The sequence below is a fragment of the Anguilla anguilla genome, chromosome 5 (genome assembly GCF_013347855.1).
Source record: "Anguilla anguilla isolate fAngAng1 chromosome 5, fAngAng1.pri, whole genome shotgun sequence".
Lineage (NCBI taxonomy): Eukaryota > Metazoa > Chordata > Actinopteri > Anguilliformes > Anguillidae > Anguilla > Anguilla anguilla.
This window is the reverse complement of record NC_049205.1, coordinates 65,444,885-65,505,832: the sequence shown is the minus strand read 5'-3', so window position 1 is coordinate 65,505,832 and position 60,948 is coordinate 65,444,885. Positions and strand designations below refer to the sequence as shown.

The window sequence follows — 60,948 nt, the reverse complement described above, 5'->3', positions numbered from 1 at the left end:
TCAATTAAATCACCATTAAGTCTCCTTTTACTAAACTTGAAGAGATTAAGCTTTTTAAGTATTTCTCCATATGTTTTATCTTTCACACCAGGAATCTATTTGGTTGCCCTTCTTTGAACCTTTTCCAGAGCCTCTATATCTTTCTTGTAGTCCAGTCCCCAGTATTTTTCCAAACACTGACAAACTCCTTCCACTCTCTCTCTCCCTCTCTCTACCACAAACAGGAAGTGCATGTCAGTCACAAGCAATCAAGTAAGAGGGCTTTGTACACATTACATGGCACAGCTGAAGTGATAGTGTATCTAAGTGTAACAGTGTTAGAGACAGGGCTGTAGTGATGGTGTATCTGAGTGTAACAGTGTTAGAGACAGGACTGTAGTGATGGTGTATCTGAGTGTAGCAGTGTTAGAGACAGGACTGTAGTGATGGTGTATCTGAGTGTAACAGTGTTAGAGACAGGGCTGTAGTGATGGTGTATCTGAGTGTAGCAGTGTTAGAGACAGGGCTGTAGTGATGGTGTATCAGAGTGTAACAGTGTTAGAGACAGGGCTGTAGTGATGGTGTATCTGAGTGTAGCAGTGTTAGAGACAGGGCTGTATTAGAGACAGGGCTGTAGTGATGGTGTATCTGAGTGTAACAGTGTTAGAGATAGGGCTGTGTTAGAGACAGGGCTGTAGTGATGGTGTATCTGAGTGTAGCAGTGTTAGAGACAGGGCTGTAGTGATGGTGTATCTGAGTGTAGCAGTGTTAGAGACAGGGCTGTAGTGATGGTGTATCTGAGTGTAGCAGTGTTAGAGACAGGGCTGTGTTAGAGACAGGGCTGTAGTGATGGTGTATCTGAGTGTAGCAGTGTTAGAGACAGGGCTGTGTTAGAGACAGGACTGTAGTGATGGTGTATCTGAGTGTAGCAGTGTTAGAGACAGGGCTGTAGTGATGGTGTATCTGAGTGTAGCAGTGTTAGAGACAGGGCTGTAGTGATGGTGTATCTGAGTGCAGCAGTGTTAGAGACAGGACTGTAGTGATGGTGTATCTGAGTGTAGCAGTGTTAGAGACAGGGCTGTAGTGATGGTGTATCTGAGTGTAACAGTGTTAGAGACAGGGCTGTAGTGATGGTGTATCTGAGTGCAGCAGTGTTAGAGACAGGACTGTAGTGATGGTGTATCTGAGTGCAGCAGTGTTAGAGACAGGGCTGATGCTGTAGAGTGAAGAGGCTTTGTGCTAAAGCAGCTTTCATATGAACATTTTTATCCAAGTGGAGCCGCAAAGGCCTGACCATAAAAAACACAAACAGTTTTCAGTGGGTTAGGAGGCTGGATTAAAGCCCTGCTTTCTGCAGCACAAGGGAACAACAGACAGGAACATGAAAGAGTGAGGGGATTGAGGACAGACTGAGGAGAGAGAGGGAGAAAGAGGGGATTAACAGAGGAAAATGTCCACACTGGGTGAGGATGGAGGGGAGAAGAAGGGAGGAGAGGAAGAGAGGAGTATACGGATGAGCAGACAGTCACAGCAGTGTTTAAAAACGATGAAACACACTGAATGAACCTGCAGTAAGTCCATGGAGTGGTGATTTATATCCACCGCAAACAAACAACCAATCACTTTTCTCTCTCCAACAGGACTCCACAGAGAGGGAGGGAGGGAAGGTGGGAGAGAGACAGAGAGGGCGAGAGAGGGAAGACCAGTCCAGAGTGTGTTTGTCGTCATTGGAGAGGGATTCTCCAGTGAGAACAGGATGGAAGGGCCACAGGAGAAGACAGGAAAAAGGGTAAGGACTCACTGTGTGTGTGTGTGTGTGTGTGTGTGTGTGTGTGTGTGTGTGTGTGTCTGTGTGTGTGTGTGTGTGTGTGTGTGTGTATGTGTGTGTGTGTGTTTGAACATGTCCTTTCTGGTGAGTTGCAGTGACCACCCGTCTCATGCTGTAGCTTGGAGCAATGCCTGCACTGACCTATAGGAGGCAGTGCAGTAGCTCTGTCTCAGTCAGAATTCAGACAAACTTCAGCTCGTCAGTCACTGATCTTATGTGTGCCAGTCAGTCAGTGTCAGTGCGTGGTCTGTCAGTAATTTCTGGTGGGCAGTTTTTGGTCAGTGAATTAGAAAATGAGTGGATTGGTGTGTATGTAGACTTGTGAGGGAGTCAATACTGTTGTGTTGGCGCTTATATGTATGGTAATATGTATGCATCAGTGAGCCACCTCATTGTTGGAATTATTTTTAAAGACAACTTGGCTGCCTCTTGAAATGTCAGTAAATATTACACATTTTAAACACTCTTGCAGATACCCAAGAACTAGCCAATGGCATTTGGAAGAAGAAATTTGTTATGAATTCTAATCAGGGTTAAATCTACTCTGCTAGATTATATTTTGTGTTTTTTGGAATTATACACACTCTGTTAGAATGGCCTTAAGGTTAAGCGTTAAAGACTGTATGCTAAGTGCTGAATTGGGGTGTCACTGTGGTTTTAGGGGTCTGTCTCACTAACACAGGGGTGTGGGTCTGCAGTCATAGATTCTGTAGAACATTTAAACATGTTTTGTGTTTTAGCACAAACCACACCACCCCCTACCTTTGTGTGTAGATTTAAGGAACTCAAGATTTTTTGTATTTTAGTCTTATGTCAAAGGTTATTTGTTATGACAGAGCTGGTCATTGACTTGTGTGTGTTATTACAGACCAGGTCTGTAACTTGTGTGTGTTATAACAGAGCTGGTCAGTGACTTGTGTGTGTTATTACAGACCTGGTCTGTAACTTGTGTGTGTTATAACAGAGCTGGTCAGTGACTCGTGTGTGTTATTACAGACCTGGTCTGTAACTTGTGTGTGTTATAACAGAGCTGGTCAGTGACTCGTGTGTGTTATTACAGAGCTGGTCTGTGACGTTGTGTTATAACAGAGCTGGTCTGTATCTTGTGTGTGTTATTACGGACCTGGTCTGTAGCTTGTGTGTGTTATTACAGAGTTGGTCAGTGACTTGTGTGTGTTATAACAGAGCTGGTCAGTGACTCGTGTGTTATTACAAACCTGGTCTGTAGCTTGTGTGTGTTATTACAGAGCTGGTCAGTGACTTGTGTGTGTTATTACAGACCTGGTCTGTAACTTGTGTGTGTTATAACAGAGCTGGTCAGTGACTCGTGTGTGTAATTACAGAGCTGGTCAGTGATGTTGTGTTATAACAGAGCTGGTCAGTGACTCGTGTGTGTTATTACAGACCTGGTCTGTAACTTGTGTATGTTATAACAGAACTGGTTTGTAATTCATGTGTGTTATAACAGAGCTGGTCAGTGACTCGGGTGTGTTATTACAGAGCTGGTCTGTAAGTCGTGTGTGTAATTACAGAGCTGGTCTGTAACTCGTGTGTGTTATTACAGAGCTGGTCTGTAACTTGTGTGTGTTATTACAGAGCTGGTCAATGATTTGTTCATCTGAATATTTAGGTGATTCATTAAAATATTTATTCATGCGTTGAATAATAACACATTATTACTATGAAAGAACCCAACTTTACGCGTCACCTCTCTGTAAAATGAATAGTACATTACAGGTATTTAGCAGACGCTCTAATCCAGAGCGACTTACACTTTTTACATTTATCCATTCATATGGCAGGATATATACTGAAGCAATGCAGGTTAAGTACCTTGCTCAAAGGTACAACAGCAGTGTCTCACCCAGGTATCGAACCTGCGACCTTTAGGCTACAAGACCGGCTCCTTACCCATTATACTACAGTGCCGCTCGAACAGTAACTATAGCGGGGGTACCTGTAGAAAGTGACGTGGTGCATTTCCTCATCCTCAGGCTTCCATAAAGAAAAAGATGGAGAAGCTGAGGCGGTGGAGCACTTCCTCCAGCTCAGCCAGTGTGGAGGGGGTGGGGGGCCGTGCCAGACCCCCCCGAAACAAGGCCCTGAGCCTGCCTGCGCCCCTCGGGGGCGACCCGGACGGGGAGGGGGGCCTTCTGCACGAGATGGAGAGGAGGAAGCTAAGGCCCATTGTGGACTCTGTCTTTGGTCAGGTAAGAACCCAACCCCACTCCTGTGCTGTACTGCGCTATGTGAACATGTAAGAACCCACACAGGTAACCCAACCCCACTCCTGTGCTGTACTGTACTACCTGAACAGGTAAGAACCCACACAGGTAACCCAACCCCACTCCTGTGCTGTACTGTACTACCTGAACAGGTAAGAACCCACACAGGTAACACACACCCACTACAGTTTGTAGCTGATGTGTACTTCTGCTATGCAATCACAGTGAGTCTGAGAGAGCGACCCCTGGTGGAATGATGAGTTTTTGCTGTAATTTCTTTGTGTAAGCCTCAGAATGGTGAGCTACAGCACTGGCTGTATCTCAGTAGCAGGCTGGTGATGGACAGCCAGGCAGGACTCTGTTAAACCACCGCTCCCTGCGTGCGCTGCCCCTCAGCCGAACGTCCTGCTCACAGAGGGGCCGGCAGCTGGTGACGTGAGCTTCCCCAGCGAGCGTGACATCAGCGCAGTGGCGCTAAACCCTGAACACGCCAGCGCGATCTCTGCCAGGTCACGCTAGGCCCAGGCCATGCAAACCTCACACGCAGGAGGCATCGGGTCACGCTAGGCCCAGGCCATGCAAACCTCACACGCAGGACGCATCGGATCACGCTAGGCCCAGGCCATGCAAACCTCACACGCAGGACGCATCGGGTCACGCTAGGCCCAGGCCATGCAAACCTCACATGCAGGACGCATCGGGTCACGCTAGGCCCAGGCCATGCAAACCTCACACGCAGGACGCATCGGGTCACGCTAGGCCCAGGCCATGCAAACCTCACACGCAGGACGCATCGGGTCACGCTAGGCCCAGGCCATGCAAACCTCACACGCAGGACACATCGGATCACGCTAGGCCCGGGCCATGCAAACCTCACACCCAGGACGCATCGGGTCACGCTAGGCCCAGGCCATGCAAACCTCACACGCAGGACACATCGGATCACGCTAGGCCCAGGCCATGCAAACCTCACACGCAGGACACATCGGATCACGCTAGGCCCAGGCCATGCAAACCTCACACGCAGGACGCATCGGGTCACGCTAGGCCCAGGCCATGCAAACCTCACACGCAGGACGCATCGGGTCACGCTAGGCCCAGGCCATGCAAACCTCACACGCAGGACACAATGTCACGGTCAGAAAGAGCCGTGGGCGGGATCAGCACTCAGAGCAGCTGTGTGACTGTGGGCCACCTGTAGCCTGCATCTCTTCATGGTAAATTGTAAATGGTAAATGGACTGCATTTATATAGCGCTTTTATCCAAAGCGCTTTACAATTGATGCCTCTCATTCACCAGAGCAGTTAGGGGTTAGGTGTCTTGCTCAAGGACACTTCGACACACGCCCAGGATGGGGTTTGAACTGGCAACCCTCCGACTGCCAGGCAATCGGTCTTACCTCCTGAGCTATGTCGCCTTCATTGCCGTGTTGAGTCACTGTGTTAATGCCCCACTGGCTGCTCTACCTGTAGTCTGTAGCTCTTCAGTGCAGGAATGTTCAGTGCCATGTTGAGGTACTGTGTTAATGCCACACTGGCTGCTCTTACTGGAGTTTGATGTGTTCAGTGGTGGCTCATGAATTAAATGCCAGGATCTTACCCCTAAACCCATCCTGACCCCCCGACCAGATTTCATTTACTTTTCCTTGATTAACAAGTGCATCAGTTATCTGAATAATCGGCTGCCCAGTAATCCCTGCACTGGCTTAACTGCCTCGTTCTGCTCCTTCTCGTTACAGCAGAAAATGCCGAAGACTTGACAGTAAAATTCATTAAATCTATTTAATGTCAAAGAATACACATCACTTAAAGAAGTTAGCATTTAGAGAAGCAGCAGTGAGTGCAGCGCACAATCAATGCTAGCAAACAAATCCAAGAAAATCAGTCCTTTTTCAAGAGCATCTTTCATTCGCAAGATCAGCACAGATCAGGTTCACGGATATTTCAGATATTGAATCAGGAGTAGGTCGCATTTATCCACAAGCTGAAATCTATGGATATAAAAATGCTGCACAGTTGTTGAGTTTGTAAAGAGAAATAATGAGAACAGAAAATGAAATAAGTAGCTGCACTCATAGTTAGTGATAATTCAGCTAAAGAGCTGCTTGGTTGTTAATGAAGGAACAGAAGCAGAGATGGGCTGTGGGTAAGACATGGCTTAAGGGCCAGATGTCCCCATTTTCTGTTTGAAGCTCCCTAGCTGCACTGACTGTACCTCCCCATGCTGCTTATTGCCCAAATAACCTCTCGTACCAATCACAGCCGGTTTGGGCCTGGGTACGAATCCGGTTCTGAAACATCGCACGCCATTTTGAATCGGGGGAGTGATTTCTGTAAAGGAATCTGAGTTGGCCACTGCCAGCTACGCAATCAGACCTTATCAGCCAATCAGGACAAAATCCACCCGCAGATTGAACAGCCTCATGTCCAGACCTAATCAAACGCTCCCACATCCAAATGCATGATTGCAGCTCAAACGTTACTGTGGGTTGCTGAACAAAGTGAAGAGTTGAGGATTTAATGTGATAATTATTCCCACTTCCAGGGATGAACTCGTACTTGCACTGTAAACATACACACCACTGAACATCAAGCCTGTGCTATAAACATACACACCACTAAAAACCAAGCCTGTGCTATAAACATACACACCACTGAACACCAACCCTGTGCTATAAACATACACACCACTGAACGCCAACCCTGTGCTATAAACATACACACCACTGAACACCAAGCCTGTGCTATAGACATTCACACCACTGAACACCAAGCCTGTGCTATAGACATACACACCACTGAACGCCAAGCCTGTGCTATTTTTCCTCACCATGAGTCAAACAAACACTTCCTCTCTTAAAAGAAACCGTCCAGACCCACAGTGCACCTGTACAAAGTGTCATGAGTAAAACTTGACTAACTATATAGCTAGCTAGCTAGCTAGCTATGGCATGTCCTCACCTCTGTAACGTTACTTGTTGTCCTCCGTGTGTCCATACATCTGTATCGGTGGTACGCACTAACTAGGTTAACTAAAGTAGGCGAAACGCTAACATGTTAGGGTTAGCTAAAGTAAGGTTAAGGGATAAAGCTGTGCTTAAAAATCTCATGCCATTTGAAGTGATGATTTTTGGAGATGCACCTGCACATGCGTCCTACTAAACGAAGCACCACCTGCGCATGCGTCCTACCAAACTTCCCTCTCAGGTCGTCCATGAGTGAGTGAGCGAGTGAGTGAGTGACCATAATTTGCCACACATAGCCCACGGCAGCAGGCAGTCCTGCGTGCCGTGGGAAAAACTCATGATTTGGAGTAATATACTAAATGCACGGTAATTAGCATTTACAGTTTAAGTACTAGTTAAGCACAGTTAAACACAGCTTGACAGCTGAAATATAACATCAGCCATGTTACAACATCACTGCAGATACAACATAGAGTCTATATTACACTTACCATGTACAGTTACAGTGTGTATTAAGCACTGAGTGTATATTATATTTACAGGATTTTACACAATATGTATTAAACTTTGAGAGTATATTACACTTGTAGTATATTACACTTGCAGTGTATATTGAACTGTAGCCTGTAGTGTATATCACACGTACAGTGTTTAATATACTCTGAGTGTATATTAAACTATGAGCTTATATTAATCTTAGAATGTTGAGTAAACATATACTGTATGTGAAACTTATATATATTAAACTTTTAAACTTTAAGCATAAATTAAATTGATATAATAGCCTGTATATCAAAGTTATAGTGTACATTACATTTATAATTTAAACGGAGCATATATTAAACCCTCTCTCTCACCCCCCCCCCCCCCCCCCCCCCCCCCCCCCCCCAGGAAGGGATGGCGTTGAGGGATGAGATGGGGGTATTCATCGGGAGGAGATTATCCTGTGAGATTATCCACTTTAAGGATGCAATGATCCATTTAGATATATATTCCCTTACAGAGAACATGGACTGAGAGTTACATATACACACGCACACACGCACACACACGCTTACATGCGCACACGCACACACATACATGGACACACGCACACAGACACACACGTATACTTAAAAGCACACACACGCACTCACATGCTCACAAACACACACACACACACACACACACACACATACACACACACTCACTCACTCACACACACACCCACCCACACACTCACACACACACACACACACACTCACACACACACACACACACACACACACACTCACACACACACAAACACACTCACACACAAACACACTCACAGAGACACCCACACACTCACACACACACACACACACTCACACACACACTCACACACAAACACACTCACAGACACACACTCACACACACTCACAGACACACACTCACACACACTCACAGACACACACTCTTTCTCACACTCTCACACACACACACACACACACACACGCACACACACTCTTCTCATTTCTAATTGGACATTCTGTAATAAAGACGGCCTGTATCTGTGGCAGCTGCAAGTGGGAAATGGAAGATTTTCGATGTAAAAATAGAAAACATCTAAATAAATAAAAAACGGCGATATTGACATACAAAGCACAAGCATCCAGTGAAGCCGAACGTAATAGGTCTTGCTGAAAAGCTGTTGGCCAAGTGGGGTACAGAATGTAGATGTGGAATATTAAGAAATAATAGGGAGAACACTAAACTCGCTTTTTCAGTGAACTTCCATGCCCTCCAGTGAGCTATAGCTTTGTCTTGTACCCCCTCTTTGAGTGAATCTCCACTTTATAAATATGAAAGTAAACGCCTCTAATTGAGATACTGTTTTTCAAACTCTTCAATTATTTCTGTCACAGCTTAAATTTTTTTTCTCCGATCCGCCATATTTATGTTTTAAGTTGTTTTGAGACAACTGGCTTGCTTCCGTTAGTGCGCAGTCTCTGCTTGTCAGCACACAGCCCCCCACCCCCCCCCTCCTCCCCCCCAGCAGATACACAGTTAGAACATTCGTGAATGGCTGGACCCATTGACACCAATGAGGGCTCATTTGAAAGTTTACATTCTTGTTTAATGTAGCTACTTGAATGACTTAAAAGTAAACCTATGGCTGTTCAGATAACCAAGTGCCTGCTGAACAAAATACTACTGCAGTAAAGAAAGCATTGGGTGATCAGATAGGCCAGCCATGGATGCCTGTTGGATTACAGAAACATTTACATTGACCAAAGAGCCATAAAGACACAACTTCTAGATATACTCATAAAACTTTCTGAATAATTTTTGAATAAACATAGCGGGGTGGGGTGGGGTGGGATGGGGCGAACTGGGGCAGGCTGGGGGGTAACAGGTGCTGCTGATGTACGGTGTAAAGGCTGCATTTTGCTGTTAGAAGGCTGCAGAGAGAAGCTTAAACACACATTAGGCACTCAGCTTGACCTGACCCGTGCAGACCTGACCCGTGCAGAGAACACTGATCAAGGAGACAGATTACTGAGGAAAAGAGTGGTATGAGCTGATGTCAACATGGGAGGGAGAGAGAGAGAGAGAGAGAAAGCTTTGTGGGGTGGAGAGAGAAGAGCTCGCTCTCTACTCTCTCTCTCTGTCACTGCTGCTCTAGCTTTAATATCATTGTTATTCTCTCAAGCTGACACAGTAAACCACAAATGCCCTGGAATACTGCTGTACAGACTGTTCTCTTCAAATACATGCATGAGAGTGTGTGTGTGTGTGTGTGTGTGTGTGTGTGTGTGCATGCGTGAATGTGTGTGTGTGTTTGTGTGTGTGTACATGTGCGTGGGTGTGTGTATGTATGTGCATGTGTGTGTGTGTGTGTGTGTGTGTGAGTGTGTGTATGTATGTGCGTGTGTGTGTGTGTGTGTGTGTGCATGTAGCACTTCAACATTATGCAGTTATCATAGCGTCTGGAAAAGAACAGCTTGGAAAGATCTTATCATACAGGCCTTCTGTAATCCTCAGCCTCATTAGAGATGTGTTTAAGATTATACTGTAGTTTACAAATGCTTTTCAACAGGATGTTTTTCCACATTGTAAAGCAAGGGGATCGACTTATCTTTTTGTCACTGCTGAGCCCATCGGTGAAAATGATTGTATTAGCCTGCCATCTGCTGGCCATTAATTGGCACTGCAACAAATGTCATTAAATCACCTTCACTGCTTCGAGTATCTCGTGCTCACCTTCTAAAACCCCAAAAACTCTCAGTGCAGCCTGATCTGTTCTGCGCAGCCTGATCTGTTCAGTGCAGCCTGATCTGTTCTGCGCAGCCTGATCTGTTCTGAGCAGCCTGATCTGTTCAGTGCAGCCTGATCTGTTCTGCGCAGCCTGATCTGTTCTGCGCAGCCTGATCTGTTCAGTGCAGCCTGATCGGTTCTGCGCAGCCTGATCTGTTCTGCGCAGCCTGATCTGTTCAGTGCAGCCTGATCTGTTCTGCGCAGCCTGATCTGTTCTGCGCAGCCTGATCTGTTCTGTGCAGCCTGATCTGTTCTGCGCAGCCTGATCTGTTCTGCGCAGCCTGATCTGTTCAGTGCAGCCTGATCGGTTCTGCGCAGCCTGATCTGTTCTGCGCAGCCTGATCTGTTCAGTGCAGCCTGATCTGTTCTGTTGTCTCAGTCTTTAACACACTTCCTGTCTCTCCCTTTCCCTCTGTTTTGCACCGCAGGACAGAAACTTGCGGCCAGAGGAGATTGAAGGTAGCAAAATGTGAACCCTGTGATATCTCACAACCCAGCCCCCAAATTCCCTCCTCAAACTTTGCTACCCCCTTTGACAGTTCCCTTTCCTTTGACCAGTCATTCTTATTCCTGTCTCTCTCAGTCTTGCTAGACCATAGTAATTTTAACCATGTTATTTTCAGCTTTCCTCCCTGTTCAGTCTGGAATGTGCTCTATTGTGTTTCTATGAGCTGTATTCACAGGTGTTGTAAAAAGCTGCCTCTGTGTGTGCAGAGCTGAATGAGGCCTTCAGAGAGTTTGATAAGGATAAGGACGGCTTCATCAGCTGTAAGGACCTGGGGGAGTGCATGAGGACCATGGGCTACATGCCCACAGAGATGGAGCTGATCGAGCTGAGCCAGAAGATCTGTGAGTGCAGAGTATACTACAAACACAGCATATACCACTGCATACCACTGCACAAACACAGCATATATCACTGCATACCACTGCACAAACACAGCATATACCACTACATACCACTGCACAAACACATCATATACCACTACATACCACTGCACAAACACAGAATATATCACTGCATACCACTGCACAAACACAGCATATACCACTACATACCACTGCACAAACACATCATATACCACTACATACCACTGCACAAACACAGAATATATCACTGCACAAACACAGCATATACCACTACATACCACTACTCAAACACAGTATATACCATTACATACCACTGCACAAACACAGTATATACCACTACATACCACAACACAAAAACAGCATATACCACTGCACAAACACAGTATATACCACTACATACCACTGCACAAACACAGCATATACCACTACATACCACTGCACAAACACAGTATATACCACTACATACCACTGCACAAACACAGTATATACCACTACATACCACTGCACAAACACAGTATATACCACTACATACCACTGCACAAACACAGTATATACCACTACATACCACTGCACAAACAGTAGGCTATATACCACTACATACCACTGCACAAACACAGCATATACCACTACATACCACTACACAAACACAGTATATACCACTACATACCACTGCACAAACACAGTATACACCACTACATACCACTGCACAAACACAGCATATACCACTGCATACCACCGCACAAACACAGCATATACCACTGCACAAACACAGAATATACCACAGCATATACCACTGCACAAACAGAGCACATATCACTGCATAACACTACACAAACACATCATATACCACTGCAACACGCTGCACAAACACAGAATATACCACTGCACAAACACAGCATATATCAGTGCACCACTGCACAAACACAACACATACCATTGCAACACACTCCACAAACACAGAATAAACCACAGCACAAACACAGAATATAACACTGCATCACTGCACAAATATTAACCCAAGGAGGTTTTGGAGGGGTCCTGCTGTCTGTAAATGGCAGAGTATAATAGCACGTCTGCTCCTGCAGGTGGCGGCAGAGTGGACTTTGAGGACTTTGTGGAGCTGATGGGTCCTAAAATGCTGGCAGAGACAGCAGACATGATCGGAGTTAAGGAGCTGAGAGACGCCTTCAGGGAGGTCAGTTAACCTTCTGTATGAAACTACCCTCCTGCCTCACACTGCCAGGGCTGTATGAAACTACCCTCCTGCCCCACACTGCCAGGGCTGTATGAAACTACCCTCCTGCCCCACACTGCCAGGGCTGTATGAAACTACCCTCCTGCCCCACACTGCCAGGGCTGTATGAAACTACCCTCCTGCCCCACACTGCCAGAGCTGTATGAAACTACCCTCCTGCCCCACACTGCCAGGGCTGTATGAAACTACCCTCCTGCCCCACACTGCCAGAGCTGTATGAAACTACCCTCCTGCCCCACACTGCCAGGGCTGTATGAAACTACCCTCCTGCCCCACACTGCCAGAGCTGTATGAAACTACCCTCCTGCCCCACACTGCCAGGGCTGTATGAAACTACCCTCCTGCCCCACACTGCCAGGGCTGTATGAAACTACCCTCCTGCCCCACACTGCCAGGGCTGTATGAAACTACCCTCCTGCCCCACACTGCCAGAGCTGTATGAAACTACCCTCCTGCCCCACACTGCCAGGGCTGTATGAAACTACCCTCCTGCCCCACACTGCCAGGGCTGTATGAAACTACCCTCCTGCCCCACACTGCCAGGGCTGTATGAAACTACCCTCCTGCCCCACACTGCCAGGGCTGTATGAAACTACCCTCCTGCCCCACACTGCCAGAGCTGTATGAAACTACCCTCCTGCCCCACACTGCCAGGGCTGTATGAAACTACCCTCCTGCCCCACACTGCCAGGGCTGTATGAAACTACCCTCCTGCCCCACACTGCCAGGGCTGTATGAAACTACCCTCCTGCCCCACACTGCCAGGGCTGTATGAAACTACCCTCCTGCCCCACACTGCCAGAGCTGTATGAAACTACCCTCCTGCCCCACACTGCCAGAGCTGTATGAAACTACCCTCCTGCCCCACACTGCCAGAGCTGTATGAAACTACCCTCCTGCCCCACACTGCCAGAGCTGTATGAAACTACCCTCCTGCCCCACACTGCCAGAGCTGTATGAAACTACCCTCCTGCCCCACACTGCCAGAGCTGTATGAAACTACCCTCCTGCCCCACACTGCCAGAGCTGTATGAAACTACCCTCCTGCCCCACACTGCCAGAGCTGTATGAAACTACCCTCCTGCCCCACACTGCCAGAGCTGTATGAAACTACCCTCCTGCCCCACACTGCCAGGGCTGTATGAAACTACCCTCCTGCCCCACACTGCCAGAGCTGTATGAAACTGTTTATTTAATGTTAAATGACTTTACTGTGCTCGTTAAGCGCCCCCCTCTCTCTCTCTCCCCCCTCAGTTTGACTCCAACGGCGACGGAAAGATCAGCTTCCCGGAGCTGAGGGAGGCCATGAGGAAGCTGATGGGGGAGCAGCTGAACCCCCGAGAGATCGATGAGATCCTCAGAGACGTGGACCTGAACGGAGACGGACTGGTGGACTTTGAGGGTGAGAGAGGGGGAGGGAGGGAGAGAGAGGGAGAGAGACAGAAAGAGGGTGAGAGAGAGAGAGACAGAGAGAGGGGGGGAGAGACAGAGAGACAGAAAAAAGAGAAGGAAAAAATTAAAGTAAAGGCGGGAGATGAGAGAGAAGGAGAAGGATTGAGAAAGAGCAAGAGGGGGAAGATCGGCAGCAAGGGGGAAAAAAGAGATAGAGAGAAAGACACAAGGAGCAAGAGAGAGACACAGGGATGAGTGAGAGAGGGGTGAGTGAGAGGGAGAGGGTGCGTGAGAGATTTTAACTCAAGACAGTATTATGTCATCCCCACCTGTACTCAGGACACTGTGATGTCATCCACACCTGTACTCTGGAAATTGTGATGTCATCCATGCTTGTACTCGAGAAACTGTGATGTCATCCACACCTGTACTCAGGAAATTGTGATGTCATCCACACCTGTACTTGAGATACTATGAAGCTGTTTCTCACCTGCTGGGTCTAAATCAGAAAAGCTTCCCTGTCTGTTTCCATTAAAGCACACTCATTCATTCATTTATCTACATCCCTCATTCACTGGGCTCTCTCTCCCCCTCTCTCTCTCTCTCCCCTTTTTCCCTCTCTCACCCTCTCTCCCTTTCTACAGAGTTTGTCCGAATGATGTCCCGCTGACACAGTGTGCAGCGTCTGAGGGGCCAATGGAAGAAAGGGGAATGGAAGATGCCCTCGTTTGTGAAAAAATGCATTTTCTGTACATGGACAACATTTTTGTGTATAAATGTTATGAATGTTTTATGTTTTGTTTTTGAGAACTTCCTGGAGTATATACATACCATGACCTTGTTCATTTGGACAGTTGTGTAAATATATGTGCTGTGTTTAATACTGCATTGTAATATGCAAGAGAATGTATTTTTAATTCTACAAGGTAAAAGCATTCTAGACCAGACATGATATAAGGTCTTAATGTCCATATTCCATGATAGGGAAGTGGACTTTGTACCAAACTAGTTTGGACTTTCGGACTCTGTACTAAAATAGTTTCCCTTTTTGGAGCCACAGTGGCCCTAGAGAATAATAAATACACTTAAATCTGAGCCATAAATAACATAAACATGTATCCAGACCTGAACATACACAGTACATATTAGTCTGTGAAATTCTGTGGTTTCAAATGTTAGCATGACCATGTCACCTGTAAAAGTTCTCATTTGAGCTCTTTAGCGTTTCTCTGTCAGCTTATTGGTTACTGTGCAAGGCGTGGCAGTTACATTCAAATGAGCTTCAGAACTGTAAAAGATTATTGCAGAGTTTGAGTGTTACTACTTTGAGGAAATTTAATTTTAATAGGGGAGCTGGAAATCATGACACTCAGAAATCGAAGATTAATCTTCACATTTTTTGGACATTACTTCAGCTGATGCAACAGCTACAGTTTGTAATTTGTGCAGAAACATTGTCCTGGACACAGTAATGACTTCTGAGGAATGGATTTCTGCAGATGCAGGGTTATCTCACAGATTTTTCACTAAGAGGTGCATTTTAAGGAAGGATGTACAGCCTATTTTAATTTCATTCATTTTCTTGATGAGAATTTAGTGTCATTTATACCACTGTTCACTTATGCAAAAATACAATTACATTTTTAAAAATGTATGTCATCAGTAAATATTGTACAATTAATTTGTATAAAGTGCTCATTTACTGTGTCATTACAAAGATGTTGAACATGTGATGCTTCTTTCGTGACAGAAAAGCAAAATGCTTCCCCAGTGAGGAGCAAATAGAATAATATTCATAAAGCATTCTCTGTCACATGGGTCTTGACATTTCCCCGTTGTTGTGTAAATCCATCGGGGAGTTATGGTTTTAAAACAAAAACATTATCTTCCAGAGGAAACAGAAGGTCAGTGTGGTTCCACATACAACAGTCTCTGTCATAGAATTATCACTTCACTGATATGTGTCTGATGTGGTGAGTGACCCTTCATGGTAAAATTAAAACCCTATAAAGTGACCGACATATCAATATGGCAGAAACAGAACAGTATTCCCTTTCCTACTGTACTTCCAACTGGACTGGCTTTGTAAACCTCAAATAACCCAAAAGACACGATGTGCTGTAGAAGTCAAACCAGCTTCTGAGATCAGCCATATGCACTAGATAGTTATTTATTTATTTAGAAGATAAAATACTGATGTACGCTTCGTATTTGTGAGGTAGCAAGCCACTTCCTGTCACCACCTCACGTCTGACCTCAGCTCTGGATTTCTGATCTCAATGACTGTAAAATAATCGATAAAATAATGTTAACGTTACTAGTTGGCTAGCTGGGATCAAATAAAGTGTCTAACTTGTTAACTAACGTTAGCTCGCTAGCTAGCGGTGTTAGCCAGCTATCGAGTGCAAGTAGATCAGCCACAGAGCATGGAAAACTAGCATGCAAATGATCTATGCTCTGCAGCTTGCAGCGCGCGTACATAACAGGAGAAATTCGGGGCTAAACAGTTGTCCAAATCATCTAAAAATTATTATTTCTTCAAACCTAGTTGCGAGCTAACGTACTCTAATAATCTCAGAGCACGGTCACACATACAGCAGCGTGCCAGGTGAGAGGTACCAGTATAGTTTGGTCATTTGAAACGGAACGGTGTACACCCTTCATATTTACTACCCGGACTCCGTCCCCCCGCCCCCATTCCCAGCCCTGGATCTAATCGATGATTAAGCAGTTGAGAATATGAGATGTTTCGTTTTAGCATTTAATAGGGTGTTTCATTGAGCACCTCTCATTTTACAGCCAACAGAAACTCATGGAACACCCTGAATGCCTCAGTCAGACAGTGCTGTGTCTGGTCTTTGGTCATTAAACTCTGCTGGGTCTGGTCTTTTGTCTTAAACTCCATCGTTGGGATGCCCGCTCCGATGTCTGGTCAGCAGGATTTACCCCAGACCTCTCCAGAAACAGTTCAGTCAATAACTCCCTCCTAGCCCCTGCTCTATGTATTTACCCCCAGCAGCCTCACAGGGGTCCTTGTGGTACCTGGCATTCTTGGCAAAGTCTCCCTCTGAAAGCAGCTGCTCCACAATGCAGAACTGGAGAAAATTACTGAAATTGTCAACTTTGTTCCCTGTCACCAAAGTTTGGGAACCGGTGCCTAACTATGATTAGTACAACGACTGCTGTCATCGTTTTATGCATATAGACATGGACAGAGATTGTAAAGAAAAACATTATTATTATTATTGTTGTTGTTATTATTATTATTATTATTATTATAAATAAACATTTATATGATAGTTATTGGTTCGATTGTAAATACCGGTGTGAATTTATTCTTAATTATTATTCTAATTTTGTGAAGCAGAAGCCAGCACTCCTCCCCACAGCCTCCTATTCCCATACCATGACAGGATGGCGTTGATGGAGTTCTTGTTTTAAAGGAGTGTAATGTATGTTCTTTAGGGCTGTCCACTCTCTTGGGTAAAAGTAGGATAAAATCCGTCGTGGCGGCAACAATAAGAACACATTTTGCACCAATATTAAATACCATGCTTGATGTTATAATGGCAACAACTGGAACAATTGGATCTGGCAAAATAAGATACTCCCTTTATTGGTAGACTGCCTTGTCAATCACATCATACTACCACCCTGTAGTGGAGTACTGCACAAAGGAAGGGTCGGGCGCTTCTGGTTCGCTGAGCTAGTGTCCTCCCCAAGCTATTAGTCAACAGAAACGTCCGTCAACTTTCGAGTTCCAATCGATATGTCCAATCGGGTAGGTCGGGGCTCCGATGGCAAAGTAATGCAATGCTTTGCACAGCGCGGCGATTACCATGCGCCTCGGGAGCTGAAAGCAAGCTAAACCGACACACTATTACTACTAATAACAATAAATTTAGCAGTTTACAGCGATATGTGTTTAAGCTGAAGGCGGGACGTGCAGTACTAGTCTAGAACGACGCGGAATAAACCCCTATCACAAATCGGCAGCTATCGCTTGGCGCTTCTGGGGAAACTTCACATTTAAACAGCCTCAGTAAGTCAGTCTTTCGCATTCGATATCCGACATTTAATACGGACACAAATGCAGAGGCTACGCACGTAGCCTACTTCCTGTTGTTGCATAGTAATGAAAACACAAATTGGACTTTTAGCGGTAGGTTTGTGTTCCGCTTTGTAGAATGCACTCTGGTCAGCTGCACGCTAGTGTGAGGAGGGGGAGGGTGCCGCTGGACATCGCGCTGTTCTCACAATCGCCATTTCTTCCCCCCTGTTTTCCCCTGTGCAACAAAGACAATTAATCGACGTCGTTTCCCTACCTCAGTTTTAACGATAATAATAATTTAACAATTATTGTTAATTATTAGTTGATAAGTTGCTACTTAAAGGTGACTATCATTATACAGTACTTAAAATATCAGTTATAGAGCGAGTTAAATGGCAATTTGAAAGAACATAAAATAGGCTACTGTCCGTTTGGTTTAGATCTTGTTAAAATTGGGTTTTGCTTCACAAAATATAAATTACTGTGTTAACCAGTAGAGTAATAACTAAGACAATGTGTCATAAATCTCATAGTTTACTTAAAGTGCATATCTTAATACCACCAGAAAGTACTGTCCACTGTTGATATTGTACCCAGGTAACCTAGTAGCTCAGATCATGTTTTGGAAGAACAAAATGTATGCTGACGATGGCGTGAAGACACTCTCACTGGTGGTCATGGTGATCTCTGATTGGCTCACTGCTTCTGGTTGTGATGTCCGATTGGCTCACTGGTGGAGTTGGTGATCTCTGATTGGCTCACTGGTGTTGATGGTGGTCTCTGATTGGCTCGCTGGTCGTGATTGTGATCTCTGATTGCTGTGTATGTTCTATGCCTCAGGGGAGCGATGTTAGCTGTGGACGACAAACGCTTGTGTGAGTATCCCACAGTCCTATGTGGTTGGGAGGGGGGGCTGGGGGAGCAAGTCCAGCGCTCTAACCCTCTCCCTGCCTCACTCATTCATTGATTTTTTCCCCCCTCCCTCCTCTCTACTCACCCTTTCACTCCTTCTCCTCTGCTCCCTCCTGCCCTCCCCTCCATCCCTCTCTCTCTCTGTTCCTTTCTATCCCTCCCTCTCTCAGTCTGTGAAAGGTGTCAGCTGTATTTCAGTGACTCCTGTCCTGCCCATGGCCCCCCCCACTTTATCAAAGACAGTGCGGTTTTGGAGGGGGTGGGGGACAGGGCGGTGCTGTCCCTGCCGCAGTGCCTGGTGCTGGTGGAGAGGTCCCAGGACCCCATGGGGGCGGTGGGTGTGTTCTCACAGTCCCACCTGTCCCAGGGCTCGATTTTTGGACCCTATGAAGGAGAGGGGCTTCTGAGCCGCCAAGCCTGCACCAAGTACTCTTGGGCGGTAAGTTTCACACCTGAGAGAGTGTGAGAAATTATAATGGTGTGTGAGAGATTATAATGGTGTGTGAGAGATTATAATGGTGGTGAGAGTTTATAATAGTGTGAGAGAGAGTATAATGGTGTGTAAGAGATTATAATGGTGTGTAAGAGATTATAATGGTGTGTAAGAGATTATGATGATGTGAGAGCGAGTATGATGGTGGTGTGTGAGAGTACAATGGTGTGTGAGAGATTATAATGGTGTGTGAGACAGTATGATGGTGTGTGAGAGATTATAATAGTTAGAGATTATAATGGTGTGTGAGAGAGTATGGTGGTGGATGTGAGAGATTATTTATTTATTTAGGATCCCCATTAGCAATACACAGTGTGCAGCTAATGTTCCTGGGGTCCGAACATAAAATACATACAATACCATTATAATGGTGGTGAGAGAGTATGATGGTGTGTAAGAGATTATAATGGTGGTGAGAGTTTATAATGGTGTGTAAAAGATTATAATGGTGTGTGAGAGTTTATAATGGTGTGTGTCCCGCTCTGGTCCCTGTCTTGCCTAACCTGGCTGGCCTTCGAAGGCTTTTGGGCTACTGGGCGGGTATGAACGCAGAGCTTTAGGATACTTAATCTGCACACCAAGAACAGCGTACCCCCAATGGAGATTTAAATTTCCACCCAGAGTCACCTTAAAAAAAAAAATAACAAGGCAAAATGCGAGGGGACAAACAGAGTTGAGGTCGAATAGAACGAGACGGTGGTCAAACACGAAAACCAGTCAGCAAACAAACCAGAAGAGCTCAATGAGAATCGGAATCGAGTAGAATGGGTCCATAGTCAAACACAAAATCCAATCAGCAAACAAACCAGAAGGGCTGGACGAGAATTGAAAGTCAAACATAATAAGGTCAAACAAGCAAAGTCAACAAAGTAATGACAATCCACAAGCACAGAGGACGAATCCGAAGCACTAGTCTCAACTGGTGAATGTAAAATGGCGGCTTTTTCAAACCGAATGATCGGAGGCAGAAACGGCCAATCAGATGACGAATCGAACGAAAGAGACACAGGCAACAGAGACAGATGTAAAAGCAAAATGACCAAGGTCATAACAGTGTGTGAGTATGACTGTGTGTGAGAGAGTATAATGGTGTGTGAGAGAGTATGGTGGTGTGTGTGAGAGAGTATAATGGTGTGTGAGAGAGAGTATGATGGTGTGTGAGAGAGTATAGTGGTGTGTGTGAGAGAGTATGATGGTGTGTGAGAGAGAGTATGGTGGTGTGTGTGAGAGAGTATGATGGTGTGAGAGAGTATAGTGGTGTGTGTGTGAGAGTATGATGGTGTGTGAGAGAGTATAGTGGTGTGTGTGAGAGAGTATGGTGGTGTGTGTGTGAGAGTATGATGGTGTGTGAGAGAGTATAGTGGTGTGTGTGAGAGAGTATAATGGTGTGTGAGAGAGTATCATGGTGTGTGTGAGAGAATATGGTGGTGTGTGTGTGAGAGTATGATGGTGTGTGTGAGAGTATAATGGTGTGTGTGAGAGTATAGTGGTATGTGTGAGAGAGTATAGTGGTATGTGTGAGAGAGTATCATGGTGTGTGTGAGAGAGTATCATGGTGTATGTGAATATAATATGTTCCGTCCTAAAGATGAGTTAAATGTCCTCCATTCTCCAGATTAAAGATAAGGGTTTCTTCTTCTACGTTGACGGGTCCGACGAATCAAAAGCCAACTGGATGAGGTGAGAATAACTGAGCGTTTGTCGTTGTATGTTACTTGTGATTGGGCCCGTTTTACAGGGTAACATGTAGCGCTTTAACTGCGACACCGTTCCATAGATCACCTAGCGAGCCTCACAGAGTCAAAAGTGTCTTTGTGATCTTCTGTGTTTCTGTGTGTCTCCTGGGAATTCACTGCATTTTGACTTCAGCCTAGAGCTGGGCGAGTTCAGGGAACGAGTTTACGTGGCGTGACGCTGACCGCACACGCGTGTTGGTTGCAGGTATGTGGCGCTGACCGCACACGCGTGTTGGTTGCAGGTGCGTGGAGCTGACCGCACACGCGTGTTGGTTGCAGGTGCGTGACACTGACCGCACACGCGTGTTGGTTGCAGGTGCGTGACACTGACCGCACACGCGTGTTTTGCAGGTACGTGGCGCTGACCGCACACGCGTGTTGGTTGCAGGTGCGTGACGCTGACCGCACACGCGTGTTGGTTGCAGGTGCGTGACGCTGACCGCACACGCGTGTTTTGCAGGTACGTGGCGTGTGCGTCCAGCGAGACGGAGCAGAACCTGACCGTGTTCCAGTACCACGGGCGGATCTACTACCGCGTCTCCAAGGAGACGCCGGCGGGGGTGGAGCTGCGGGTGTGGATCGGCCGGGAGTACGGTACCATGCTGGGCCTTCAGCTGGGTAAATGAGTGGTTTGAGCAGTACGGCAGGCCAGGCAGAGCTGGATCATGAGCAGTCACTGCAGCAGCGGTGGTGTTAGGCACCACACAGTCACTGCAGCGGTGGTGTTAGGCACCATACAGTCACTGCAGCGGTGGTGTTAGGCACCACACAGTCACTGCAGCGGTGGTGTTAGGCACCATACTGTCACTGCAGCGGTGGTGTTAGGCACCACACAGTCACTGCAGCGGTGGTGTTAGGCACCACACAGTGTTAGGCACGAGGAGGAGTATTCACCGTACAGCACGGCCTCGAGTGCCGTACGCTTTTTATAAAACAGTTACAACACTTAGAAACTATTCATTGATGACACACTATTATTTGTTTAGTAACATTATTTCATGAGTAACGGTTTGTGCGTGGAGTGACTGTGTTTCTCCCCGGGTCAGGTGACCACGTGCGGTTTGCGTTTGGGGAGAAGGAGGCGCTGATGAAGACCTTTCAGGACGTGCAGATGGTCTCCGTGGGCGACGGGGGCGAGCAGCCGGCCAGCCCGCCCCTGGCCATCGGCGCGGTGTACAGCGAGGTGAAGACCGAGGACCGCTCACCCTCCGGCCACGGGACCCCCACCGTGTCCTCCACCAACCCGCCGCCCCCCGTGCCACGCCCAGACTCCTCCCTGGCCCCCGCCCGCCCCGCCCTCAAGTTCAACTTCGTGAAGGGGTCGGAGAGCCTGGTGAGCCTGAGCCGGGCCCAGAGCCGCTACTGGACCTTCTTCGGGTTCGAGGCCAACTGCTTCGGCCAGTTCCTGGACAAGACCAAGATCATCTGCAAGCTGTGCGGCGGGCGTCTGGCGTACAGCGGGAACACCACCAACCTGCGGCAGCACCTCATCTACAAGCACCGCCGCGAGTTCAACCAGCTGATGGACTCGGGCGTGGCCGGGATCCTCCCCGGCCCCTCCCCCGCAGCAGGCGTCATCCCGAAGCTGGCCCCGCCCCCCGCCCCACCCGCCGGCCTGCCCGCTCCCAGACTGCACCGGGGCGGGGAGGGCAGCGCCAGCGTGAGCAGCAGCGTGACTAACAGGGTGTCCCCCGCCCCCCCCGCTGCGCTGCCGGCAGCCACGCCCCCCCCGGTCTCAGCGGCGCAGGCCGCCGCCGCCATCGCAGACTTCCTGGTGCAGGACCTGCTGCCCCCCGAAACGGTGGAGGGGAAGGGGTTCCGCCTGCTCCTCAGCACCCTGCTGCCCTCCTACAAGCTGCCCTCCGCCCAGGCCCTGGCACAGGAGCTGCTGGGCGGAGCTTACCGGCAGGGCAGGGCAAAGTGGGCGGGGCTACTGCGGGAGGCCGTGAGGGGGGCGGGGCCCGCGGAGAAGTCCCCAGTCATCACGCTCTCCCCGGATGAAGCGAGTCGGGACTCCGACTGCAGCGCTGACCTTTCACCCCTGGCGGGCCCCGCCCCCGGGCCCAAGGAGGGCGGGGCCCGGTCGCCCGTGGCGTTGAGCGGCGAGGTGTGGTGGCACGGCTGGAGGGGCGGGGCCAGTTACGTCACGCTCTCCGCCCACTTCGTGGACGAGGACTTCAGGCAGCACAGCCTGACCCTGTCGTCACGGCGACTGGGGGAGGCAAGCGTAGAAGCCCGGGTTCGAGAGATGGCCCGGGAGTGGGGTGTTGCCACGCCCAGCTTCATTCTGCTGGGGGGCGAGGAGGGGAACGCCAGCTCTCTGTACCCAAACTTTCCCACCGCTGCACGAAGAGGCGCACCTGCCCCCCCAGAGCAGAGCTCCAGTCTGGCTCCCGAACACGCCCCCCGCCCCCCCAGCCCCCCCCGCCCTGCTTCCTCCTCAGGCCCGTCCGCCCCACTCCGCCCTGTCCCCTGCTGGCCGCCGGTCTCCTGCGTGCTGGGCGTCCTGAGGGACTGCATGCAGCGCGTTCTGCAGCTCCCCGACGTGCAGCGCGCCCTCAGCCGCTGTCAGGCCCTTCTCTCCCGGCTCCTCCCTTTCGCCACCACGCCTGACCCCGCCCTCTCGGATCCCGGCCCCGCCCCCTCCCCGGCCCCGCCCCCAGGCGTGGTGGAGCTGCTGGCGGACCCCGCCCTGAAGGCCGTGCTCAGGTGGTGGGGGCGGGATGGCCTGAGCTGGAGCTCGCTGTACTCGGGGGTGCAGACTCTGTCTGACTCCCAGCAGGCTCTCGCCCGCGTCCAGCAGAAAATGTCTGCCAGCAGCAGTGACCCCGCCCCCCAGCAGCCTGCCGACGCTGACCCCGCCCCCCAGCAGCCTGCCAACGCTGACCCCGCCCCCCAGCAGCATGCCGACGCTGACCCCGCCCCCCAGCAGCCTGCCGACGCTGACCCCGCCCCCCAGCAGCATGCCGACGCTGACCCCGCCCCCCAGCAGCCTGCTGCTGGCCTCCCGGAGCCCTGTGATTGGTCGTTGCTACGGGAACTGTGTGGCGTGCTGAAGCCGCTGGACGTGGCCTGCAGCACCCTGGCTCGGGAGCAGTTCCCCCGCCTGTCGCTGGTCAAACCGGTCCTGACCAGTCTGCTGTCCCGCCACTTTGCGCCCTGTCCCGCTGACTCCCCCTTCAGGCGGGAGGCCAAGCGGGCGGTACGGGACGGCCTGGCGGAGCGCTACAGCGACCCGCGGCTCAGCCCCGCCCTCAGCCTGGCCTGCGCGCTGGACCCCCGCTTCCGCGGCCTGGAGTTCCTGGAGGCGGGGGAGCGGGCGGAGACCCTGCGCTGGCTGAAGGAGGAGGCCCTGGAGCTGGCCCAGGAGGCCCAGCCGGCGGAGCGGGACGGGGGCCACAAGCGCGGGTCCAAACGCACCAGGGCCGGCGCTCTCACCAGGAGCAGGAAACGGGCGCAGGGAAGGGCAGAACCCGGGGCAGCCAGCAGGGGGCGCTCCGGCCCGGAGCAGAAAGAGCCTGCAGCCACCATCATCCTGGACAACGATGAGGAGGAAGATGAAGACGATGGTGTGAGGGAGCGTAAGATGGAGGCGCAGTCCTCCGGGCCGGCCCCCAGAGAGCAGGGGCTCTCGGACATGGAGTTCCTGCTGGGGGGGCTGTGCTCCGCCCGGCCCCAGACCCCCCAGCGGTCCCGGGCTCAGCAGCTCGAGCGGGAGCTGGCCATCTTCTGGGCGGAGCCTGCGGCGGAACTGGGGGAGGAGCCTCTGCAGTGGTGGCGAGAGAGGGTGGGGCAGCTGCCCCTCCTGGCCCGGGCCGCCCGCGTTTACCTGGCTGCCCCCGCCATCGCAGGCCATGCCCCCCGCCGACTGGCACAGGGCATGGAGGAGGGAGGGGCCATGTTCCACAAGAGAGCCAATATCCCCCCCGAGTTCCTGGACCAGTTGCTGTTCCTGCACCACAACCGCCTGAGCGTTACCGCTAACCAGAACACAACCGCCTGAGCGTTACCGCTAACCAGAACACAACCACCTGAGCGTTACCGCTAACCAGAACACAACCGCCTGAGCGTTACCGCTAACCAGAAAATGCAGGCAGGAAGATATTTTATTATTAACCTGTGATTTGGAGACTCCAAAAGGACACTTGGTAAACAAATGGTATTATGGGTCTTTATATGTGTAAAATATTATATATTGTATACTGTATGCTAATGGCAGAAGTATGCTGGAATCAGCTCCCCTTCCCCCTATCTGTCACCCTCTCCCCCTGCCTCTCCTTGCTCTCCCCTTGCCACCTCTGGCAGCAGCAGGTCTGGAAGATTGTAGAAAGTAAACACATTAGCTAACTAGTTTACTGATCCATTGATTGAGGTCCATTAAAGTTTTAGTCAGATACCCCACCCGTATCAACATGTCAAACAGATCCCACAATTTCTCATGCCCAGTTTATTATTCATGTTTATAAGCATACTGAATTATAATAAAAATATTTTGAGAATGCATGTAAATGGTCACCGATATAAAATGGGATAAAGTCCTTCACTGAACATGCCCTCTGCTGTGGATTCAAAGCTGTTTTCACTGTTTTCCTCTGAAATATTCTTCCAAGCCCTCCAAATTCCGAGTCTTCTGTATAGACTTAGGCACTATAAAATAGACTTAGGCACTTATAAAATAAATGTCTGTTGTAAAACAACCTTTTAAGGTATAAAGTCTCAAGAACTTTTTTGCCACTATGTAAAGTTTTCAGGGTACATATTGAAAAAGTTATGGTTTGTTTACACAGTAGAGACAAAGCGCAGTCTTTTATGCGAGCCAACGGCCTAAGCCGGGCACCCACCGCACGCGTCGCGTATGCGTCGCGTAAACAGCAGGGCGAAGCAGCACGGCGCGACGCGTAGGGTGTCTCCACTGGTTCCGTTTGTGTCGCGCAAAGGCTTGCGTAAAAGCTATATATTCCTAGTAGCTCTCGCAGTCTGCAGTGGGCTTTTACATCGTGTATTTCACGTTTGTTCACGACTGTTGATTATGGGTTAAGTGAATACTTTGGTGAGAGACCTTTTTCAGTTTGTTAATTTGGTAATATTTCGTTAACTCGTAAATAGCCTACGTGAGAAAGTAAACGCTTTCAAGAAGTACCATAAACTTAAATCGCAACGTAGCCTGCATAACAATCAATCTCAAACTGTATTAATTTATTTGCTTGGTTAACAAGCGTGCCAATTTCATGAAGAATATGTAATGATCATAATAATAATAAATAATCCGTAATCAACCATTGGGAATTCCCGTGTTGTCTTGCCATTCACGTCAAAACATTTATAGGATCAGATTTAGTAAAATCAGCTAATCATGAAAAAGTCAGTAACAGTTTTAATCTTGAAGGGATATGAACACCACAACGCCATGAACACCGGAAGCTTTGAAGTACAAGTGCAATAAAGGCTTGCTTACAACTTAATTTATAAAATAGGTGCATTTTCATCGGCAAGACCACTAAATCTGATTTTTTTTAAAGCTCTGTGGATTATCTGATTTTTATTAACAAGCCCTTTTTGAAAGCACGGCGAACGAAGACATCGGAGAAGTCAAATAGGCTGAGCAATGGTTGGTTAAAAACTATCTTCCAATACTCGAGCTAACAAACCGCTGCTCGGTGCATTCCCTTCTACGTCACTCAATAGCCTACGTCTTTCTGTGGTGTATTTTCAAATTTACCCCACCCCCTCCGCAAAATAAGACAGCGAAACTAAGTTTGCCTTTTCCCCAGGTTCCAGTTATTTATTTATTTATTTTTACAAAACGAAAAGGCTTGTATTTTTTTTTGGTGCTTATAAAATATCTGGGAGGTAACTAGGGACACACCCCCAGTAATATAAGGATGAAATATAAATCAGAGCATGTATACCTAGCATTTTAGAGCATATTTCTGTGTATAAACAGGCCATCGTGACGCGCGACAAGCCGAAAAAATAGAACTGAAGCGAAAAACTACGCTTCAGTTCGCTTGTGTCGCGCGAGCTTCGCAGCCGGTACGCGACGCGTTCGCATCTGGTGGAGACGACGTCGCCCGCTGCCGTTGTAATAACAGTACTTCAACTACGCTTCAGTTACGCGCGTAATACGCGCGTAGTGCGCTCGCGGCCGATACGCGTGCGGTGGGTGCCCGGCTTTACGCGACGCGTGCGGTGGGTGCCCGGCGTAAATGTCGTTAGAAATGTAATTTCATTGGCTAAAAGCCTTCTCAGTCATCACGATAATTGGCTGGCTTTGTCCTGGGAAGAGGTTATGTTCTCCATGTCGCGACGTTGTGCATGGTAGGTCCCATTGGACTGCTTGGCCAGTACTGGTCAGAGAACCTTATAGGTGGGCTCATCTTGCACCTGAGCGTGTATATTAAAACAGTGACATTTCCTATATACACAGCACTTTCAGTGTGTAAGTAACGGCGAAATGGGCAACAATAATTCCTCCAGAAAATATCTTTGTAAATAATGGACATTCTATTGTTGTTGCTCCAAGTTGGTATGTGTTACGACCCCAATAGTCAAGGGGAATATGAGAAGGGGTATTTAACATAAAATGATTATTTTGATGTAATCTGGGGTGGATGAACCGATGGGAGGACAGAAAACAATACACAACAATTGGTACGTGAAATAAGTTTAGTGACAAAGTACAAGTGAATGTTTACAAGAAGGTAGAATTTACAATGGGTATTTACACTATTTACAAAGATGCACTGCTGGTTGCATTCACACTCTCATTCAAAGGAACCGGATGAGCGATGCCAAAAGAAAGAACAGAGTAAACTCAAACCAAGCTAACTCAATAGGTGTAAACTGCCTAACTATCTAATAAAAGTAAAGTTCAAACAAAAAACCCTACTTTTGATTAACTACCCTAACTACCCAAAACTAAACATACAGGAGGTGGCATCCACTCCTAACCTAAGGTTTTTAGACAATTAAATACCTACATGTAGCAAAATGTGTAGGGCCCCTTACCTAGTCCAGTTCCACATACCACACAAACACACAAAGTTGGCAGCTTGAGACAACTGCAGTACAATAATGCTATACAAGACAATCACAGCAGGCCAACAGCAAAACAGAGAGTAAAAGAATGAACCAGGAAGTGACATGGGTTTTTAAAGAGGAAGAAGGCTTCTGATTGGCATACAGCAGTGAGAATGGGCTTTGTATGACTCTGGTACCTGTGAAGTGTTGTGGACATTCTTGGTTGTATCTTAGCCGTGTAGAATAGTGGTGTTCCCACTGGCCACCACCCAAACGCCTCTCTAAATTCACAGCTCCAGGAAGTACCACCTCACAGAGCTCACAGCTTCTAACTTTTAAAAACTCAAGTTTAATACTTGTGATTATTATCTTGTTTACTCTTAAAAATGTAAACTTAAGCTTGTTCTTGTCCTGAAGAATTCTTAAGAACCTCTCAACGTGAGTGTTGTTCCCTTAAAACGAGAGAAATGCAAGATAAAAGCATCCCCCGTACGTGCAAGGATATCATACACTGCCAGTACTGTCAGGTATGCACAGTGATTAATATACTGGTGACTAAACTGTACTGGGGTAATTCATCCTCACCGTGTCCCCAGGTTTGGGTGACTCTGGTCTGCTGCACAGCCTCCATTAAGCCTCCCTCCCCGATGGCCTAGTCTGAGCCTCCCTCCCCCTGATGGGCTAGTCTGAGCCTCCCTCCCCCCGATGGCCTAGTCTGAGCCTCCCTGCCCCCGATGGGCTAGTCTGAGCCTCCCTGCCCCCGATGGCCTAGTCTGAGCCTCCCTGCCCCCGATGGCCTAGTCTGAGCCTCCCTGCCCCCGATGGGCTAGTCTGAGCCTCCCTGCCCCCGATGGCCTAGTCTGAGCCTCCCTGCCCCCGATGGCCTAGTCTGAGCCTCCCTCCCCCTGATGGGCTAGTCTGAGCCTCCCTCCCCCCGATGGCCTAGTCTGAGCCTCCCTGCCCCCGATGGCCTAGTCTGAGCCTCCCTGCCCCCGATGGCCTAGTCTGAGCCTCCCTCCCCCTGATGGGCTAGTCTGAGCCTCCCTCCCCCTGATGGGCTAGTCTGAGCCTCCCTCCCCCCGATGGCCTAGTCTGAGCCTCCCTCCCCCGGATGGCCTAGTCTGAGCCTCCCTCCCCCCGATGGCCTAGTCTGAGCCTCCCTCCCCCCGATGGCCTAGTCTGAGTCCTCCGGCCCCTTTAGTTTGAGCTCGTCCGCAGGACGGCCGGCGCTGCTGCCCCGCACAGCCCTTCTCTGTGCGGCTCGAGCTCGGCAGTGCAGGTGCATGTACAGGGAATGAGCAAAGGTCAGCAGGGTGAGAAGAGTCAGGCCGATGTTCACCTGGAGAGAGAGACACCAAAATACAGCAGCTGCCTGAGCCAGAGGCACAGAACAGCCTATATGCTGGCAGACACTGGAAATGCTAATCTAGCAATGATTCTATAGGAAATGCTAATCTAGCAATGATTCTATATCTAAAGGAGATAGGAGATACCAATCTAGCAGTGATCATATATATATACTGTATATATCATTTGTGTAATCAGCATTCACTTCAAATAAGCTGTTCACCATTCAGATCTAACATGGATTGAACACTTAGTGTGTTTTGATTGTGAAGCACAGAGTCTCTGGAAGCTCACATAAAGGGGATCCCCCTGGAAGAGCCCCTTGACCAGGGCGAAACAGGGGTACTGGAGCAGGGACACCACAGCTGACAGGGTCATGACCAGACCGTACAGCTTCCCAAAGTGGTGAGCAGGGAACCTGTGGGAAAGGGAGAGAGAGTGTGACCCCCAAAAGTGAGAAATGGCACACGGTGCGCACCTCTCTCAGGGTACAGGAGTAGCACCTCACTCAGGGTACAGGAGTAGCACCTCTCTCAGGGTACAGGAGTAGCACCTCACTCAGGGTACAGGAGCAGCACCTCACTCAGGGTACAGGAACAGCACCTCACTCAGGGTACAGGAGCGGAGCACCTCACTCAGGGTACAGGAGCGGAGCACCTCACTCAGGGTACAGGAGCAGCACCTCTCTCAGGGTACAGGAGCAGCACCTCACTCAGGGTACAGGAGCAGCACCTCACTCAGGGTACAGGAGTAGCACCTCACTCAGAGTACAGGAGTAGCACCTCATTCAGGGTACAGGAGCAGCACCTCACTCAGAGTACAGGAGCGGAGCACCTCACTCAGCAAACGGTGTGATTCAGGGTACAGGGGTACAGTGTGTGATTTGGAGTATAACCTCTCTCAGGGTACAGGGGTACAGGGTGTGATTTGGAGCTGAACCTCTCTCAGGGTACAGGGGTACAGGGTGTGATTTGGAGCTGAACCTCTCTCAGGGTACAGGGGTACAGGGTGTGATTTGGAGCTGAACCTCTCTCAGGGTACAGGGGTACAGCATGTGATTTGGAGCTGAACCTCTCTCAGGGAACAGGGGTACAGCATGTGATTTGGAGTATTACCTCTCTCAGGGTACAGGGGTACAGCGTGTGATTTGGAGTATAACCTCTCAGGGTACAGGGGTACAGGGTGTGATTTGGAGCTGAACCTCTCTCAGGGTACAGGGATACAGGGTGTGATTTGGAGCTGAACCTCTCTCAGGGTACAGGGGTACAGGGCGTGATTTGGAGCTGAACCTCTCTCAGGGTACAGGGGTACAGGGTGTGATTTGGAGCTGAACCTCTCTCAGGGTACAGGGATACAGGGTGTGATTTGGAGCTGAACCTCTCTCAGGGTACAGGGGTACAGGGCGTGATTTGGAGCTGAACCTCTCTCAGGGTACAGGGATACAGGGTGTGATTTGGAGCTGAACCTCTCTCAGGGTACAGGGGTACAGCGTGTGATTTGGAGTATAACCTCTCAGGGTACAGGGGTACAGGGTGTGATTTGGAGCTGAACCTCTCTCAGGGTACAGGGGTACAGGGCGTGATTTGGAGCTGAACCTCTCTCAGGGTACAGGGGTACAGGGTGTGATTTGGAGCTGAACCTCTCTCAGGGTACAGGGTGTGATTTGGAGCTGAACCTCTCTCAGGGTACAGGGCGTGATTTGGAGCTGAACCTCTCTCAGGGTACAGGGATACAGGGTGTGATTTGGAGCTGAACCTCTCAGGGTACAGGGGTACAGGGCGTGATTTGGAGCTGAACCTCTCTCAGGGTACAGGGATACAGGGTGTGATTTGGAGCTGAACCTCTCAGGGTACAGGGGTACAGGGCGTGATTTGGAGCTGAACCTCTCTATTATTATTGTTATTACTCACACAATGCTGATGAAGGCTGCATTGCCTCCGTACAGGAAGGAGCGACTGATGACCTGCAGGGCGAAGGTGAGGTACTGCAGAGGGAGCACTGAAATGGAGGCGCAGATGGAGAAGAGGAGGCACAGGAGGGAGGTGATAAAGAGGGAGAGAGCAGAGGAGCGCAGGTCAGCCTCCTTCTCTGTCTCTCCTGGGGGATAGAGAGAAATATTCTGCTCAGTGAAAAATCCAGCACATTATTAAACAGTGCTGCGAAGGGGAACACCTGTTCTCACCTGGAGCTCGCTGCTTCCCTTTGCTTCTGTCCAGGATGAGTCCATTCCACGGTGCACAGAGAACCCCACACAGCTGTGCAAAGGCAAAGGCATTGGTGTACCTGCTCACTGCAAGAGAGTTAAACAGGAAGGAGTGACTGAAGGACGGTTAATAGAGTATTACACACAGGTAATGAGGGGTGTGATTGTTTTTAAATCTGTGCTGAGGGAGTGAATGTGAATGTGGGGGTGTCTGTACCTAGGGAGGGGTCCCCGTCCGCCAGGCGGGTCAGCATGGGGTTCAGAGTCCCAATGAACAGGTAGTGTCTGAGCTGCATGAGGGAGAGCCAGACCAGGTGGAAGAGGAAGAACCAGGACAGCACACAGCTGCTGAAACTGGGCTCTGCAGAGCAGGGAGAGGAAGAGAGAGAGATGTTATAAACACCCTCTCCCCTTCCAGGTGGGCTCCAGTCACACGCCAAATACTTCAACTCTTTCAGGCGCAGGTCAAATCTGAAAACACTCCTGCAGATTCCTGTAGACAAACCGGCGTTTCTAACAGGTCCACCAGCTGCCCCATCCAGTAGGGGCCCTGTTCTGCTGTGCGGACCTTCAGTACTGCCTGTGTTGCTATGGCAGCTACGGGTGTTGTATGATAAACCACAGCCCTTCAGCAGTGCTCATAACGAGCCAGCAGCAGACCGAGCTTTAGTCGTTGGAGCACAGAGTTGAGCATCCGGTTACTGTGCAGGCAGTCTAGTAAAGCAGGTAGGGGGAAGGTGGAGGGCAGGTCTGGTGGAGTTAGGGGGCAGGTGGGGGGCAGGACTGGGGGGGACACCTCTCTATAAAGCAGGTGGGGGGCAGGACTGGGGGGGGCACCTCTCTATAAAGCAGGTAGGGGGCAGGTCTGGTGGAGGTAGGGGGCAGGTAGGGGGTAGGACTGGTGGAGGTAGGGGTAGGACTGGTGGAAGTAGGGGGCTGGTCTGGTGGAGCTAAGGGGCTGGTCTGGTGGAGCTAAGGGGCAGGTCTGGTGGAGGTAGGGGGCTGGTCTGGTGGAGCTAAGGGGCAGGTCTGGTGGAGGTAGGGGGCAGGACTGGTGGAGGTAGGGGGCTGGTCTGGTGGAGCTAAGGGGCAGGTCTGGTGGAGGTAGGGGGCTGGTCTGGTGGAGCTAAGGGGCAGGTCTGGTGGAGGTAGGGGGCAGGACTGGTGGAGGTAGGGGGCAGGACTGGTGGAGCTAAGGGGCAGGTCTGGTGGAGGTAGGGGGCAGGACTGGTGGAGGTAGGGGGCAGGACTGGTGGAGGTAGGGGGCAGGACTGGTGGAGGTAGGGGGCAGGTCTGGTGGAGGTAGGGGGCAGGACTGGTGGAGGTAGGGGGCAGGTCTGGTGGAGGTAGGGGGCAGGACTGGGGGGCACACCTCTCTCCTCTGAGGTCTGGGACGGTGGTTTGTCTTCAGGCTGGAAGGGCACACTGTCGCTCTGGGGCTCGCTCCGCTTGCTGTCTGCTCCTCCCGCCCGCCCAGCCCCCTCCACGCTGTGGCTCCCGGATGTGCCGCAGCTCAGCCTGTTCATGTGCAGCAGATGAGCAAATCAGCAAAGCCCTGTGAGCAAAGATCTGTCAGCCCCAGGGCAGCCTGGGAGTTGCAGTTCTGCCCCTCTGTACGTCTAGCCCTCTGGCAGTTGGTAGGCTAAAGGAATGTGTATGCCACAATTTAGTGTGGGAGTTGTAGTCTGTCCCCACAAGTGTAGTCCTCAGGCAGTGGGTAGTGATATGCTCAATGAATGTGTGTGGCCCCAGGGCAGTGTGGGAGTTGTAGTTTGTACCCATAAGTGTAGTCTTCAGGCAGTGGATAGGGGATGTGAGTCTTGGGCAGGAGAAGGAAAGTTCGGAGGAGGTGGATGACGCTGCAGGCCGACATGAAGAGGAAGCAGGAGCGCAGAGAAATCCCTCTTTCATACAGCACCTGAAGGGAGGGGAGAGATGGAGAGATGTTCCATTTGCCTCCATTTCCTTCTCCATTGCTGCAGCGGTCCATGGATGTCCCAAGCAGTACACACATGCACAGACACTCACACTCTCACACACAACTGCACACACGCACACACAAACACACACACTCTCATATACACTCTCACACACAAATGCACACACACACAAACACTCACACACACACTCTCATATACACTCTCACTCACAAATGCACACGCACACTTCATACTTTTATTTATGTCCACAAACAGACAGCAACATGACCCCATATAAACGTAAACACACAGTACAGAATAATGATATGGACTGTCACGGTGACTGCTCTGTCTAGTGACCGCCAGAGGGCGCCCGTTTCTCATTCCTCCTGTCTCGTCATTATTTATTTTATTTTTTGGGGGGCTTTTTCAGCTTTATTTGACAGATCAGTGTAGAGAGACAGGAAGAGCTGGGAGGAGAGAGAGGGAGAGACGTGACAGGCCGGCGGTCGGGCTCGCAGTGAGCACAGGGAAAGCGCTCTCCGGACCCCTTTCTCGTCCTTATTGCATGAGGTCTGCAGCTTCGGCACCTCTGCTCGTTTTGCTTCTATCCTAACTAGCGACTCAAACAGCCAGAGGGGCCAAAATGAGAGCAGAAGCCTGGCAGATAATTCAAACAGGTCTGTACCTACGTCAGTAGACATTCATTCACTAGATTACATTAAATTATATTAATTTTTGGCATATGTGACAGCAGCTACAAAAAGAGCTGGCAGCAGGTCAAAGATAAATATAAAAATATATTGCAAACATATCCTTTTAACTGATATTCTACACGTTCAACTAGGCAATGTACAAATTAGTTAACCTCACAGGACATTTAGAAACACTGAAAACATTTATTTATTCGTGATTACATAAATATTACCCCTGATGAATACACTGATCTTTTTTTTGAACACACTTTCCTGATTGTTTACTTTTGCTTTAGGCCACTTATATTTTCATTTATTTGGCTTCAGTGCCTGTTTCTCATTTTATTTGCTTAAATTCATTTTCTCTGCCTCATTTTAATTCCTTGTGTACCGCTGTATTTATTGCGTAATCTTGTATCCAGCTTGTCGGTTTTATTTTGCTTTTATTCTTGCCCTGAAGCATTGTGGCTTGCATTGTATGTACGAAACAAATGAACAAATAAAGTTCATTATTAGGCCTCTATTTTCAGCATGGAAAACAGCATGTAAATATGTACCAGTGTGAGGAAGTGGAGCTCTATCCAGTGCTTGTATCACTGTTAGAGCTCACTTTGCTCTGAGTTGCACAACTATTAATTTCTGGAGATAAATAATTCCCTTGTTATTTACTAAACTAAATCAGTAGTGCTCATGAAGACAATTGTGCAAGTGCCTAAAAGGATCTTGTCGGTCTCTAAAAACACATTCCCTTCTAAATGCTCTTCTTACAATGATGGCTAGTTCATCAACACGAACCTCGCGTTCATTTCTGTGTGTGTGTGTGTGTGTGTGTGTGTGATGTCATCAGCTAATTTAAGCATAAACCTGCAGTTTCACAGGCTTGGGATTAAGACTCTGTTGCCCCGGTAACAAATCAGGTGAAATTGTGAACTTCCTTTGTGAAACCAAAAATCCTACTCATACACACACACACACACACACAGAGACACACACACACACAGACACACACAAGCATACACACACACTCAGGAAGTCTCACCTTGATAATGAGGAAGACCGCAGAGGAAGAGTCAAAGGCTCCATTGTACAGGGTGATGACAGTTGAGCGATGAGAGCCAAACAGGTTCCCCACCTGAAGGATTGGGGGGGGGGGGGGTCAGAAAAACACCTACACCTGATATACCCCCTCACCTATACCTGCTGCACCCCCTCACTTAAACCTGCTATGCCCTCTCACCTATACCTGCTACACCCCCTCACTTAAATCTGCTATACCCCCTCACCTATACCTGCTACACCCCCTCACTTAAACCTGCTGTACCCCCTCACCTATACCTGCTGCACCCCCTCACTTAAACCTGAAATACCCCCTCACCTATACCTGCTGCACCCCCTCACTTAAACCTGCTATACCCCCCCACCTATACCTGATATACCCCCTCACCTATACCTGCTGCACCCCCTCACTTAAACCTGCTATACCCCCTCACTTAAACCTGAAGGGTGGGGAGGCAGGAATTGGGAGTCCCAGCAGGGGAGCGGCTGGTTCCCAGTAGGAAACCTACCTGTATGTTTGTGATGAGCAGTAACATCCCTCCAATGGTGATGAAGGACAGAGCAGGGAAGAGCAAAGTGGATATCACTGGGGGGGGGGGGGGCATATGGAGGGAAGAGAGAGAGAGAAAGAGAGAGAAGTTACAATTCAGGTTGTAACTTCTGGGCAGGTGAAGGCCATTTAACTGTGAGGGAGGGCAGAGCAAAATGAACAAAAGTGTCAGGACACCCCTTGGTCTGGAGGTGTTTTTCATGGTTTGGGCTAGGCCTGTTAGTTCCACTTGACAACATTCTGGGAACAGTTTGGGGAAGGCCCTTTCAGCATGACAGTGCCCTCGGGAACTCAGTGAGGTCCATATAGAAATGGTTTTGTCAAGATCGGTGTGGACGGACTGCCCTGCACAGAGCCCTGACCTCAACCCCATCAAACACCTTTGGGATCAGTTGGAAAGCCAACAGCGAGCCAGGCCTAATCGCCCAGTCAGTGCCAGACCTCACTAATGCTCTTCTGGCTGAATGGAACCGAATTCTGGCAGCAATGCTCCAACATCTAGTGTAAAGCCTTCCCAGGAGAGTGTAATTTGTCATAGCAGCACAGGGTGGACCTACTCCATATTTATGCCCATAATTTTGGATCAGATGTTGGATGTCAGGTGTCCTCATACTTTTGGACATGTAGTGTATATGAAGTGGATTTACCTGCAGTAGAAAAAGCAACCATCAGTGTGCCAGTGGTATGGAGAGATCTGTGAAAGAACACAGTGCTTATTAATCAGCATTTGTTTATGGTCTACTGCACAATCTGTGGCTTCAGGGCCCTGCTCTCCTGTTTCATATGACAGCCAATCAGGACCCCTGCTCTCACTCTGCCCCTCCCCCTTCCGTGAGCTCACATGGCCAAGAATCTGGCTGCCATGGTGCCGAAGCGGTCAAATAAGAAGCCATTGGCCAGCGTCATGAAGTTGTTCAAGAAGGAGGCAACGGTGAAGACCAGGGAGAACTGCTCATCCTGACCACTGCAATCTGAAAGACAGAGAGAGAGAGAGAGAGAGAGAGAGGGGGAGGGACAGGGAGAGTGAGAGAGAGAGAGAGAGGGGGGAGGGGGAGAGAGAGGGAGAGGGAGAGAGAGGGAGAAAAAGTGAGGGAGAGAGAGAGAGATCATCTGTGTTCATTATTAATACTTATAGGTTCATAAATTGTAATATCACTAACTAAATATGTTTTAACCTGGGTGTGTCTGCATGTGTGTGTGTGTATGTGTGTGTGTGTGTATCTATACCTGCATATGTGTATGGGGGATTGTTACTCTTGTTTTTTTTCCTTCTTCCCCTCCTCTGGTTGTAGGGGTCTGTTTGTCATTTTGCATGTCCCATTGCTTTTACAATGCAAGTTTACTTGTCATGCAAATAAAGCACATTTGAATTTGAGAGAGACAGAGATGTGAGTGTTATACAGAGAGAGAGAGGAAAAACTCACCTTACTCTATGAACAGAACTGTACAACACACTCGCTGCACTGAACACAGCTGTAACACACTCTCTGTGCTGAACACAGCTGTAACACGCTCACTGTGCTGAACACAGCTGTAACACACTCTCTGTGCTGAACACAGCTGTAACACGCTCACTGTGCTGAACACAGCTGTAACACACTCTCTATGCTGAACACAGCTGTAACACACTCTCTGTGCTGAACACAGCTGTAACACGCTCACTGTGCTGAACACAGCTGTAACACACTCTCTGTGCTGAACACAGCTGTAACACACTCACTGTGCTGAACACAGCTGTAACACACTCACCTGTGAGAACGCTGCTGTTGGCTCCAGTGGTGTTGAGGCAGAAGTCGCTGAAGTAGCCCTCCGCTTTCAGGATGAACACCAGGGAGGCCCAGCCGAACACCACCCCAGCGAAACACAGGCACTCCACCAGCCCCGACACCAGCGTCACCCAGTCACGACCTCCCGACCCGCCCCGCTGTCCCAGCATCCTCTCTGATCTCTATCTGTCTGTCTGTTCACCTGTCTGTCTGTCTCTGTTTCCCTCTGTCTGTCTCTCTGTGTGTCTGTCTGTCTCTCTCTGTCCACCCGTCTGTCTGTCTCTCTGTCTTCTTCTGTCTGTCTCTCTGTCCACCCGTGTGTCTGTCTCTCTGTCCGATATCTATCTGTCTCTCTGTCCAGCAGTCTCTTGTGTTTTTCTTGTGTCTGTCGCTGTGGTTTATTATACCTGAGTCTCTGATTTTAATAGTGACAGGTGTAGCTAAACTGTGCTCAGGTGTGAGTGAGGCAGGGGACATCTGCAAAATTAGCATGAATGCTGGAATCCTGGAATGCTGGAATACTGGAATGCTGGAATCCTGGAATGTTGGAATACTGCCTCTAAATGCCGAAGTACCTCTTTGCTTCCCTCCCCCTCCCTACACCTTCCTCCCCCTCTGCCCTCTCTCTCTCCTTCCCGCCTTGCTTCTTGTGCTGAAAAAAGAGTAAACAGAACAGAGAGGATTCAGCAACACATTTTAAAGCATATATACTGCCTCACAAAGTTAATTTTCAATTTAACTTAATCAAACACAGAACCATCCTAAAATTTAAAGCTACACAATCCCTTATCTTTCCAATGCAGCTGTAGTCGAAAAATGTTCATATTAAGAGATGATAGAACGGCAGGAGAAATTGTCTTGAATAGTTTCCACATCTTCGGATCATGAGGTCTGTGAGCAGGGGTGTAGCACAAAATTCTGGGCCCTATACATAAGCAGTCTCTGTGGGTCCCCTTCCTCAATTGATCCATGTCTCTCACGGATCATTCCAGGCTGTTCGAGGGCCCTCCCCCCACCCTGGGTTGTCAGTCCCACTTTTCCCCCCACTATGATGCCCCTGTCTGTGAGGAAACAAGCTGGAGAATCAATATGTACAAACTCAGACACAGACACCAGTACTGACCAGCGATTGGCTTAAGACACCAATGCTGTCCCAGCGACAGGCTAAGAAGAGAAAAAGGCATGCCAGCAATTGGTTAAAAAGAGATTAACAGGATGTCTAAAAGCAATTTAATCCTGCACACATAACGGTTATGTTATTATTTTGTCTTGTGCTATGCTTCAAATACCCTAGTATTTCCCGCAATGAATCTGAAAAAAATAAACCCCAAAAATAAATTATATAATTCAAATCTTTATTTAATTTGAAGGGAAAATCTCACGTATATATATTATATATATATATATATATATATATATATATATATATATATATATATACAGTGGTCCCTCGCTATAACGCGGTTCACCTTTCGCGGCCTCGCAGTTTCGCGGATTATTTTAGTGCAATTTTGCATGCTTTTTTTACAGCGAATTGTGTTCTGCGTCCTGATTAGCGCATTGTGTTCTGGGTCCTGATTGGCTGTAGACCATTGTCAATCAATCTCCTCCGTGCCGTGTCTCCTGTACAGTACAGAATGCGTGTGAAATACTCTGTGAAATAAACTGTGAAATACTCGTGAGTCACTATTAATAATTTCTTATGTGTCCAACCTCGTAGGTTGATCGTTAAAATTGAATTCGTTAGTTCTAAAATCCATCATTATTATTTATAGGAAAACGTTTATATTTTTATTTCTCAAACAAATGTTTGGGCCTGAAAACAGGTTTTGATCGTTGGTTTCATTCTATAATACTGGACTTATTTTTCTACGAAGGTTTGAGAGTGTTTAAACAAGAGAGAAAAGTGTGAAAATGTTAATGCCTGTCTGAGAAAAGTGTATAAAGTGTGTAGTGAGGGGTTTTACAGCCTTAAACATTTATAATAATTGTAAAAAATAAAGCTGACTACTTCGCGGATTTCGCCTATTGCGGGTTATTTTTAGAACGTAACACCCGCGATTAACGAGAGACCACTGTATATATATATATATATATATATATATATATATATATATATCCTTTATTTAACCAGGTAAAAGTCTCATTGAGATTAAAATCTCTTTTTCAAGAGTGACCTGGCCAAGAAAGCAGCATAAAAATGGTTACAACAATAACACAAGAATACAAACAGACAAATACAACTGTCATACAATATAAATAAGTGAACACAACATCCAGTTAAAATGCAATACAAGGTCAAGGACATAAAAATTATATATATATATATATATATATATATGATTCGCGTGTGCTCCCTGCATCCAGTTCAGACGGAACAGCGCAATTCGAGTATATGCACAGGTGTAGTTTACAAACATTACAACATTACAAATGTTGTCTTGTGAACAAATATACCATGCCGAATTATTACCATGTAGGCTACAATGCAGGGTAACCATAACCCCATTGCGACTGAATGTTTATTTGCAAGGAATATTATCACTGTGACCATCTTTCACTCTATTTCGTATTGTGCGTTACCCAGAGAGTTCCGAAGGCGTGTAGAGTAATTATTATTTTATGACGTTCGTAGCCGAAGACTCACCTCTGTTCCCGCTCGATTTCTTTTCTCTTTTTCGGCACTTTAGGACATTAAATTACACCGTCTATGATTCCTATGCGCGCGCCTGCGCTCGCGTTCGCTCACTTATCACAGACAGCCACGCACGCCCTGCTTCGCTTAAACGGTTCAGAAGAAAACGTGCTATAACTCTTGCATTAACGATAAGCATGTTACTTTTCAATGTTTGTTTTATGAGATAAAGTTATCTTGTGATAGGGTGTGTCTGTGCGAAACGACGTGTGCATGTTGTGGTAGCCTAGGAAAAAAAATGGAAAAAATGAAATTTGACTGGCTTTTTTTTGTTGTTGCAAATTTGGGTTTTAGTGTGGCAACTGAAGGCCTAATATATTAACTGTAACATGTAACATATTTTAAGGACCCGCATCGGTGGTTGTTTCAAACAGACGGTTGCTGTGGTAGCCGTTATTTTTGGTAGCAGTTATTTTTCATCCCGTATCTCTTGGCCAAATATGCTGCTTGGAAGGGCAGTGTAGTGTGTTGATAGTTCTTTGGGTCCCCTGTTGTACACTATATGACCAAAAGTATCTGGACACCCCTTGGTCTGGAGCTGTTTTTCATGGTTTGGGCTAGGCCTGTTAGTTCCACTTGACAACATTCTGGGAACCGTTTGAGGAAGGCCCTTTCTTGTTTCAGCATGACAGTGCCCTCGGGAACTCAGCTAGGTCCATATAGAACTGGTTTTGTCAAGATCGGTGTGGAAGAACTTGACTGGCCTGCCCTGACCTGAACCCCATCCAACACTTGGGATCAATTGGAAAGCCAACAGCGAGTCAGGCCTAATCTCCCAATCAGTGGCCCACCTCACTAATGCTCTTCTGGCTGAATGGAAGCAAATCCCTGCAGCAATGCTCCAACATCTAGTATAAAGTCTCAGCTGAAGAGTGGAGGTTGTTATAGCAGGGTGGATCAACTCCATATTAATGCCCATCATTTTGGGTGAGATGTTGAATGCCAGGTGTCTACTTACTTTTGGCCATGTAGTGTATACTTTCATATATACACCCCCTACCCCCCCCACCCCATACCCCCTCCCCCACTTTAGACATGAAGTGCGAGCCATTCTCTTTTCCTTGCAAAATTATTTGAAAAAATTAAAAACAAGCCATATTTGGCATGTAAAAAATGTGGTCATGACAACGCTCCTGTGGGGAGTGAGCAGAAGGTCTGCTGGCAGTGTTGCGCAGCGCTGCACGTGTGCAGACCTGCTCACTCCGGCCCGTACATCTCCCTCCCAGCAGCATGCTCACACATGAGGACACAGAGGTGTGTTAGCAAAGGAGGAGAAGAGGAAGACCGAAATAGAAGCAAAGTAACCATTGCACCACTGTGGGTAGTACATACAACCAAAGACATCATTATAAACATACAGCATTCAAGTATTTAAAGCCTCCTATGCAAGATTACTTTTAGCCTGGCTGAGGTCCTGTGCTTACAATCAAAGAAGTCTCCTCCTCTGTCTTCAACCTCGCCCGCTCACTCCGAGCGCCCCACCGAATGTAGCCAGAAAAAATGTTACTCACAGGTCCAACAGGAAACGAGCCAACTCTGAGTCGCTTTTCGTCCACTTGGCCAACTTCAGCTAACGCCACGGAGGAAAACTCCAATGTTACAGTAGCTCTGTTTCTGGTACGAACTTGTCAGCTTGTAGCTTCGCATCACTGTATTGGGGCTGTATCTAACTGGCTAGCAAAAAACACTCTTCTGAAATCTGATCCCAAACCACAGGCTCTGTAGCCACACCCACCCCTCCCCATGCAGAAAATAGTGCCACGCCCAGAAACTTCCCAAACACATTTTCTATAGGTAGGTAAAGGGGCAGAAATTCTGCAAAAGTGTGTAAAGACAGAGATCATTGTGCATCATTGATTTACCTCAAAATAATAATTAAAAAATATTCCTGTAATAAAGTTGGAATGGACACTGACTTCCTGGAGTCAGGGTCCCCTCCCTTCCACAGTTGGCACATGAGTTGTATCACATGGTAAAGGACACATGTGGCTCGGAAGCCATGTAGAAATGACAGATGTTCAGTTTGGAGTCTTGTTTTAGTTCAGACACTGCAGCCCTCCAGAACTGCTGTTAAACCAGTATATCCAAAAAATGTAGACAGGAAAACAACTTTTTGTTCCAAACATACTGAAATAATCTGCCTCATTCAAATACAAAATAATGTAATCCAAATTTTTGAAAAATAACTCACGCTGTGCCCTGACATTGTGAAACACAAACTCACAGCACAATAGTCCCACCTGTGCAGTACATACAGGTGAAACGTCCTCACGATGCTCGAGTCACACCTGTGCAGTACATACAGGTGAAACGTCCTCACGGTGCTCGAGTCACACCTGTGCAGTACATACAGGTGAAACGTCCTCACGGTGCTCGAGTCACACCTGTGCAGTACATACAGGTGAAACGTCCTCACGGTGCTCGAGTCACACCTGTGCAGTACATACAGGTGAAACGTCCTCACGGTGCTCGAGTCACACCTGTGCAGTACATACAGGTGAAACGTCCTCACGGTGCTCGAGTCACACCTGTGCAGTACATACAGGTGAAACGTCCTCACGGTGCTCGAGTCACACCTGTGCAGTACATACAGGTGAAACGTCCTCACGGTGCTCGAGTCACACCTGTGCAGTACATACAGGTGAAACGTCCTCACGGTGCTCGAGTCACACCTGTGCAGTACATACAGGTGAAACGTCCTCACGGTGCTGGAGTCACACGTGTAGTACATACATGTGTAAGGTTCAAATTTGACTGTCCGTGGACTTCGATCATCCCACTGCCTGCACTGTGGTCGAGTCGTAAAGATCAGAAGGCTGTAAACAGCTGAAAAGGCCATTGCCCACAATCTGGAGATAACCATGGGACAGCCTCGCAACCTTTTCACCCCGCAACCTCGCTGGCCCGCAGGCATGTGGATAAAGAGATAACCAGGACCTGGTCTGCTTTCATGTCGTAACATCACCCCCAGGTATCGCTGGGTCATTACCCACACTGTGGACTGTTGAAAGCATTATATGTACTGTATGTGCATGTAAATAACTGGGAATGATATGATAAATGTGGTGGACTGTGAATAATATCATTTGTAATGCAGGGGATACTGTATGTTATACAGACAGCCACACTGAGCTGTTACAAGTTGGTATAGGGAGATTTATCCCAGGTACATATTGCCTACATAAGTGTTTAGATAATAGAAAGACCACCACCTTGGGCCTCCATTGAACAGTATCTAAGAGAATGACAGATAAAAGTGTAAGGTCACATACCGTGGTACAAAGTATCTTATCACTCTCACTAGATCTTAACGGTTCCTCTGTGTCCACAGGGGAGGGAGAGAGTACTTCATGGAGGAGAGCAGGCGGGGGGGAGTCTCTTGGTGGTTGGGATTCTTGTCCAGACCTTATTCGGGCATGAAAAGGGAAGTGTGTAAAGTGGAAGGCTTGCTCAGGAATGCATTTAAAGGAGTACCATGGTGATTTTCACACTTTCTCGGTTTTATGTGCTATTTGCACAAGAGGCATTGAAGAAACACAATGAGCAAAGTATTAAATATGTCCGTTCTGTATTTTTGGAGAAATATGCGTTTTAAATTCATCGTCCTATTTTCAACCGGTTGAGAAAGTTGTCATTTTGCTGCGTCACGAATACAGTAACCACTCCCATTTCCACGCCCCGTAAAGAAATCTGACAGGACACACCGTCCTGCTGTTCAGACAATGCAAATATTTGACTAACGTTAGGTTCCTTAAATTAGAGTGCCTTTAGATTATTTCTGGTTATATTCATTTAGCTAGCTAGCTAACGTTAGATAGCTAGGAGGTTTGCTTTCATAAGGCAATGTTATCGATAACGTTAGCTTGCTAGTTTGCTTTTATGAGGACGTTATAGTTGTGCTTTTATCTTAACTTGGCTAGCTAGATAGCAAAAATTATAATTGGATATAAGTCAACGTCCTTACCTTAGCTATCTATCGATACTTGATATACTACTAAGCTAGCTAGCTTGTGAAAATTCAGTCTCCCAAAGAGAGCGTGTAGCATCGCCCAGACGGTTCGGGTGAATTTTTATAGTGGGAAATTTAGGCTTAGAAAAATACGTTTTAAAGTACATTGAAATGACTGAAGAATAAAAAAATGATGCACATTTGTTTTGTTGTTGCCTAAAGACAACTGGGAAGTGTCACGTTCAACCACCATGTTACTCCTTTAAGGGAAGTCCAAAGAAACATTCAGGGAGAATCTGTTTAACAGTTTTCCTGGTACCACAGTCCTCTCATAACAGCATTTTGTGGATGGATCCATGATCTATTTGTGTCCCTTTTCGCAGTTTGTTCGATTTTGTCTTTTTTCTACTTATAGACTAGCAGTCTTTATATGTCTTGCTTTGTAAATGAAATGTTTTACCTTTCAGCATCGTTGAACTACCAATCCTTGGTTATTGCCAACTCTCATTGTGCATTACAGACTGTTTTCCCTTTTCAGTGCATCTAAAGTACGTGGTTTGCATTTACACTGAACAGGGTGTGCATCTCTGCGAGGACCAGTCAGTGTTTTGGCCTTATAGACGGTTTAGAGGTAGCATCGTAATACGGGTTACTCACTGGGTATAGTGATAGTTTCACTGACCGGAAGTGCAGCTGCTCCGGGACAGATGTTAATTTCAGTGTCCAGACGGATCCTAGTATTTTTTCATATAAATAGTAATTGGGTCATAGTCTGGGATATTTAGATAGTTTCACTAACCAGGGGGAGTAACCTTAGTTAGGGCTCCCTGGAATAGGTTAGTTTCGGCACCCGGACAAACATATCTTCCAGGTTAAAGTCGCTTATGCATGGTGTGACATTATTTGCGAGATTTCAGGATGAGTAGCACCTTTACCTGCCAGGATAGAAGGTCTTAATGTCAGAGAACAATTAGATGAATGCCTGGCAGCAGCTGATAGTCTTGCTCTCTGGGGTACAAATCTTGCCATCCATTATTTCAGCACACCCCAGTCAATACACGTATACGCAAACTTGTTTTCCTCCCAGTGACCCTGTCTAAATCCTTACACAGGTGAAACGTCCTCACTGCACCTTTGCAGTACATACAGGTGAAATTTCAACAATATTTTTAGTACTTAGTAAGTTTTAGACATGTTATGGTGTTTCATCTATTTTTGCCATAAGCATAGCAGAGCCAACAACTGTATCCCCATAAAACAAATCCCCCCATAAAAAACAAAAGAAGGGAAGAGAAGAGAGAGAAAGAGAGAAGGCACTACACAGCTTTAAAGTCTTCCTCTACTACCCAACAGATTTCAGGAAATTAGACTTCAACAGCTGCTTTCCTCTTCAGTGAGTTTCTGTGCGTCATGAATCAGGCATCTCATTTTTGTGTTTTGGATATTTGCTTACATTTGAAATTATTTTCCTTAAACCTCAAACGTGAGTACTCAGGTGTCTGTCTAGGTGACTCAAACGAGCGAATCTCCTTCCACAGAGTGCACAGTCAAACGGCTTCACTCCAGTGTGCACCTGCTGGTGTCGGACCAGGTGGCTGCGGCGAATGAAACACCTGCCACACTGGGTGCACCTGTGGGGTCTCTCTCCCGTGTGATTTTGCAGGTGTCTTTTGAGGTAGCTTAAATATGGGAAAGACTTCCCGCAGTACATGCAACTGAGCTGTTTCTCTGCCCTCGGGGTCCTCCCTGGGGTGCCCGGGTTCGACTCCGGGTTTGACTCCGCTGTGCCCTTGTTCAGAGCGGGCTGCTCTCCTGTGGGTCCGTATGCCTGCAGTGCCCCCTGCTGGTGCATAGTGTAACAGAATGCCAGATCATCCGCCTCTGTGTCACTACTGTGTGCACCGGCCCTGTCATACATTCTGAACTCAGAGTGCAGGCTGGCCAGACTCCCCCCGTTCTGCTCACAGCCCCCATATACCCTGGGGTTCTGCACCCCATGTATTTCGGGCTTGCGCCTCGCGGACTGAAAGCCGCTGATCTGGTCCCCGCAGGGTCCGGTCCTGTGTGCGTGTGGCAGCTCCTCGGCGCCCTCTCCTGGTGGGTAATGCCCCACCCACTCCTCCTCACAGTGCTGCTCAGGAGCCTGTTTCCTGGAAACAGGGAGGGTGGGGCACTGCAAGGTTCCTAGGGAGGGGAAACACTGCATCATCATCTTACACATGTTCATCATTTCTAGCCAATCAAGAACAGTGCTCCATTGCTATTAAAGGTGCATCATAGGGAAATATTGGGGCCAATAATTTTCTGTCTATTTCACTTGATGCCAATATATTACATTATAGCAAAAATGCAAACTGCAACCAAGTTTCCTCATTCATGGAAGAGGTAGATGAGCACAAACATCAACATATTGAGGAAAAATGTAACACATTAATGTTTTTGGACTGGAGAACCCCCGTGATCTGGATTGGGGGACCCCCGTGATCTGGATTGGGGGACCCTCATGATCTGATCTGGGGGACGCCCAGGATCTGTACTGGGGGGGGGGGGGAACCCCAAGACACAAGGCCAGTTGGTGTGCAGCGCTCTGCAGGTTTTTTTAAACCTTTCCTGCACTTTACTTTTCTCACGTCTCATCAGAATCTACCCTGTTCTTCCCACGTCCTGTCCTGGCCAGCCTCCCGCTGTCCTCCTGCATCGCTGCTCCTGAATTCTTCCTCAGGTCCTTCCTGCTTGATAATAAGCAACTCCGGCTCATTGGCCGACAACACTGCAGGCTGCAGGAGTGAGGGAAAGATAATTACTCAACAGCCTTTCTTCATTATTTTTACAATAACTCCTCTAAGAAACACCACAAGCTGCATTAGACAAACACATAGCGAACAGGGCTAGGGGTCAGTTCCATTTAAATTCAGTCTATTCAATAGAAAAATGAGAAATACACTGAACTTCAGTGCATTAAATGAAAACTCATAGAATACATTCTGCCGTCATTCAGTTCATCAAGGGAATTTCCTTAATTGAACTAACATTACATACCAGTAGCCTAACTTATTTTTTACTTAAGTAATCTATTGTTGTAATTTCTTTTAATCCAGGTATATCTATGTATAGTTACATTTACGCATTATAGCCAAAGACTAATCCTTCCGACTGAACAACTCTGATCAATTTTTCCCCCAGACAGTTATCCAGCAATCATATTGCACAACGGGTACAAACACTGCTATTCATGATAAGCCATTGCGTTTTGTCCTCTTGTTTCTAACGAATTATTTTTGTTTCCAAAAAGCATCCAATGAAACAAATTACCGGGCTAATAAAACAATGGGTAGCAGAATTTGGCATTAAACCTGGAGACAGTCTGCCCCATAGGCCTTTCACAAGATGGCGACCAAAACCGGATGTAGGGATACTTTGTTTCCGGTTACCGTTGCTACGGACGCAAGTCCATTTCTGACAGCGAAAAATTGAGCCTAAACAGCGGCGTGTGTTCCCACAGGTGGTCCTTACACACAAAAAAAACAGACGAGGTAAAAAATCTGAAGTAGGAAGCGATGCTGCACCGACCTCATCCTTCAGGAAAGCATTGTGCACCGCAGTTTCTCCTCCGTACGGTCGCTCCCCATCTCCCCTCCCATCGCAAACCTGATTCGCAAAGCCTTCACCCGGAAAGAGGGCGTTCCCACCGTCTGCCACAGGAGGGAGACATTGTTCAATTCCGAACTAAAGCAGCGCCGGGCACTCAACCTTTATTTTTTATTTATTTATTTTTTTCCATGTAGCCTACCATGGAATGAAATTATTTTTGAATATTTTTTTATTTATTGAAATGTTAAACTCTAACTCTAAAAAAAGAGCTTGAAAAAACTTTAGATTTTACATATATTACAGCAAATCACCTGCAGGAGTGTATATTTCATTCTTTTATTTGCTGGCTTTATAATTTATCTCCCTTTTTATAAACTATTGGACCTGGAAGTAAAGACATTTTCTCTTTGGCAGGTGAACGTTACGACGTTACCAGACTACTGCTTTCAGTATTCCTCGCGAGATACGTTAGCAAGTTAACTAGCAAGGTTGAAAAATCATTAGACCCATTTCGAGGCGGGTATAACATTCTGCTGAGTAAAAACTCCCCGCTTGTTTGAAGTGCTGGAATATGTAAGTTTTGTTGGTTACAGCCGCGCAGAAGGCCTATACCACTTCAATCCAGCTCTATCGCTCGTGTTCTGCGAGTACTGGCTCTGTGTTTTTTACAGTCTCTGGTTTCCACACATCAAGTCACTTGAGTGTCTGTAGGCACAATGGATTATGGTCATTGTAGTTATTACGATACTTATGTGTGCGCAAACTGTGTTGAGTAACTGCCTTCTAAAAACTACAACTTAAAAAAACTACCACCGAGTTTGGAGAAAATCAGTTTATCCACTGAATTAAGACAATTCAAATAATCCAACTGAAGTCAATCGATTAATTATTTAATCACCAGAAAACACCAAAATGATGGTTAATTGCTCAGCACTACTGGGGGGTCAAAAACTTACCAAACTCTGCGACCTTTCTCGCGCCTGGCCCACGGGATGTATCGCTAATTGGAGTTCCGGCAGAGCGGTCGTTCGCAGTATCATCTAGAGCTCCGGCTGTACTCTCTCCGCGGGTCATCAGGCTCTCATTCTCCATTGCTTCTAATTTTTTCCTCAGTCCTTCGTTTTCACTCTGGCTTCGGTACATTTCCCACCGTAAAATAGCAGAGTAGTCGTCTACTAGTTTGACAATCTGTGTAATGGCAGTTTTTGCCATCGTATCAATAACGGAAGCTAACTGTGTTTGAAAAACCGCAGAATTAGACATTGTAGCTAGCACACTGGCTATATGCAAATATCACAGCGACCCTCTCAAATATCATTGATATGGAAACGTTGTGAGCAATGTGAATTAGGAATGACAAAGCTAAACCGTTTGGACAATTTGCTGTTTCAGTAGCCGCTAGTGTGTCTGTTTTATACGTCTGCGTTTTGGTGGAAAATGAACAGGTTACATATGTCTGGAAACAATGGTTTCTCACGAAATATTCTGTCGGGGTGGGCATTTGGTATTTACCGTAATTACTCTCATAGATTGCATGTCCGTTTCATGCGTAGTCTCTTCTCAGGCTTAGGTTACGTTTTTACAGAATAGTGGAAAGTGTGGCACGGGAGCCCGATTGCTGGAGTAGTTCAAATGTTGGGAAACGATAGAGTACCGGACTCTCGGTGCCCGTATAGGTGCGGGACCTGCACCACCAGTCCAGCTTTGCGAATGGCGTCTAATCCATATGTAATGTCGTACTGGAATTTCTTTGAGTGATAAATCGGTGTGCTGTAGGGAAGTATGCCTCTTGTCCCAGAAGTAGGACCTATCAGCTTCTAAGTAAGATTAGAAAGGTGTCATTTAAATTAGTTTATAGAATTTATCCAGCATGTCATTATTTAAAGGAGTCCAAGAACGACGTCAATACAAATTGTATATTTACAGTTTTGTGAAAACGGTATGAATTTTTAAGAACAAGCAGGGAGACCGTATAATGCTGTCGAAAAGCTAACTGCATCTACAAATGCCTCTGCATGGCTGTGGGTTCGATTCCCCACCATGGCACTTCCTGTACTGTGATCCTCTCTCTGTGTAACCTCTGTCTGAATACAGGGAACAAAATGCATAATCAGGGTGGACAGCATGCAAGTAAAGGAGAAGTGAAGAAATGGCTTTAGGGTGCCTGGGCTGCACTGAAGTTCAGAGACCGTTCTCTCTCCAGGAGCAGCCTGTCCACGGTATTAAGTAATCAATCTGACTTTTTACGTGTGAGTGTAACTTCTAAACATCACTGTCGGCCATCATAGAGGAACCCCGTTTGGATTAAGGGTTCTTTTCTCAGGCAAAATGGTCCATTCTGGGACGTTCACACTTTTCACACCCACAATAGAGAATTCCATTAAGAACTAAAGAGGGTTTCCCTCTGGAGACGAGCCAAAGAACCCAATGGGTCATATTTACTAATGACTTGCAGGGCTTTTATAGACACTGATGACGGAGTGTGGCACAGTGGGTAAGGAACTGCGCTTGTAACCGAAAGGTCGCAGGTTCGATTCCCGGGTAGGACACTCCCGTTGTACCCTTGAGCAAGGTACTTAACCTGCAGTGCTTCAGTATATATCCAGCTGTATAAATGGATACAATGTAAAATGCTATGTAAAAAGTTGTGTAAGTCGCTCTGGATAAGAGCGTCTGCTAAATGCCTGTAATGTAATGTAATGTAATGATGACACAAATAGCGCTAAATAGCGCAGTTAACACTTGATTGAAAGGCAGACTATCTCAGGTCACGCCCTGCCCTGCCCACTCCAAACTGATGACTCAGGCAAAAAGGGGGGAAAAAGAAAGGGAGGTTACAGAATTCAATCACAAAAAGAGCAATTTGCAAAGAGAACTACTGTTCTCATGTTTATTTATCAGCACATATTTGCCAGGGACAGACGCACCAAACCAAGCTTGGATTAACTGTACACTGACTTGGCATTTATTTCTGCAGAAAAATAGTCAGTGTGTATCCGGGTGGAATATCAGCCGCTGCTGTGTGCTAAAGCAGTAGATTCCCCCTGACCATGTGTCTTTTCGGGTCATGGTAGAATTCGGCACAGACACCTGACCTGATATCGCTGCTGTCCTGACAGCACGTGATTCACCACAGGTGGACATTTAGTGATAAAATCCCAAGTGCACCTTCGATCAGAACCATCTCCGATTGAGCATTACGTTCCTGTACTTCAGTGAGAGTGGTACTGCACACACACACGCCGTGTCACACATTCCTGCAGCGAAACGCCGGTGCTAGCATCCGTACCGAGGCCAGACCCAACATTCTCCGAAACATTCTCAGATAGAAGCCAGGCCCAACATTCTCCAGAACGTTCTCTGATAGAAGCCAGGCCCAACATTCTCCAGAACGTTCTCTGATAGAAGCCAGGCCCAACATTCTCCAGAATGTTCTCAGATAGAAGCCAGGCCCAACATTCTCCAGAATGTTCTCAGATAGAAGCCAGGCCCAATATTCTCCAGAACGTTCTCAGAAGCCAGGCCCAACATTCTCCAGAACGTTCTCAGAAGACAGGTGCAACATTCTCCAAAACGTTCTCAGATAGAAGCCAGGCCCAACGTTCTCCAAAACGTTCTCAAATAGAACCCAGGCGCAACATTCTCCGGAACGTTCTCAGAAGCCAGGCCCAACATTCTCCAGAATGTTCTCAGACAGAAGCCAGGCCCAACATTCTCCAGAACGTTCTCAGACAGAAGCCAGGCCCAACATTCTCCAGAACGTTCTCAGACAGAAGTCAGGCCCAACATTCTCCAGAACGTTCTCAGAAGACAGGTGCAACATTCTCCAGAACGTTCTCAGATAGAAGCCAGGCCCAACATTCTCCAGAACGTTCTCAGAAAGAAGCCAGGCCCCAGGGGCTGGCATCGCGTGCAAACAGCAGTTAGGAGTTTAAACTGCGCTGATGTCGGCCTGTCTGCAGTGGAGGAAGACGTAGAGTGGGTGGATGAAGGCCAGCAGGGTCAGAAGATTGAGGCCAATAAACACATGAAATGGCTAAGTATGTCATCCAACCATATTGAGCACCAGTGGGTAATGTTGAAGATCCAAGTTGAGCAGCACTCCCCATCAAACATCAAGCCACTCAAGGTCAGCCTCCAGGAGTGGAACAGGATAGATGTGACAATATGTCGTGAACATGTACACTCAATGCTAAGAAGGGTCAGTGCAGTACTTAAAAGTAATGGAGGACATACCAAGTACTAGAATATTACAGAAAATAGTGCAGCTTTGGTGGCTTGCTGGGACCGCACGCACACATTACACACAGTTAACTGCTTTATTCAGCTGATTCACAGCCTCACTTTCAGAGAAAACCTAAAAATATGTTGCTGGTGTAAACACTGCTGAGTTCTAAGCCTATCATTTCTTAAAAACAGCGTCCACAATTATTCATCCCCACCCTAAAGGCTTTATCAACTTCATCACAATTGCAATTAATTAATTTTGTGTGATGTGAAATTAGTTTCGATAGTGCTTTATTGGGAAATTCGTATCAAAGCATGGGTCATTCAGTTGCTGAGTAGCGTGCCAGAGTAGACAGCTATTGTTGTCTATTGTCTGGGGTAATGTACTATATTAACCCTCTCCCTCAGTGCAGTGTTAATGTACTGTATTAGCCCTCTCTCTCAGTACAGTGTTAATGTACTGTATTAACCCTCTCTCTCAGTGCAGTGTTAATGTACTGTATTAACCCTCTCTCTCAGTACAGTGTTAATGTACTGTATTAACCCTCTCTCTCAGTACAGTGTTAATGTACTGTATTAACCCTCTCTCTCAGTACAGTGTTAATGTACTGTATTGACCCTCTCTCTCAGTGCAGTGTTAATGTACTGTATTAACCCTCTCTCTCAGTGCAGTGTTAATGTACTGTATTAACCCTCTCTCTCAGTGCAGTGTTAATGTACTGTATTAACCCTCTCTCTCAGTGCAGTGTTAATGTACTGTATTAACCCTCTCTCTCTGTGCAGTGTTAATGTACTGTATTAACCCTCTCTCTCAGTGCAGTGTTAATGTACTGTATTAACCCTCTCTCTCAGTGCAGTGTTAATGTACTGTATTAACCCTCTCTCTCACGCAGGTGTATTTAGGAATGCAGTAACCCACCCCCCTTCTCTCGGATGTCCACCACCTGGAATGTGGTTCATTTCCAATTTTACCTTCTGGAATAATTCTTTTCCAAACAAGTACTACAGCACCAGGTGACTTGACCAGTCACAGCCAGGCTGGTGACCAGGCTTTGTTCTCCTATTTGTGGAATAATTGTTATGGTCAGTGTGTAATGGAATTAGAATTTTTTAAATATCATACCGACAGCTCAATTTCATATCAGCTTCATAATATTCAGATAAACATAATCCAATAAAAACCGACACTGTGAACTGAAGGTCCTGAATTGAGATGGTGGTGACCCTAACCCTGCCTTTCTCACCCACAGGACGATGAGTAGTTTAACAGTTTAATCTCCACTGAAGAAAACTGTTATTTGACCTTTAACCTTGATTTTTAAAGCCTAATTCATATACAAAAGCCAACCACCTGATTCATGTAATTTTGCAGTCTGTATTTGACTTTCTTTAATAATTTTGATTCTTGATCATTGTTTCTTTATACATTTGTCACAGTTTGAGTGCGTAAATAAATTAATACATGAACTTCAGCCCTTATTATTCTGAATGGGAAACCAGGTATAATCTGTGTGCCAATACAGTGCTAAAAATTCTCCACCCACAAAAAAGAGCCTTTGCTTCCCTGCATATTTATGGAACAAGTCTGCCCTCTGCTGGATAGGATTGCACTTTGTATAAGACCTGAGTGGTTAAGAACGCTTTTATTATTATTATTATTATTATTATTATTATTATTATTATTATTAACAATTAATCACATTCACAATTCAAGTTAGGGACACAAATATAAATTGGCATTCATGACATGTAAGCAAAAATCATAACAGAAGCATAAAGGAATACCAGAGTCATAAAAGTCCACAGTCATAAAATAATTAAATAAACACAGGATTCTAAAGGTTATTACGGTAGCATTTAAAATAAAAGGTCTTGAGATATAAACTTGGATATAAAAGTGGTGTAAAACAGTTCAGAACAGTTAATACTCCCACAATACAATTAATACCACTACACTGATTTGATGGGAATAGCATGTTTTTTTCTTAACTGTAAATCAGAATTTTCCCGATGTGTTTCATATCTTTGGTACACGCCTTTGTAAGATTTTAAATTGAACCATTCAAATCCCGAACACTGCCAAAGCAGTCCCTCTTGCCGCCTGGATAGTTTCGGCCATCTTATCATAAGAACAATAGAATAGCGAATGAGAGTGAGGGACCTAATTCAGCGAAGGAAACTGCGTTCAGCGCTGAAGCAATGGGTGTGGCTCTCTGCAGCTATGATGCTATTAACATATCGGGCCTCCTTAAGAGGTGTAAGATGTCACTTGTGAGGAGATACAAGATTCAGATTTACTTCTATGGATCCTGACTACATTTTCTCCAAATAAACTTGACTTCTTCAACAAAAACATGAGCTGAGCTTTTCTTCTTACACCTTCTAACCCCAAAATTAAAGGTAAGTCTAAGTAATATGCCTTTTAGAAATATTGAGAGGAATGCTAACTCTCAACCCATAATCCCATCACTAACATTAGATATTACAGCACAGCTGAGCCTAACCTGATCCTGTCTCCAACACTAGATATTACACTGAGCTGAGCCTAACCTGATCCTGTCTCCAACATTAGATATTAGAGCACAGCTGAGTCTGGTATTGAATCCTCATGCACGGGTGGCAGCAGCAGTGGCAGTGATCTACAGGCACCTGCAGTCAGTGAGCAGCAGGTCAGGTGACCACAATTTCAGTGCACTTCAAGGTCCCTGCTTTACAGTGCCGTGAAATGGTGTTTGCCCCCTTCCTGATTTCTTCAATTATTGCATATTGTCACATTAGACAAAACATTTTAGACAAAATGTAATATTAGACAAACCGAATAAACACAAAGCACATTTTTGAAATTATTATTTCATGCATTTAATGGAAAAAGTTTTCAAACACCCATATCACCCATAATAGAATAGAAAAAATAATAGACCCCTGAGTTACTCAATCAACCAATTAACAAACTGTAATTAATAGTTAGATTCAGTTGACTGAACACTGCCAGGCTTGATTGCAGCCAGCCCTGTTGAATTTAAACTTCACTGATATAAAGCCTTACCACCATACTTACTCAGCGTGAAGTAATCGCCACAGTGTTTCTACAAGCACATGATTACATTTATTACATTTATTTGGCAAACGCTTTTATTCAAAGCGGTGTACAACAAGTGCATACTGAAGGTCACTGGAACAACTACAAACACAGGTCTGTTAAGGTACAATACTCATTATGTAACAGTTATTCATAGCCATGAACACATTAAGTTCAGCTCACACAGTAAGCATAGGCTAGGTCAGAGAGTAATGTTAAGTCAAACTAGGAGACATGAGGACAAGCTACAACATCAAGATATCGATACAAGTGCAATATAAGTGCTGGATGGAGGTACATGTAAAAGTGGTACAGGAGATGCATGCGTAACATGAAAGTGCTACAGGAACAAAGTAAAAGGATGTAAGTGATAAGAGTGATCCTAGATTGGGAGTGCCCTGCAGAGTGGTGATAGTTAGTCACTGCCACGATCAAAGGAAATTCCATAAGAGATGAGAAAAAAAGTTGTTGAAATATATTAGTCTGGGCAGAGGCGTCCCTGGGGGGGTGCGGGGGTGTGGACTGCACCGGATGACACCATCAGAGGGCGGTGACACCAAAAAGATTGGCAATACATTTTTTTGTGCAGTGTTTTGTGTAGCATCGTGTTGAAACAGCTAATCTCTCCGATGTAGTTTACTGCCGATTGATTTAATTAGCGGTATTAATGTGAGGAGAAGCGCTTTATCATTTGAATGCATAAATTGCAATTCCTTGTGCCCATACCCACCAATTCTATGAACAGATGAGTTTCAAACCTTGGTGCTGTGCTGTCAGGCAGCTAAAGTGCCCCCTTGTGGGCCTTAACTTGCAGGTCAAGTCTCCTGGCTCTACTGGTCTCGCCCCAATTAAGCTTCCCACTGCAGTCAGAACAGGGGCGACATAGCTCAGGAGGTAAGAGCGATTATCTGGCAGTCGGAGGGTTGCTGGTCCAAACCCCGCCCTGGGCGTGTCAAAGTGTCCTTGAGCAAGACACCTAACCCCTAACTGCTCTGGCGAATGAGAGGCATCAATTGTAAAGCGCTTTAGATAAAAGCGCTATATAAATGCAGTCCATTTACCATTTAGAACAGCAGAAAACCTGCCTATCTTCCACTGCAGTCAAAACAGCAGAAACCCTGCCCATCTTCCACTGCAGTCAGAACAGCAGAAACCCTTCCCATCTTCCACTGCAGTCAGAACAGCAGAAACCCTGCCCATCTTCCACTGCAGTCAAAACAGCAGAAACCCTGCCCATCTTCCACTGCAGTCAGAAAAGCTGAAACCCTGCCTATCTTTCACTGTAGTTAGAACAGCAGAAACCCCTGCCCATCTTCCACTGCAGTCAGAACAGCAGAAACCTCGCCCATCTCCTGGCAGAGACTGAAGACTCACCTCTGGCACCATGGATCCCCTGACATCTTCAGATATCCTTTCAATGTGTTACTTTTTTTTCCCTTTTGGATTATAGTTCAGAGGAGCTCCAGTCTTATCCGAAAAGGGCCGGTGTGGGTATCGGTTTTTGTTTTAGCCCAGCACTAAAACACCTGATTCAACTTATTAAGGTCTTAATTGAAGACTATGATTAGTTAAATAGTGATACTGGGTGTTGCAAAGCTGGGCTGAAGCAAAAACCTGCACCCACACAGGCCCTTTTTGGATAAGATTTTACACTCCTGTTATAGTTAGCTGTGTAAGGACAGGAAAGGTTATCTGCTAGTGGTAATTTTGGTACTATACAAATTGTAGTACATTTGTGCTAACGCCTGCACATACTGCCAGTCTTGGCTCAACGATTTAGCGTCAATTACCAGATGTACACATCTGAAAGAATTACACAGTTCTTTCAAATTCGCATCAAATTTAACTCGCATCAAATTTAAAACATTGGTCCTAGCATACCAGGCAGTCAAGGGATCAGCCCCAGCATACCTCCACAAGACATTCAAACCCTACATGCCAGCCAGATCCCTCCGTTCTGCTACCTCAGCACGCCTGGCACCTCCCCCTCTTCGCACCTGCGCTTCCAGAACACGTCTCCTGTCTGTTCTGGCCCCACGATGGTGGAATGACCTCCCCGTGGAGGTCAGAACAGCTGAGACACTGACCCATTTCGAGCGACGACTGAAGACTCACCTCTTCAGGCTGCACCTCTCCCCATCCCTCCCTACCTCCCTGTAATCTCTTAAATGACTGTAAGCTTAGGGTTGTAACTTGGTAGCTGTTTCGTAGGTGACTTAGTTAATGCACCTGTCTTAACTACTGCTTGTATTTTTTCCATAGACTGCATTGTTGCTGTTCTCGTTTGTGTTAGTAATCAGTTTAACCTTCAGGGTCCAAGTTGAACTATGCGGTTGTTCCCTGCACTTGGACCGGTACTTCTCTCTAGGGTTTTCGTCATATTTGTTCCTGGTTATGGTTATACACTTTGTTGTACATTGCTCTGGATAAGAGCGTCTGCCAAATGCCTGTAATGTAATGTAAAAATAATTAATTGATACAATTAAAAGTCCTGGGTGTGAATATGGGACATTTATTTTTCATGGCATGCTTTCACATTTCTGACATGTTGTGGCATAACAGGATAAACCAACCCTCGAGACATTGAAAATGTGTAATTAAGAACAATTAGCAGGATGGTACATATCAGGTATAATTTGATTATTCTCAGGTTACAGTTGCGGTTGAAAGAAAGCCAGCAAACACATGGTTCCCCAGGACCGAGTTTGAAAACTCCTGTAACATTTATTGTATAATCATGATGATGGCGTTGAGTATTATTATTGGCAGTAGTGGTTGTCGTTGTAGTAGTAGAATTCGTTATGTTACTTATTTCGATATTGGAATACATGAATAACGGACATATAGTCAGGAATTTACGGTAGCTGAAGAATTCCGCGTTCCCTCCCTGTCCCCGCCTATTCCTGCTCTGTGTTTGTGTGCGCGCTTCCCACTTCAAATTTACCGAAAGATAGGGGTGGGTGGGAAAGAAAATACAGGAAGACAGAGTTGTCCAGGGATATCGGAACCACAAAGATAGGTGGGTAAAAATAATACAAAAAGTAGCTAGAAATGCATTCTGTTTCCACTTGCTTTACGAGTCTATAAACAGGTATTGTAAAGATTGCATTCGTGTGTATGTAAATTCAAGTGAGGTGTTGAACGCTCGAATTTCCGTGATCGACGAATTGGGTTGGGCGCTACTGGAAAATATCCATTGAAGCCTATCCGATAGGCCTGGCTGTAGCGAACTAGCTAATTCCTTGTCAAAAATCCGGATGCTAAAAGTATTGCGTTGTGAACTACGGGTTCGGTGGTAGTTATCCAAAGAAGTGCTAGGCATATAGCCTCGATCGACTAACGTTAACTTGGCTAAGTCTCCCACGGATTCAAGGTTAGGCTCGCCCATCATCCTAACTTCCCTGGTTTAGCTAGCTAGTTAGAATGCGAAATATTTTGTTTTTCTGATGTGGGTTTGCTGTGTTAACTAGACTAACGTTAAGGTTACATAGGGTCGTTGAGATAAACTTCATTAACGGTCGCGTTTGCGTGTGTGGACAAGTCCGTTTCTTTTTTTCGGTTTCGTAGACGCTCATGGAAAGCCAAAAAAAACGTGTAATTACGTATTGCTAGTCTTCAGGCTGAGATTTCGGTTTCAAAACGTAGCTAGACTACAAGAGCTTTTCTGACATGCGATATGCCTTTTTGTATTGCACTAATGGTTTACACCGTTAGCTTACATTGTTGCTTAATGGTTCGACTTACTTAGCCTTCTGTTTTTTGAAGGCAATAGTAGCTAGACTAGCATATCGACACATTAGCACTGCTAAATGGCTATCAATTTAACTTGGCTAGCTTTGCTAGCCACATAGCGTGCAATTAGACTACAGAGGTGGCCTCTAATTTCTGTTGTCTAACGTTAGCATTAACGTGGCTAACGGTCAGTGCTTGTGCGTAAAACATTGAATCAGACTGTTTGAGAGACAATGTAAGAAGCTTAGCTGTTATATTTACAGCTAATGTCATCCGAGTTTTATTTTTCATCAAACGTTACATTAGTCTAGCTGGCTTGGTAGCTAAGACACCAGGCTAGCTTTAGCTTTAGCCATATGCGTGCTTTAGCTGATTACGGCTAAATTAACTACATTTTCTATAGCTAGACTACATGAAAATGTTGCCTGTTGGAATTGTAGCTATAAATATACTGTTATATGAACCGCATTGCGGGTTTGGCTCGAAATCTTTGGTTATTTTATTTGGCTAGGTGGCTAATGCTAAAGGTAGCTCACTAAATTACCAGGTTTTTTTAACCTGCCATGGTCCAGACGTGTTGGCTGCTTGTAACGTATGGTTTCACAATCTGATGTTTTTCATTGATCTCCTGTGCTGACTTTTTTCATAATTTTGTTTAGCTAGCATAGTTGGCTAAATTGTTGCTCTTTGGTGTTGTTGGGTGGCAACATCTTGGCTAATATTTTCTGTTTTAAAAGTTCGACGATTGGGACCATTGCCTCTGTTAGGCTACGCAGTGACGCCCGACGTTCAGCAGAGCCATTAAAGCGCCCGCTGGACCGAGTGAACGCAGGTTGGGGTTCGCTTATTCGCCTGGATTTATCTGGATGCTCATTTTAGGTTTTTGCTTTTCTTGGGACATCTGTGTTGCCGCAAAGCGTGACCTCATGTACTGATTGTACAGCAACAAACAGGTGCACAGTGATCGTAGAAGTATCTGCGGTATTTCCCAAAAGTTCCCCCCGCTAGTGTATTTTCGTTCTGCCAAAATCTGATTTATATGCATTTGGAAAGTCTGGTAGCAGATAATCTTAGCAGCATAATTGGTGAAATCTTAAAATTGTGAATTTGTTGGAGTATGTATGGAGGGGGGCTGTGATCTTTGTACTACGCATTTGCTCCCTCGCGGCAAAGTGTGTTAAGGACTACACGCTGGATTTCATTTTGGGCTTTTGCCAGTTAAGCGAGAACTTGTTTGGTGGGTCAAGGAAGAAAGTGTCTGTCTGTGTGTGGGGAGAAAAAACAGTGACCAGGCGTGGTCGATTTTTTTTTTTTTTTAAAGAAGCACTGCTTATCCGAGTTGTGGGCGGTTGAGGTGAATAGTGCTCCACTTTGTCCACACAGTGCTGAACCTGTACTGTTATACCAATGTTCGCTAAAAGGCTTGACCTGATGCAGACTTCTGGGCTACATTACATACATCACATTACGCCATTTATGTGGTTATGTTTGCGAATTTAATAATGATCGGCCACGTCTCAAATTTGGCTTCGAGAGTGATTTTTTTTTTTTTTTTTTTTAAGTTGTGCCGCAGTTATGACTATTCGATAATGAATTACGTGTTATGTTTGCGGATTTAATAATAATGATCGGCCACGTCTCAAATTTGGCTTCGAGAGTGATTTTTTCTTCTTCTTTTTTTTAAAAGTTGTGCCGCAGTTATGACTTCGATAATGATTTACCCTAAACGCACCTCGTTGGCGTGTTTGAGGAGGGGTCAAGTCTGAACCACAGCTGCGTGGTGTAGTTTGGATTTTGACGTATTCCAGATGACCTGCAGGCATGGTGTCCTGACCTTTGCTTACTCGGCGTGGGAGTGCGAGTGTATGCATGTTCTGCCCCTTAAAAAATGTTTAGGGGATCAGTCGGGCCTGGCCCCAGACGATGTAAAGTTGTAAGAGTATCGATGCACTGTCCCGGTGTTCTGCTGACGACAGCAGCAGCGACGAAGAGGAGCCCCAGAGCACCTGGCGCTAATGTGCGCCGTGCGATTTACCGGGTTTGTGTCTCAGTGTGAGCTGGGCTGTGTGCAGGGAGCGGGCGGAGATTACGTCCGGCTCCGTTTACTCATTACCCAGAGAAATGCATTTGCGC

The 60,948-nt window shown here is 46.7% G+C and overlaps 5 protein-coding genes and 1 long non-coding RNA gene across 19 annotated transcripts in view; 3 read left to right on the top strand and 3 right to left on the bottom strand.

The window, feature by feature from the left end:
* The first annotated feature begins 1,350 nt into the window (after window positions 1-1,350).
* On the top strand, window positions 1,351-15,548 carry cabp2a (calcium binding protein 2a). The gene is made up of 7 exons (XM_035417372.1): window positions 1,351-1,768; window positions 3,802-4,017; window positions 10,706-10,736; window positions 10,992-11,126; window positions 12,233-12,342; window positions 13,657-13,804; window positions 14,439-15,548. The coding sequence occupies exons 1-7, from the start codon at window positions 1,736-1,738 to the stop codon at window positions 14,462-14,464; spliced, it is 699 nt and encodes a 232-aa protein (XP_035273263.1). The 5' UTR covers window positions 1,351-1,735; the 3' UTR covers window positions 14,465-15,548.
* Window positions 15,549-17,463: 1,915 nt separating this feature from the next.
* LOC118228208 lies at window positions 17,464-24,989 on the top strand. The gene is made up of 7 exons (XM_035419548.1): window positions 17,464-17,836; window positions 18,686-18,720; window positions 18,928-19,196; window positions 20,866-20,930; window positions 21,447-21,604; window positions 22,033-23,891; window positions 23,949-24,989. The coding sequence occupies exons 2-7, from the start codon at window positions 18,693-18,695 to the stop codon at window positions 24,987-24,989; spliced, it is 3,420 nt and encodes a 1,139-aa protein (XP_035275439.1). The 5' UTR covers window positions 17,464-17,836; window positions 18,686-18,692.
* Window positions 24,990-29,079: 4,090 nt separating this feature from the next.
* Window positions 29,080-37,815, bottom strand: LOC118227912 (solute carrier family 43 member 3-like). Of its 7 annotated transcripts, none has more exons than XM_035418971.1 (12): window positions 37,526-37,815; window positions 36,618-36,747; window positions 36,424-36,470; window positions 35,736-35,812; window positions 35,210-35,302; window positions 33,335-33,474; window positions 32,929-33,074; window positions 31,774-31,917; window positions 31,536-31,643; window positions 31,264-31,351; window positions 29,648-29,771; window positions 29,080-29,345 (listed from the first exon to the last, which is right to left on the bottom strand). In XM_035418971.1, the coding sequence occupies exons 1-12, from the start codon at window positions 37,710-37,712 to the stop codon at window positions 29,181-29,183; spliced, it is 1,449 nt and encodes a 482-aa protein (XP_035274862.1). In that variant the 5' UTR covers window positions 37,713-37,815; the 3' UTR covers window positions 29,080-29,180. The 7 variants fall into 7 exon arrangements, 4 of the variants coding, with proteins under 4 accessions (XP_035274862.1, XP_035274860.1, XP_035274863.1 ...); XM_035418969.1 differs by having other exon boundaries at window positions 29,081-29,345; window positions 31,264-31,450; window positions 37,526-37,814; XR_004765376.1 differs by lacking the exons at window positions 29,080-29,345; window positions 29,648-29,771 and adding exons at window positions 30,712-30,994; window positions 31,109-31,152 and having other exon boundaries at window positions 31,195-31,450.
* Window positions 30,712-31,193, bottom strand: LOC118227913. The gene is made up of 2 exons (XR_004765378.1): window positions 31,151-31,193; window positions 30,712-30,992 (listed from the first exon to the last, which is right to left on the bottom strand). It is a non-coding gene; the product is annotated as an uncharacterized LOC118227913 (long non-coding RNA).
* A 7,566-nt stretch (window positions 37,816-45,381) lies between the features above and the next one.
* On the bottom strand, window positions 45,382-49,557 carry LOC118227216 (zinc finger protein 316-like). Its single transcript, XM_035417429.1, has 4 exons — window positions 48,734-49,557; window positions 47,757-47,878; window positions 46,834-46,963; window positions 45,382-46,370 (listed from the first exon to the last, which is right to left on the bottom strand). Exons 1-4 carry the CDS (start codon window positions 49,038-49,040, stop codon window positions 45,664-45,666), a joined length of 1,266 nt encoding a protein of 421 aa, XP_035273320.1. The 5' UTR covers window positions 49,041-49,557; the 3' UTR covers window positions 45,382-45,663.
* An 8,403-nt stretch (window positions 49,558-57,960) lies between these two features.
* The window catches only part of ctnnd1 (catenin (cadherin-associated protein), delta 1), a 32,597-nt gene continuing 29,609 nt past the window's right edge, over window positions 57,961-60,948 (top strand). For 5 of the 8 annotated variants that reach the window (XM_035417746.1, XM_035417748.1, XM_035417744.1 and 2 more), the window contains exon 1: window positions 57,961-58,102. The gene's annotated coding sequence lies outside the window, so the exon portion shown is untranslated. Of the gene's footprint in view, window positions 58,103-58,172; window positions 58,457-60,948 lie in introns of those variants that run through there. The other 3 variants (XM_035417749.1, XM_035417750.1, XM_035417745.1) reach the window with 3 other exon arrangements.

Excerpts from the sequence above, each read along its gene's own strand:
- cabp2a (XM_035417372.1), top strand. The coding sequence starts at position 1,736 with ATGGAAGGGCCACAGGAGAAGACAGGAAAAAGG. Across the intron at positions 1,769-3,801 it reads AGGAGAAGACAGGAAAAAGG|GCTTCCATAAAGAAAAAGAT; the intron begins GTAAGGACTCAC and ends CCTCATCCTCAG. Across the intron at positions 4,018-10,705 it reads TGGACTCTGTCTTTGGTCAG|GACAGAAACTTGCGGCCAGA; the intron begins GTAAGAACCCAA and ends TTTGCACCGCAG.
- LOC118228208 (XM_035419548.1), top strand. The coding sequence starts at position 18,693 with ATGTTAGCTGTGGACGACAAACGCTTGT. Across the intron at positions 18,721-18,927 it reads TGTGGACGACAAACGCTTGT|TCTGTGAAAGGTGTCAGCTG; the intron begins GTGAGTATCCCA and ends TCCCTCTCTCAG. Across the intron at positions 23,892-23,948 it reads ACCCCGCCCCCCAGCAGCAT|CATGCCGACGCTGACCCCGC; the intron begins GCCGACGCTGAC and ends GCCCCCCAGCAG.
- LOC118227912 (XM_035418969.1), bottom strand. The coding sequence starts at position 37,712 with ATGCTGGGACAGCGGGGCGGGTCGGGAGGTCGTGACTGGGTGACGCTG. Across the intron at positions 33,075-33,334 it reads CCTGAAGACTACACTTATGG|GCTGAGCTGCGGCACATCCG; the intron begins GTACAAACTACA and ends GCACATGAACAG. Across the intron at positions 29,346-29,647 it reads TCCAGGGGGATCCCCTTTAT|GTGAACATCGGCCTGACTCT; the intron begins GTGAGCTTCCAG and ends CTCTCTCTCCAG.
- LOC118227216 (XM_035417429.1), bottom strand. The coding sequence starts at position 49,040 with ATGTCTAATTCTGCGGTTTTTCAAACACAGTTAGCTTCCGTTATTGAT. Across the intron at positions 47,879-48,733 it reads GAGAAAGGTCGCAGAGTTTG|ACGGTGGGAACGCCCTCTTT; the intron begins GTAAGTTTTTGA and ends CTCCTGTGGCAG. Across the intron at positions 46,964-47,756 it reads ATGCTTTCCTGAAGGATGAG|CCTGCAGTGTTGTCGGCCAA; the intron begins GTCGGTGCAGCA and ends TCACTCCTGCAG.